Source organism: Tenrec ecaudatus, chromosome 12 (assembly GCF_050624435.1).
Source record: "Tenrec ecaudatus isolate mTenEca1 chromosome 12, mTenEca1.hap1, whole genome shotgun sequence".
In the NCBI taxonomy this organism is placed as follows: domain Eukaryota; kingdom Metazoa; phylum Chordata; class Mammalia; order Afrosoricida; family Tenrecidae; genus Tenrec; species Tenrec ecaudatus.
In genome coordinates this window covers 140,717,155-140,783,288 of record NC_134541.1, presented here as the reverse complement: position 1 = coordinate 140,783,288, position 66,134 = coordinate 140,717,155, and the positions used below count along the sequence as shown (strand labels likewise).

The following is a 66,134-nucleotide window of genomic DNA, read 5'->3' as shown; positions in this document are numbered from 1 at the left end:
GAGACAGGATGTCCAAGTCCAGAGTGTCTTCAGAGGAAGGGGCTGGGGACATGGATGTCAGGGGCAGAGGTTCACACTCAGGCCAAGGTCAAACCTCATGTCTGACCTTTTGGGTCCCTCTGAGAAGCTGTCTGCTCTGGGCTTGTCTTTCTCCAGGTGTTTGCTACCTAGGCGCAGTCACTTAGGATGGAGGGGCAGCTCAGGGGGTCTCTGGCTATGGCAACAAGCACGGCAGGACCCTATCTCCCTCCACCACCTACCCCATAGGCCTGGAGGATCGAGACAGGAGCAGATGGTGGCACAAGTACAAAGGTGTTCAGGTTCATACACAAGAATGTTCATACCCACTGATCACACTTAAAGTCGTCTCCCAGAAAACAGCCCCAACCCCTACCTCACACCACACCCCAACCCCTACCTCACACCTCACCTCAAACCCCTAACTCTCAGCAACACCTTACCTCCCATATCTATGGTGCCCCAACCATGACCATGCCCTGAAATCTATATCACTCTGTGTTTCAATCATCCTCACCTTCTGGGCTTATGGACAAGACAGGAAGATGTCCAGCCCCAGCCGTGATGACTATGTCACATCTATATCCAGGGATCTGTGGGCACTGAGCCTCCTGCAGCCAGTCCTTCCTGTGCCAGCCCCACCACTGCCTGGGGTCACCTGTCTGGTTACACATTCTCCTGTCCACTGTCACAGACTATGGCTGGACCATCACGCCTACAGGCACGGCTGGCCACATGTGGGGGTGCTCAGCAGGCAGGTAGTCACCAACAGTGGGTTCCATGGGGTGCACACTGAGGGGGAGCACACACCCTGGGACAGTGGGGGTGACTGGGAGGCCTCTAGGGTTAGAAAGACTTCACATCTTGGGTCTAGTGGTCCCCAACCAGCCCTACCCAGGCCCCCAAAGGGGGTCCCCTGCAACCTCCAAGCTTCAGGTCCTTCTTTGGCCCCCATGTCATTGCCCCGGTCCCCTCAAAGTGTGGCGCAGGCTTCTGGTGTGAACCCCCTCCAACTCGCCTCCAAGGTTGACAGCCAGGCTCTGGGGGAGCAGCAGCAGCTGCCCAAGGGCCATGTGGAGAGTCCTCAGGAGAGCAAGTGACACTCCTGAGGAGGATGCCGGGCAGACAGCAGCCACCAGCTTCCTTGTAGAGTGGGGTACCCAGGACCGGCCCAGGGTGCAGGGAAGGGGATCCAAGCCAGCGCTTCTCCTTGGTGGGGCTGTTTCCCATGTGCACGGTCCTCAAGTAACTGGGACCTATAGGGAGCCCGCAGGACAGGATGGAACGGCCCCTGGGGGTCTCTGAGACTGTGGTTCTTACAGGAGTAGAAAGCCTCCTCTTTCTCCCGAGGAGCAGCTGGTGGTTTCGAACTGCTTGCTGGGAGCAGCCCAATGTGTAAAACCATTAAGCCACCAGGGCTGCTCCCCACACCCACCCCCACCGCCCCAACTTCTCCGAGCAGAGCGTTTAAAGGCTAACTTTCTTCCAGAAAAGAAGCCTCATAGCCTAATGGTTTCACTTTGGACTGATGGCCACAGGTCAGCAGTTCTAAGCCACCACACACTTTGAGAGTGAAAGATGAGGCTTTCTGCTCCCGTGAAGAGTTACAGTCTTGGAAAGCCACTGGGCAGTGCTAGCCTGTCCTGTAATGTTTGTTGCTATGAGTCAGAAGAGACTCAACGTCAGTGTTTGGGTTTTGGCTTTGGTTCTTCCAGAAAGTCTGAGCAGAGTGGAGGACTCCTTCAGGCCCCTCCCCACCTCCACCAAGGCTGACACTTTAGCCATTGTGAATTCACACTCGGTGAATTCAAAGGGTTTGTTGAGTGAATGAGACGGGAGCCCCCACCCCTTTCCCCACCCACCTAACTGGGAACATAGTCTGCTAAGCTAACCTGAAGGTGTCCAGGCCTGGCTTCCTGCTCTCACCCCATGGGTGCCTAGTCAGGCATTGCCCATCCGAAGCCCCGGGTGACCCTCGGGCTGTCCAGGCACCCAAGGTGGCCTTCAGGAAGGAGGCGCCCAGAAGGATGGGCTTTGTCGCCCCAAGCCTGTTGAGGGCGCCCCAGGGGTCCATCCCCCAGCTGCCCCGCCAACCCCAGCTGCCCCACCACCGTCGGCAGGGAAGAAACCTGGGCCTCAATTTCTCCGCCCGCCAGTACTCACATGAGGTCGGGCCGGTGGCGGTGCAGGATGGCGCAAAAGGCCAGGCCGTCCCGGAACGAGGTGGTCATGTTGGTGATGCTCACGTCGCGGTAGCCCTCGCACTGCTGCCGGCACCACTGCTGCAGCGCTTTGATGGCGGCCATGTGGCCAGCGCCGGCGGGACACCGCGGCTAACGCGGGACCCCCTCGCCGTGCAGGGCCCGCCGGGGCCCGCCTGCAGATGCGCGCTCGCCCGTACGCGGCTAAGCGCGGCGGTGGAGCCCGGGCCGAGGAGGCTGGAGGAGAAGGAAGAGCGGCCGCAGCGCGGGGCCAGATCGCGGGCTAGCCCGCCGGCCACGCCCCCGCCAGCTAGGCCTCGCCCAGTCACGACCCAGCCCACCCGCAGGGCACGCCCCTGCCCGCAGAGCAACGCCCGGGTCCCGCATCTCTCCGCTCTCCTGCCTGAGTCAGGGGCCCTAGGAGCCAGCATACACTCTAGCCACGCCCCCGTGGCCCGAGCCACGCCCACAACCAGACCCAGCCTTTGCCCCTTGGGGCCACGCCCCCGCGGGGAGCCTGCTGTGTCCAGGGTGGATTCAACCAGCCAGGCAGGCAAAACCTCTAGGGGAACAGCCACGCCCCCCGCTTGGCCACGCCTCTGTCTCGCCCCACCTCTTTCCTCACGACCCCCAGGCGTGGAGACTGGTAGGAGTGGGAGCGGGAACAGAGGAGAGCCTCATTGTTCTGGGCATCCTGGCCACGCTGCCCCTGCTCCCTGCGCTTGTCTTTTCAATGGTCCATCCTCGCCCCAACTCCAGAAGGAAGACCAGCTTACGGGTGGGGAAACTGAGACTTGCACAGACGTGACCTGCCTGGGGTGACTGGGCCTACAAGTGATGGCCCCGGCCAGGCTAGCCTTTGGGGAGGCTGCGAATCCGGCTGCAGGGCGGGGGGGGGGAGGGCGGGAGGACCGCACCTCGCATTTTCTCTCATCAAAGGACCTTCCGGCCTGGCCTGGCCTGTTATGCTGGCGCCCAGAGGGTTGTCACTGGGGGGGGGGGGGGGGGGCGGGTCCAGTTTGGAGTCGGCACTCGCTCTAGGGGATTTCCCAGGGATATTCCAGTAATTCCCTCTCTTTCCCAACTTTCCATTTTCCTCATCTGTGCAGCCTGGAATTGGGCAAAGTAGCACTGGGATGTCTGGAAGTGATGGAACTGGCGACCCCCCACTTCCAGCCTGTGGTCACCTGGGCTGGGCTAGGCTGAGCCGGAAGTACCTGAGAGGTAAAATAATCCCCCAGCCCGCCCCTGCAGCTGGGCTTGTCCCAACAGCTCCTGACTGGATCCACCCCAGCCCATGGGAGGCAGCCCAGCCGGAAGGCCATTCCCCAACAATGGCCCCTGAGGGGGCAGGCCAGCCAGGGGAATGAGCTGTTACTTCAGAGGACACCCTGGTCTCCCCGCAGCCTGAGTGAGGCCTGTACCTGGTAGGGAGCTTCTAGTTCCAGGGTGCACGGCGCCAACACCCACCACGCAGAGAGCCCTGTGACTGGGTGGCTGTTGGCCTGTCAGCGCGTCGCCTGCAAGGGGGGCAAAGGGCAATTTCTACGTGCAGACTCAGCCAGAGACCCAGCTAGTCTTGACCTCAGAACCAGAAAAGCCAGTTTACGGAGGGAAAGTGGTGTGGGGTCAGGCTGGGGACACAGGGGGCAGGCCCTCTGGAGACAGTGACCTGGTCCCCACCACACAGCTGTCTTCCTTCCCTCCCCAAACTCTCTACCTCTGAGTGTCCAAGGAGAACTGGACCCGTTGAGGTCGGTGTGGGCTTTTAGCGGCTGGTCTCCAGCCCTTTCCGCAGAGGCCTGTCTGGGTAGACTGCCCAGCCTCTCAGGACCAGGGTTAACTCTTTGCATCCCAGGGATTCCAAAGCACAGACTGAAACATAGCCTGTGGGCGCCCCACAGCAAGCCCACGTGTGCTATAAGGTTTTCACGGGCTGGTCTTCTTCATAAGGGACTGCCAGGCCTTTCTGCCAAGGCACTCTGGGTGGACATCCGCTTCTAACCCCTCAAGCATGTTAACCATTTGCACTATCTGGGGGTCCCTCTCTCCCTGGGGGGCCCCAGGCCAGGGCTAGCACACTCCCACCCCCCTTGCCCACCACGGTGCCCCTCCATTCACACATTCACACCACCACCACCACGCAGCCCCTGGCCACTGCAACTGCTGCCCTTTCCACCATAAAACCTCTGGATCTCTGTAGAGCACAGTCCAGACTGAGCCCCACCCTGCTCAGGCCGCACACCTTGAATAAAGTCCAGTCTCTTATCAGTCTTGCAGGGCCTCTCAGGCCAGCTGGCCCCTGCCTTTCGCTCTTGCCATCCACGCCCTCTCCCCGGCGTACCCTCTGCGGAGGGAGGTCATACCCTATCCCTGCCCCTCAGCCTCTGCTCAGGTCACTTCCTGCCCCTGCCTCCCAGTCCACCCCTGAGCCCTCCCCCTCAGCCACTGCCTGGACCAGTGTTTGCTGAGGGGTGGAGCCTGGGCGCTGACCCACATCCCCACTTGTCCTCTCGCCAGCTTCGTGCTCGTGCTGGCTCCCGGAGAGGCCCTGGGCAGGAAAGTACAGCTACCTTCCCCTCTCAGCCTCAGCTTCATTCTGAGAGGGCGGCGGGTCACACCTGTCCCTTACACCTATGGTCACCTAGGGGCAGGCACAGGGTCAACTGGAAACCCAACCCTATTCTGGGGAGGGACCCTACATGTGTCAGGCTGGACCGAGCTCCACAGGGCTTCCCCGGGCTGCTTCTCTGACACTGACCACCAGGCCTTTCTTCTGAGGTGCTCTGGGGAACCTCCACCTTGGCTTTGAGTGAGCTTCCGGGTGCACCCTCAGGACTCAACACGTGCAGCCTCACACACGCCCAGTGGGGAGCATGTAGGACCTGTGAGTGGGCGGGCTCTGGGGGAGGGGCGGAGGAGAAGCCTCGGTGGGGCCTGTTTGTGTAGTGTACTCGCAGGCACCCGAAGTCACGCTGTACCAGTGACAGGCACAGGGGACTGTCCCCAGGGGCCCCAGCCCAGGGCATGCTGGGAAGATACTGATGGCTCCCAGGGAGGGGACCCCAGGACTGAGTATGAGGTTGGGTGGATAGGGGGTTGTTTGATCAAGGTTCTGATTTATTAGCAATCCTTTTAAAAATTATTTCTAAGTAGCTCATTGTTTCCACAGGGAACCCTGGTGGCAGTGGCTACACACTGGCTGCAAGGTCAGGAGTTCTAAACCACCCATTGCTCCACTGGAGAACAAGGAGGCTTGCCAGTCCTGTAGTGACAACCTTGGAAGCCCCCGGGGCAGTCCTACCCTACACTATGAGTCTGCTTTGGTCACATCAACTGGATGGCATTGAGGGCTAAAGTTTGTTCTCACGTCACAGCTGGACTGGCCAGCCCAAAGCTACCTGGTTTAAAATCATCCAGCACCACTGGGCACTCTCTTCCTCCAGAACTTCCCATTGTTTTAAGAAGAATCCCAAGTGTGTATTCCATGATGCCCACCTTCCCAACAGGATCGCTAAAGACAAATTTGTGCATAAGCAAATGTGGTGAAGAAAGCTGATGGTGCCCAGTTATCAAAAGATAGTGTCTGAGGTCTTAAAGGCTTGCAGATAAACAAGCAGCCATCTGCTCAGAAGCATCAAAGCCCACATTGAAGAAGCACACCAGCCTGTGTGACCACGAGGTTTAGAAGGGACCAGGTATCAGACATCAAAGAACAAAAAATCGTATCAGTGGGTGCCCACCTTCCCAATATGATCAGCCCAAAGGACAAACAGACCTGTCTTGGGAGAAATACAGAGTTCTTTTTAGAGGCAAAGATGGCCAGACTTTGTCACGTGTACTTTGGACATGTTGTCAAGAGAAACCAGTCCCTGGAGGACGTCATGCTTAATGAACTCGGAGGGGCAGCGACAAAGAAAAAGACCCTCCAGGGGACGTGGTGGCTGCAGCCATGGACTCAGACACAGGAACCACCATGAGGCTGGCGCAGGACCAGGCAGTGTTTCCTTCTGATGTGCACGGTCACTGTGAGTCAGAGCTGACCCAATGCCATGTAGCAAGCACCAGCACAGCAACATCGCAGAACACGGCCCCCAGCTGCTCCACGGGACAGTGAGGCAGCTGTCTGTGCCTGTCAACAGTGACAGCTCGGGAGCCCTCAGGGGCAGCTCCACCCTGTCCTAGAGCCTCACTGAGCTGGCGGGGAGTGGCAAGACAAGAGCTGAGGTGTGTCTTTACAGGACTTTCCTCCTCCTCCTTCGGAGCGCTGGGTGTTTGAACTGCTCTTCGTGCCACGCGCAGCCCAGTGGGCCACCCACGCCACCACTAGCCCCCGGCCCACCCCTCCACCCCCGCCATTCTGCAGACAAAGCGGTCAAGCCCCTGGGGTGAGGGGACAACAGGATCGGTCAGGCCGGCATGATGTTGGGGAGCTGCTGAACCAGGGTGGGCTGGAGGGGCCAGTGGTCACCCCTGACTGGACCTGGACTCCCCCCCAGTGGGTGGCCTCTGCTTCCTGCTCCGTCCTCAGGGCCATACTCTCGGCAGCACTCATCTGCAGAGGGAGGGGGCTTGGGGACCAGTCTGGGCAGAAGTGCAGCTTGCAGTCAGCGTTGGAATCCCTCGTTGCGTGAACGTCCCTGCCCCAGACCTGTGTCTGCTGAGAACCACAGCTTGTCTGAGTGTTGAAGGCAGGCGGGGAGCAGGTCTGACAGGACCCCATGTCACTCCCGGCCCTAGGTGGGCAGGGGCATTAGAAGCTGGAATACCCTGTTGTATTTGGCCAGTCACTAGCCAGGCATCCCAGGGCAGGGGAGCAGCCCTTGCATTCCAGCTGTGAGCCTGTCCTGGGCTCAAGGTAGGGAGAGAGCTGTGGGTGGGGGTCCCTGGAGTGGCTTATACCTCATTACAGACCCTGTCACCCGACTCTCGGCGACCCCCACACGCCCTTCATTATTGATGGTTTCCTGGACAGTGGCGGCCTCGCGTTGCGTGCGACGCATCATAAATGTTTGATGGGGAATCTACAGCGGGCCATTTATCATTTATAACCAGTTACAGAAACATTATAAAACATTTACCACACGTCCATAGAACAGCTCAGCAACCACATCGATGTGACAGATACATTATTAATCCAGCCCAGGCCCTCGACAGACCCTGGTTATGGGGCCTGGCCCTTGTTCAGAACAAGGGTGAGGCAGGCAAGGGGTCTGGCCTATGTGACCTCCGTGCCCCTCATCCCAAGTGCCCATGACCCAACACTGTGTCCCCTCACCCTCGGTCCCTCGCTTGCGCCCCACTGACCCAGTGGGGGAACAGCACCGCGTACAGCTGAGCTGGAATGAGGTTGGGAGGGGGGTATGGGTGGGGGCTGAGCCTGCAGTGCTACCCACCCAGTGGGGGCAGGCGAGGGCACCCAGGCCTTTGAGAGCCGACAAGTCCTGAGGGTGCGTGGGCCTGAAACCAGCAGGCACTGACTCTGTGCCCTCTGGTCCTGAGGCTCCTGGCTGGAGGGGCACATGTGCCCACTCCTGTCATCGCTGCTCAATGCAGGGACCCAGCAGCCTCTAGGAAGCTCCAGGGAGGAGTCAGGGGTGCCAGGGGCTGAGGTGGCAGTACCCACAAGGGGAAAGTGGGGGTCCTTTTGTGGAGGGCGTGGTCCCTCCCTGGATGATCCTTCTGCGAACCACAGAACCCCACAGGGGAGTGTGGGCCCTAGACTCAGACCCCCAGGTGGCAGAGACCAGCAGGCAGATGCTGTGCTGAAGTCATCCCAGAAATTTCATCCTTCAAGACTCACTTCCCGATTCCCAGTGGCAGAGCAGATGTGCCCAGGTGTTCTTAGAGCCTGCCTAACCCTGGGAGGCTGTGCTAGGAAGGCCTCCCTCAGGACATTGCTCTGCCGGCTGGTCCTCGCCTGGGGCAGTCTAGGGGACTCACACCCTACCCCATGCTGGTCTGGGGCCTGGCAGGGGCATCTAGGCCCAGCGCCCGGCTACCATGGCCAGGAGGGAGAGCCTGGCTTGACTCCCCAGAACCAAGGTGGGCAGAGGCCCAGCATCTGGCCTGCAGAGATGAGCTCACTGACATACACTGACCAGAGCCCCCAGGCATGCCCCCCACTGAATCACTGACCCAAACCCCCTGGTTCATACGCTCCCCTGCCCAGCTCCCAGGCCCACACTGAGGCTGGGTGGGACAGTCCTGTCTGTCCTCAGTGACTCCTAAGCTGAGGGCAGGGGACCCCTCTTGGGGTGATGCAGGGGCTGTGCAGAGGAGAGGTTCCCTGCTGACTGCCCAGTCTGGCCAGTTCCCACTTCCTAGTCATCTCTGGCTGCAGCAGCATGCCCCTTGACTCGGAGAGGAAGAGGTCTGGCAAAGCTGGAGCACTAGATGCCGGCTGGGTGACGGCCCAAGACCCTGAAGTAGGGCAGGGCTGGGGTCCTGGGTACCCCCATCCCATAGCTCCCTCCAGGCCCCGCTGCACATGGTGTGTGGAAGGCCCCAAGGAGGAGCCCTCCCACCTGCAGGAAGAGGAAGTGCTGCTGGGACCCGCCCACCTCACTTACACCCACTGGCCAGGCTACCTAGGGTCCAGCTGTCAGCAGACTGAGATGGCAGCCTCCTTTCGCAGGTCACTCGACCCTCAAACTGTGTAACTCAAGGCCGTGAGCATGCTGCCCCAGGCAGACCACACCCAGGCATGGTGGGGCCCCCCCCAAGAAGCATAGACCTGGGTCCCTGCTGCTCCACAATCCCTGACTGGGAGGTGGGGGTCCTTCAGATGTGTGTCTGGGACACCCCCCCCCCCCACCAAGCCTCCGGGGACTCAGGAATCCAGAGCGGCTCGGGGCAAGGCCACAAAGATGCAGGCAGGTGACAGGCAGGGGCAGAGGTTTAATGTGGGCAGGGGCAAGGCGGCCAGGCCCGGTTCTCAGAGGATGCCTTGGCAGATCACATGATGGCCTCCATGTGCAGGACTCGCAGGGCCTCGGAGATCTGGGGGCTGGTGTCCAGCTGGCCGTACATGCCTACCAGGAAGGCGCGATGCAGCAGCCCAGCCGCGTGCTCTGTGGGCATGCAACAAGGCTGATGGTGGCTCCGCAGCCAGGTGGGGGGGGGTGCTGGGGACTGCAGGTTGGGGTGCTGGGAATACAAGTGAGGGAAGCTGGAGAGGGGGAACAGATGGAGCAGTGGAGGGATGCTGGGGTGCAGGAGGGCCAGGGTCACAGGTGGGGGCGTACCTTGGCAGAGGAGGGTGTACTCGGGCAGGTTCTTGAGGGCCGTCTGAACTACCTCGAAGTCTCGGCTGCCCAGGCAGCACATGACGGTGGGCAGGAAGTCAGCTGCAATGCTAAGAGGGGGGCGGACACCCCGTTGGTGTGGCATTTCTGTCCACCTTACACTGGACACAGTCTGGGAGTGGAGCACCACTCTACCTGTGGGGTAGACAGGGTGGCGGGGCTGGGCTCACCTGGGATCATACTGGATGGAGCGCAGGGCCAGGCTGAAGGCCAGGCTGCGGCAGGACTCCTCAGGGGAGCTCATCAGCCTCTGCAGGTGGGTCTGGAGGGGGTGGGGCATGTCAAGGGAATCCCTGCAGCCAGGTTCCCACCCTCACCCCAGACCCCCAGCTCTGCTCACCGAGAAGAAGCCCAGGATTTCTGGCCTCCGCCAGGACATCTCATCAATGTCACCCAGCACCTCCAGAAGGTCTGAGTGGCACAGGGACAGAACTGAGGCAACTGGGGGCCACTGGAAGTGGGGCATCCTATCTATGGGGACCAGGTTTATCCCATCCCAGGCTTGCTGCAACCAGGAGTCCCAGGAAGCTGCAACTGGGGTGCCCACCCCACCAGGCCAGTGAAATCCAAACCCAACCCCAGGAGGGACCCAGCCCCATGTCCCCTGGGACCAGCCACCTCATAGGGACCTCTGCCACTGGCCTGAAGCCCTCCTCTCCCCCTCTCAGTGCCTCCTCCATTTCAGGACAGTCACCAGCCCCCCGTCCTGCACCCTACCCCCGACAGAAGCCCTGACTCACCCTCAACAGTCTGGCCCCGGGAGAGCCGCTTCATGTAGGGGACCATCTCTGCCGAGGTCAGTGGGGTGAAGAGGGACACGCTGACCAGGGGCAGCGAGCCAGTGGGACTCTCGTCTGCAAGAGGGACAGGCTGCTGAGTGAGCCTGGGGGCCACTAGATGCCCGGCGGCCAACCCTGAGAGCAGTCGTGCAGCAGGGGCTAGGACTGAGCACAGGTCATGGATGGCTGGGGGCAGGAGTCCTATCTCTGCCTGCTTTTCTGTCCCCAGCACCGTGTCTGCCTGCGCCCTCGTCCCTGCACCCATGCCACACCTAGAGGCCTCCCTGCAAGCCAGAAGGCGAGGGCAGTACTGGGCCCCTGAACCTGGCCACTGAGACGGAGCCGAGGGCTCACCTGAGTCCCCTAGGGCAGGAGTGTGGGTCCGGCAAGCTGCTGCCCAGGGCACTCACCCTCGCTTTCCTGGTCCAGGCCGCGGTCAGCTAGGCCACTCCTGCTGGGCAGGCTTAGGCCCGCCAGCAAGGACTTGAGCATCACCAGGTCGCTGTTGTCGAAGGACAGATCGCTGTGGGAGAAGAAGATGAGCAGGTGGGCACCAGGACCCCGGGGGGGGGGCGGGGCTGCGCAGATGGAGGAGGGGCGTAGGGTCGGGGATACCCACTGTAGGGCATCAGCATGTGTCTGCAGGAAGGTCACAGCGGCGGGGGCGTTGCATGTGATGTACTTGTGGATGAACTGCACGAATTTGCTGATAAAAGGGGCCAGCTGGCGGGAGGACTTGCGGTAGTTCTGGAAAAGTTGGGGTGTAATGTCATGTCACAGCCAGTCCACAGCCCCAAGGGAGCCCCGCCCTGACCGCGGGACCCTGCACCGGGCCTTGCCCCCACCAGCAGCAGCTGCACAAAGGAGAGCAGGCAGTCCCAGAGCGCCCCCTGGTGCTCGCTGTGGAAGACGCGCGGCTGCAGCAGCTCCAGAACGCCAAGAACATGCAGGAAGAAGGTCAGGTGGTTCTGCTGCCGGAACTCCTGGAAGTTGAGGTGCGTGCGGCCGTGCAGCAGGGCGGCCAGCATGGGCAGGTGCCTGCGAGGAGGCGGTCAGAGCTGGGTCAGAGCCTCCGCTGACCCATCCCGGCCTCCCCCAGGCCCACTCCCTGAATGGTGGGTCCGGAAGCCAGTGTCCAGCTGAGAACCAAACTCCCTGGGAGGCCGCACCTGAGCAGCAGGATGGGGTGGGCCACGGCCAGCTTCCGGCAGACCATGTTGGCATCAGCCACGCGGCTCTCAGCTGAGCGAGAGTCACTGGTGTCTGCCAGCAGGGCGATGAAGCGGTGGGTCAGGCCATCCAACTGTCAGGGAGAGCCTGAGCTGGGGAGCCGTGCAGGGCCCTGCCCGCCAGTCCCATGCTGGATACTGCTGCCCAGCAGACTGCCTCCCCCCTCCCCCCGGGCTCTCACAGCCTGGGTAGTCAAGCCTGAAGCAGCCCCAGTGCCCATCGGACTAGACCAGGTCCCCACCCTGCAGGGGCCGACTCTGGAGGCCGGCCCTGCGACAGCGTCAGCTACCAAGTCAGACACAGCTGTAGACTGTGCCAACTCCAGGCCGGGCTGACGGCCCCCAGGATGGCAGGAGTGGTGGGTGAGCCCCCATACACTATGCCCCTCCCCGGTGTCCTGACCTGGTAGCCACAATCACCCCCACCCATGGCCTGCAGTCTGCCCCTGCACTGGGCCCCACTCACCTTGCAGACGCTGCTGCCAGGTGTGCCCTGGCCGTGCAACAGGACCTCGGGCACGGGCCCCCGAAGCTCCGGCCGCTGCAGGTAGATCTGCAGCAGCAGCTCTCGGCAGTGCTTGCCCGCCACGCTGACAGGGACGGGGGCAGGGACAGGTCAGCCACTGTGCTGCCCTCACGGCGTTCCAGCCCACAAGGAGGGAGCGGCGCTACCCACACAGATGCGCCTAGAGCTATCTAGTCACACCCAGGAGAGCCCTCGGCCCACAGCCTCACCTGTCCCCCAGGGGTCATTCCCAGCCCTGCCCTATGCACGGCCCCCGGGCGCCCCTTACCTGTCCCCCCACTGCTGCACTCGGCCCATCAGATGCTCCGCCACCTTCTGGACACCGCCGTCATCCCCCCGGCAGCAGCTGAGCAGTAGGGGCAGCCGGGCCTGGATGAGGCTGCAGGAGGCCTCGTCGGCCCCGGAGCCCCTCGCCTCGGGCTCGGCCAGGATCAGCTCCACCAGGCTAACGAGCTCGGGGGTGCGCACCCGCAGCACCCGCTCCTCTCGCCGCTTCTGCAGCCACAGTGGCCAGTCAGCTCCACATGCTGGATGCCCCCTAGCACGTGTTCCCCCACCCCGCCAAACACACCCACCGCACACTGCACCCCCACGTGCCCTGTGCACGCAAAGCTCACACCCCACCACGAAGACCACGACGTGCCTGCGGGGTGCGCTGGTCCCGGCCCTGCCAGATCCGGGGCACGTGGATGCAGGCCCAGAGGAAGTCCAAGGAGGCGGAGGGGTCAAGCCTGCGGAGACAAGGTCTAGGGTCTCAGGGACCTGGCCCAGAAGAGGCAGAGGCATGGGGCATTATCGAAGGCCCGGGGAAGGGTAGAGGCATCCTGGATGGAGGCTGAGGGCTGCCGGCGCCTCGGAGGGCCATGTGGACGGAAGAGCTCGCTGGCTCGGGTGCTCGGGCACCTGCTGGGGAGGCTGGGAGTTGGGGCAGAGGCCCTGGACCAGGTATGTGGAGGCTGAAGCTGGGTATCAGACGTCCACAACTCACAGCAAGCGTGGCCTGGTCAGGCCCGGGGTGGGGTGGACCCACCTGCGCTCTCGGCCCTTGCTCAGCAGGGCGTGGATGCAGCGGTGCAGAGTGGTCCAGTTGGACTGGTGCGTAAGCAGCGCCAGGAGGTAGGGCCGGAAGGTCAGCCCCTGGGGACCCGTATGGCCCTTGCCCTGTGGGGGAGAGTGCTTGGTGCACCAGCTCCCTGTCACCCCATCTCCCCAGTCCCTCCAGTGCCACCCGGCTCTCCTGTCAGGTTCAGTTGGTGCGGGGAGGATCCTGTTCTGTCCAGCACACCATGGGCCATGTTCCCAGTCCCCCGTCTGCCATGTACTGCACAGGGGGCGTGGGCAGCCGACAGAAGCAAAGTCCCCAAGGGACATGTCTGAGCAGGTACGGCTATCCTCGGTGCAGTCCAGACCAGCAGATGGGCATCAGCCCTCTCCCCTGTCCATCCCCCATACCCCGCCCGCTGCCCACCTTGTTCCTTGAGAAGAGCAGCCTCTGCTGCAGGTCCGGGCAGCTGCTGACCACCTCGGGGTCAAGCCTCTCCAGCCAATCCACCAGCAGCCCCGAGGAGGGCTCCAGACACACGGCCTCCACACTGTGGAGACTCAGGGTCAGAGGGTGCGGATAGCAGCCAGTCCCTATGCCTGCCGCCCCAAGACAGGCCGCCGTCCCTCACCTGCAACTGTCTGCACCAGGCGTCCCCAGGGCCACGGGCTCCTCCTCCTCCCGCAGCAGGGCACTCACCACGGCCACCGGCCTGGAGGCAGCGTGCTGAGGCGCTAGGTCTGCGGGCGCGGCGAAGAGCACGGCCAGCAGCTCCTCCAGGTAAGGGGACTGCACGTCCATCAGCCCCCGGAGCACTGGGGGAGAAAGGCTGTCTGCACTGCCCGCCGGCACAGGCCCTATGCCAGCCTCCCGGCCACCCATGGCTGAACCCTCCAGACTGGCCAGTGCTACGGGCCAGACGACCCCTCAGCACATGCTGGCCGTGCCTGGGCAGGCAGAAGCCAGTGAGGGACACCTGTCTAGGCAGGGACATGGGGCGGGGCTTGCGCAGAACACACCTCTGAGCAGCAGATCTGGCTCCAGGCTGCACTGCTCCCCCACCCGCAGGCTGGCCATGACGGCCTGCACTGCCTCAGTGACTGCTTCTGAGTCATGCCGGCCGCCCAGGACCTCCGCCAGGTGCAAGAAGGTGCTGTGGACTACAAGGGGGTTTCCTTGAAGGCCAGGAGGTGGGAGGAGCCTGCCCTGCCCCAGCCCAGCCCAACCCTAATGGCCACTCTGCCTCCTGGGCCATCTATCCCCCACCCCCTCCATTTCTGGAACCTGCCAGCCACGCCCACTGACCGTCACCACATCGGTGCCGGGCTGAGGCCTGGGCAGTCAGCAGCCGGAGCTGGGCCACCAGGGGCCCGGGCTCGCCAGCCAGACCCTGTAGCCAGTGCAGCAGCTCTGAGAGGACCTGGAGCAGCATGGACGAGAAGTTGGCATCCTGGGGCACGCAGCGCTGGGGGGATGGGATGCAGCACCATTAGCCGGCCACCCACCTGGTTCTGCCCCGATTTCCCCACATTTATCACTTGGCACAGCCCACAGATGTACCTGCGGCTTCCCATCACTTGGCACAGCCCACAGATGTACCTGCGGCTTCCCACAAGGAACTGCTCCCAGAGATTCCCTGTACCCCCTGCCTGGCACTGCCCCTCATGTCCCCTGTACCCCCCACCTGGCACAGCCTCGATGTCCCTGTGCCCCCCCCCCCCGCCTGGCACTGTCCCTGATGTTCCATGCCCCCCGCTTGGCACTGCCCCTGGTGTCCCCTGCCCTCACCTGGCACTGGTGCAGCAGCCGCAGCAGCGGGCAGGCAAGGACATGACTGCGGTGCATGGCCATGGCCAGGGTGCCCCCATGGGGGGAGGTCAGCAGGGTGGCCAGGGCCTGCAGGACTCGAACTGCGGTGCCGGCCACCGGGGGGTTTCCCTGGCGCATGTGGGCCAGCTCTTGGCCCAGGGCCTGCTGCAGGGCCAGGGCGATGGGGCGGGGCTTGGTGCTCTGCCACCGAGAGTCAGGGTTCAGCGGGAAGATCTGTGAGGAGAGGGTTTACCAGGTGAGGCCTGCGCTGAGGGCAGGCATGGGACCGAGAGCAGCTCCCAGCCGAGCCCAACCAAGTTGCTTCCCCGCTCAGAGGCCACTGGGCTGCCAGCCACCTGTGCAGAGGAACGAGCGCTGGCAATGGCTTCCCAAGGCCAGCCACCCAGCCTACCGCAGCCCCTGAGTGGACCTGGACACACCCACCCAGCTCAGACCACCCTCACAACACCCCTGAAGGGAGGGGTGTTCTCACCCCTTCCACAGAAGTGGAAACGGAGGCCAAAGCACCCAGGGCCCAGAGGGGAGGAGAGGGAGGGTACCTGCAGGAGCAGGCCAGCCAGGTCTTCCTCAGGCCCGATAGCCCTGACCTGGGTGCCCGCCCGGATCCTCCCCTGACCGGATGGCGGCTCAGGGCTGCTCTTTGGTTTTGGGGGATCTGTGCTGTCTGCAGAGAAGGGCAGTCTGGTTAGGAAACCCCATCCCGCTCGGGCCAATCATCTGGGCGAAGCGTAAACAGAGCGGTGCTACCTCGCCGGGGGGGCAGGGAGGCTGTGAGCAGGGAGTGGAAGGTTTGACCTCCCGTGGCTCCTCTCTCGTGCTGGACCTCCACCAAGTGGGCCATGTAGTCTGCAAGACACACAGGGTCAGAGAGGGGCCCCGCTTCTGTGCCCAAGTCTGAGGACTCCGCTCTCCCACGTCCTGCCTGGGGACACGCCTCTCCTGTGTCCAAGCCAGGGAAGTCCCCTCTCCGTCTACATATCATCTGCGGGCACTCCCCTCCTGCATCCACGTGGAGACCCTCCCCTCCCATGTCTGAGTGGGGATGTGTCCTCAGGCTGCCCACAGTCACCCCGCAGAGTGCCCGGGCTGCAGGGCGAGTGACGAGACAGCCCGGGCCTGACCCTCCTGCCAGAGACCCTGAGCTCACTCTTGTCCATGATGTTCTGCTCCAGGGTCTGCGGGTCGTGGGCCACAGCCTGGTCCAGGTAGTGCAGCAGCTTGTTCATGCTGGGCACTGGGATGCCAAAGGACTGCACAAAGAGCAGCAACTGCTGGGGCTCCAGGTCCTGCAGGGCTGCATGCACCACACAGGGCCTCAGCACTGCGGGGACACGCACGCAAGCAAGCACACACACACACACACACACACACACAGGGCCTCAGCACTGCGGGGACACGCACGCATGCACCACACCCCCCCCCCCACACACACACACAGGGCCTCAGCACTGCGGGGACACGCACGCAAGCACACACACACACACACACACACACACACAGGGCCTCAGCACTGCGGGGACATGCACGCATGCACCACACACACACAGGGCCTCAGCACTGCGGGGACACGCACGCATGCACCACACACACGCACACACGGGCCTCAGCACTGCGGGGACACGCACGCAAGCACACACACACACACACAGAGGGCCTCAGCACTGCGGGGACACGCACGCATGCACACACACACGCACACACGGGCCTCAGTACTGCGGGGGGCACACACCCCACACGGCCCTCAGCAGCGCGGGAACACGGAGCTGCACATGTGGACCTCAGAGTTATGTAGGGACACAGGGCAGAATGGACACTGTCCTCAAAGCCACCTGGGACACGGGACTGCACACCAGGCAGAAACCCGGGGGCCACGTGGTGACCTGGCCAGTCCACCCTGCATACCAGCGTCCACCAGCCGTGGCACCTCCGAGCGGATCATGCGCAGTTTCAGCCAGTCGGGCAGCAGCAGGGCCTCTTCAGACGTGTCCACCAGGAAGGCGGTGGGCAGGGGCTGCTGCTCCGGGAACCAGATGTCCAGCAGAGCCTGGAACTCCCTGTCTCCAGCTTCAGAGAGACCCGCCCGTCAGCAGTCAGCACCCAAGTCATGTTCAGAGGTCCCACCAGGGAAAGGGCAACAGGAGCAGCAGCAGCCCACTGGGGCCCTGGCACCTGATACCCCCCATCACTGTGGCCCCACCACCTGTATCCCCCAGCTCACCCCAGTGCAAGCTTCACCCCATCCACATCCCTGCGTTTACACAAGAGCAGACCACTCCCCACCCCGTGCTCACCATGGGGTGGGCCCAGTGTCAGCAGGATGACCATGGCGTGCACCACCAGGATGTGCATGGTGGCCGTCTCCCCACCCGTCCAGCGCAGGAACACCTGGTCCTGAGACTCTGACTGGAATGGGGGCCTCCACATTCAGGAACCTCCTCCCTCGCTGCCCCCCACTGCCCGTGGCCTCCCCCAGCTGTAGCCCTCCTCCCCACTACCCGTGGCCTCCCCCAGCTGTAGCCCTCCTCCCCCAGTGCCCGTGGCCTCCCCCAGCTGTAGCCCTCCTCCCCCAGTGCCCGTGGCCTCCCCCAGCTGTAGCCCTCATCCCCACTGCCCGTGGCCTCCCCCAGCTGTAGCCCTCCTCCCCCAGTGCCCGTGGCCTCCCCCAGCTGTAGCCCTCCTCCCCCAGTGCCCGTGGCCTCCCCCAGCTGTAGCCCTCCTCCCCACTGCCCGTGGCCTCCCCCAGCTGTAGCCCTCCTCCCCCAGTGCCCGTGGCCTCCCCCAGCTGTAGTCCTCCTCCCCCAGTGCCCGTGGCCTCCCCCAGCTGTAGCCCTCCTCCCCCAGTGCCCGTGGCCTCCCCCAGCTGTAGCCCTCCTCCCCCAGTGCCCGTGGCCTCCCCCAGCTGTAGCCCTCCTCCCCACTGCCTGTGGCCTCCCCCAGCTGTAGCCCTCCTCCCCCAGTGCCCGTGGCCTCCCCCAGCTGTAGTCCTCCTCCCCCAGTGCCCGTGGCCTCACCCAGCTGTAGCCCTCCTCGCCCTCCTTGCTCTTGCGCATGCGCTGCACATAGCGCGAGAAGATGGACAGCAGCGCCCCCAGCACGGCGTCGGACTCGGGCCGGCGGGCCGGCTTGGAGAAGAGGTGGGCCATGATGGTGGAGCGTTCCACGACCAGCCGGGCCACGTCCTGCGGGGCAGCCGGCTCAGCTGCAGGCTGAGCTGCTCTGTCCCCTCCTCACCCACCCCACAGCTGGCTCTCAGGACACTGCTCCCAGCTCCCCAGGGAGTGGCCGTCCACCTGGTAGCTTACGTCCCTCTGGGACCACTGTCCCCACTGGGACTCCCAGGGCTTCTCCCTGTCCAGCCCTCAGCTCAGGAACCCACTGGGAGGGGCTGGGGAGGCTGAGGGACAGCGGCCCGCTCACCAGGGCCTGGTCACTGTGCTGGCTCTGCTCCTCCACAGGCGTGTGCTGGGACAGGTACATTAGGTAGGCACTGATGGTCTGTGGGTCCGTCTCCACATGGATGGCCTACAGAAGCAGTGAGGAGGGGCTGAACCCAGCTTCTGAGACCACCCTGCTGCCTCCCCCAGCAGCTGGGCTCTCCTCAGCCCTGTGAGCCTCCCCACACCCCTTCCCCTGCCCTCCCAGCACCTGCCCCCCCCCACAGCACCCCTGCAGTGGCCCCACCTGCTGCAACGCCAGCGTGGTGGTGCTCCGAACGCTGTGGAAGAGAGGCAGGCGGGGCAGGTCACGGAGCAGCCACTGGTAGCCCGGCAGCATCTCGGGCTCGGCAGCATCCTCGTCTCCCGGCGGCTCCTTCTCCTCCCCATCCGAGCGCAGACTGCCCTCCGACAATACCAGTGACAAGCCCTGCAGGAATGGGAATGGGAATGGGGACGGGGACACGGACCTGGCCGCAAGGGGCACGCAGCACCTGACTCAGATGCCCCTTCCAGATCTGTGTGTGGGTGCACAGAGATGGCTCTGACAGCATCCTCCTTCCGGTGCAGCACTCTGCAGCCCCCCTGTCCCCGCCCCTAACCAGCCCTGCCTTGGCCACCCTGCTGGACAGCACAGGCCAGTGGTCCAGTGCACTTCCCAACTGCTGCAGGGCTCCTGAGCCGACCCCAGGCGGTCCACCAAGGTCACCTGAACTGGGCTCACTCACCTTGGTGGCCAGCCCACGTGAGGCCGCCTGGGAGGAGCTGAGGCGCCGGAGGAAGTAGTCCAGCACCTCGCAAGCCGTCTGCTCGTCCGCCTCGGGGCCCAGCAGCAGGTCCTGCAGGCGGCCCAGCAGCTGCCGCTGCTTCTGCCGCCTCTGGGGGTGGGGTGGGAGGCTGTCAGAGGGGGCAGGGCTGGGGGCTGACTCAGCCCTGCTCCTGGGGGTCCATCCTGACCTGTCGCCGGCGGGCCCGCTGCTCCTTGCTCTCGCCGTCCTCCTCGTCCTCCCCGGAGGCGGCGGCAGCTGAGTCGTGCAGCAGGAACTCGCACAGGCACTGCACGGGCAGCACGTCCAGGGAGCCCTCGCTCGACTGCACCAGGTCAGCCAGCCAGGGCATCGACTGCGATGAGGCCTGGACAGCAGGGCAGCGCTCAGCAAGTGTCGGGGCTGCCGCGCCACGCCCCCTGCGCCTGTGCAACCCGCTCGCTCACTCACCTGCCTCTGGATGATGTTGAGCAGGAAATCAGGGCTGCGGCTGCAGCACAGCAGGTGGCCGAGGCGCAGGGACTGGTTGAGGGCTTTTACCTGCTCCAGGATGTGGGGGGGTGGTCTCCGGGGGGGTCCTCTGGAAGCCAGGGCCATGTGCGTCAGGAGCAGCCCAGGGGAGCTGGGGCCCTAGGCCTGTCCCACCCATGCCCACCCCTCCGGGACATACTGGGGGTCAAGGCTGGTGAGCTGGGACAGGAGCAGACTGCTGCTCTCCGTGATGGTCTGTTTGGTGGAGGCGGCCGCCAGGTGCCCCTCGAAGGCCAGGATCTCCTGCTTCTCCCGCTGCGAGATCTGCAGCTCCCGGCTAACCACCTCGGAGCGCGTCTCCTCGTCTGTCAGCGTGCATGGCGGGTACGAGTAGTTGCTGGGGGCAGTGTGGGTTCGTCACAGGGGGTCCGAGTGTCCCCGAGGCTCACCAGCACGCCAGCGGGAGGAACCCAGTGTCTTTAAAAACCCGCCGCACTTGGTGCACCTGCCACCTTCCACTCCAGCCCTGCTTGGCACACTCCTGATCCCAGGCTGCCCTGGGCCGCTCCACACCCAGCTCACCCGCCCCACGGGTTCCCTTTCACACCTCACCCGTAAGGCCCCACACGCGGCCTCTGGGGTGACACATGCTGCACTCCCCACCTACCAGAAAGCCGTCCAGTCCTATCGTGTCATGGCCCCTAAATGAGGACACCCACCTCCCACCTCAGGCCCCAGTCAGCTCCACCAGGCACCTCTTGCAGGCCCTGCTGCCCCATTCCCCTCAGGGCGGCGGGCGTGGGCAGGCGGCCGACTCACTTGGTCATGACCATCTCCATGAGCATCTTCAGGGTGGGGTATTCCTCCCAGGCAGCCAGGCCTGGCGGGGAGATCGGGTGCTCAGAGGGCGTGTAACAAGCGATGGCCAGATGGGAGGACCCAGGGCCACCGAGGACACTCACCGATGTTCTCCGGGTTGAAGGCGGCCACGACCAGCAGCAGTGGCCAGGCCTTCCAGTAGAGGGTGGAGATGGCCAGGTTCGGAGGCTGATACCTGCACGGCAGCCGGGTCCCCAAACACCGCATTAGCCACCAACCAACCCAGTCCTGCTCGAGGGGCACATGAAGAGGCACCACACGATGCCCACGCCACACCCACCACCGTTCACCCACCCACTGACCCATGGCCAGCAGGGGTGGCGGAGGGAACCCAGCGCAGTGGGGGTGTGGGGAGGCTAACAAGGCCAGCAGGGGTGGCGGAGGGAACCCAGCACAGTGGGGGTGGGGGGAGGCTAACAAGGGCACAGGGGGGTGGGGGGTGGCTGACCCCGGAGGGAGCTGGATGTTCTCCGGGTGATGGTAGGTGCAGAGGTTGAGCACGGCATCGATGAGCTGGACCCGCTCCACCTTCAGCACGTCCACATCTGCAAGCCAGACCGCAGCTGCCTGTGGGGCCCACCCCACATGCACATCCTACACGCGCACCCCTACTGGCAGCCAGGCACGGGGACACCGGCGGGGGCTTACCTTCAGCCTGCGCGGCGGCAGCGCGCTTCACCAGGTGGTCAGCCAGCTCCATGGCATCAGCGGGGCCGAGGGGCAGCTCTCGGGACAGCCCGATGACCAGGACGCGCATGAGCGTGTCCTCCAGCACGGGCACCTCTGAGCAGAGGCGCAGGAAGAAGCTGCAGGGGGAGGGGTGGCTGCACTGGGGCTGCAGGGACTGGGCACCTGGACACGGGCAGTGTCCATGGACACCTGGGTGTCTGGGAGGTCAGAATTGGGGAAGGTCCAGGCTGGAGTCTGGAGATCGTGGAAAAGCGGGAGAAGCCCCTGGGCAGGGAGGCTGCAGCACAGATCCCATCCTCCCTCTCCCAACTCGGACACTCACTTGCGGTCACTCTCGGGCGGCCAGTTGTCCCACTTGTAGTAGGTCTCGGGCTGCTCCGTGAAGAGCACCTTGTGCAGGCTGGGGAGAGGCAGAGGGGACTGTTGGAGGCCAGGGGAGAAGAGGGCGCTGCCCTGCCCTCCCCAGAGGACCCCAGCCTCCCTTCCCAAGAGGCACTGCCGTGTCACGCTGGACGCACCAGTGCACATAGTCCTTGGGTGCCAGCTTGCTGATGGAGGGCACCACGGTGTGCAGCCACCACACGGCGTCCCGCTGGATGGCCGCGATCTGGTTCTGGAAGGCACGCAGCACCTCGAGGTCTGGGAGGGGCGGGAGAACGAGGGTGTGCTGGGAGCGGGGGCCGCCTCAGCTGACACAGCCCTACCAGGCACCTTGTAGCTGTCACGGGGTCAGGGAGTCAGGGAAGCCCAGAGGTTACGTCGAATCCCCAGCCCTCAGCGGTCACACCTCTAGAGGCCATGCTGAAGTGACAGGGCCAACGCCGTGCCCTCCCACTCCCCGTCTCTGTTCGCAGTGCCGGCAGAGGGCACAGCAGGCTGTGGGCCAGGAGCCCAAGGAAGCAGCAAGCAGGGGCCGCAACCCCAAGTGAACCCCCAACAGCACTCACTCCTCTTCTCGCCTTTGTCCCAGGCGATGCCAGCCTCCTTCACCTGGGCAGTGATGCCCAGCATCATCGACACAGCCAGCAGGTCCGTCACATGGGTCACGAAGCGCTCCTGTGCACAGAGCGGGTGTTGCAGGCTTGGGGAGGGGAGGGGAGGGGTAGAAGCCTGCGGAGCAGGTCAGCAGCAGGGCTGTCCCAGAAGGGGACAGTCAGGCCCCCTGGGGAGGACTGGTGAGGCACACCCTGGCCTCTGGCCCCGCCCTGCCATTTCCAAGCAGCCCAAGCAGCGCAGATCCCCTGCCACCCTGAACGAGTCCCGTCCCCCCTCAGCTCAGTCTCCTGCCTGGCCCCCACAAACTATGCTGCACGTTGGGGCCCAGGTCCAGAGGGGCTTGCAGGGCAGCACCTTGAGCTCCATGTCCAGGTGTGGCGGCTCCCTGCGCTCCTGCATGAGGCCCAGGCACAGTGCCTGGAAGTTGATCTCATGCTTAGTCTGCCGCACGATCTCACGCAGCAGGGCCCGCGAGGCCCGCAAGTAGTCGTCCTTGTTGGTCAGCAGGTCCTGGAACACCATGGCCAGGAACTGGCAGGAGAGAGGATGCTCAGGACTGCGGAGGCCCACCAGCCCCCTGCCTGCGTGCCCTAAGCCCCCACCCACCAGCCCATCCCTGCCTGGCCCCTCCAGAGGTGGCACCTTGGGTGCCAGCTCGGCGCTGTGCTGCAGCACAGTGTACAGGATCTGCATGTTGTTGGGGTTCCGGGCGTTGGACAGCTCATTGAAGACCACGAACTTGATGGTGGTACCCAGGTTGTCCTTGTGCGCATTCAGCAGTTCCCTAAGACAAGAGCCATGCTCACCTGGCTGCCCTCCACCCCACACAGCACTGTGGGTGAGCAGGCCCGCTGGCCATCCCCCTGACGGACAGCCCCATCCGCACCTGACACAGAGCATGTAGTGGGTGAGCAGCACTTTGGGCTTCAGGCGGATCTTGATCAGGTGGGAGATGACTTCGACGTCATCGGGGCCATGTGTGCTGCAGTTCATGCACACGGACATCAGCAGGTCCTGGGCCGGCCGAGTCAGCTGCAGAGGGCAGGGGCGAGGGGCAGAATGACACCCAGTTCAGCCTGCCCAACCCCACCCAGCCCCGCCCTGCCCTGTACCCACCTTGGGGTTCTGCAGCCACATCTCCAGCTTCTGTACCGCCATCAGCCGCACCTCCTTGTAGCCGCAGGTGGAGGTGAGCAGACGCAGCAGGTTCCGAGAAACGTTGTCAATGGGTTGGCGCCGGGTGAGCTGGTCCCTCAGAGCGTCTAGCACATACTCTTCCACGCTCTCGGCCAGCTCGTCGTACCTGGTGGAGGGAGGGCACGTCGGGTCCAAGCACCTGGGCCGGCCGCCCCCACGCTGGAGTGGCGCGCACACTGACCTGGCCATGAGCTGGCCCTCCTGCTCCACGGGGCTCAGCTTCTCCTCTGCAATGAGCAGCTCCGTCTGGCTGTCCTCCTCCTCTGTCAAGGAGGGGTGCGGGCTGCCTCCTGCACACAAGGCCACACACAGCACGCTCACTGACAGTCCTGGCGCCTGCAGCCCCCACCCACCAACTCTGGAGCTCACCTGCACTGAGGTCCCCGCCCCCGCGCCCCGCTTCCCCCTGCAGCAGCACACTCTTGGGGGGCATCTTTGTGTTGAAGGCTGTCTGGATGTTGTCCACGAAGGTTTTGCAGTGCGGGCTGTCCACCCAGATCCGCTCGCCCAGCGAGTCCTCGATGTACACCTGTGGGCAGAACAGCCACTAAGCTGAGCCCATCACACACACACACACACACACACTGCTGGGGTCAAGGCCCGCATTTCCCGTGTGCCCTGCCACAGAAAACCACAGCTCTCTGGAGGGCAGGTGGGGGGTGACAGGCCCTGGAGGCTCTGCTGCTCGGAGCTACAACGGCCCACCTTGACGAAGATCTCGGGCCAGTTCTCGTCTTCCTCGTAGGCAGCCATGAGGAGGTTGCAGGCCAGCACAGAGACCAGGCTATTGCCCTTGGTTTTGAAGTTGATGGTGGCATCTCGGCGCAGGAGGCTGCACAGCGCCTGGCGAGGGGGGTTGAGGTAGGGCTTGGGTTACCCAGTCAGCCTGGATGCTGGGTCCCCTCTTGCCTCCTCCGCAAGAGTATGGGGGTGGGACCGAGACCCCTGCCCAAGGCCGGGGGCCTCTCTCACCTCAATGACACCCTCGGTGGCGAAGATGTTGGGCTTGATCTTGGCCAGGTACATGAGGCTGAGGTAGAGCGTGCTGTCAGGCTTGGGCCGCGTGAGCCGCAGCTGCCGGGCCGCCCCGCACAGCACGCCCTCGATGCGGTCATCGTTGCCCTCCAGCTCTGCCGCCTCGATCTCGTCCAGCAGCGCCGTAGGCAGCACTGCAAGGGGCGCCCCGCAACTGAAGCTGACAGCTGCTAGCGCCCAGGCCTGGACAAGCAGCCCAGCCACGCCCACCGCCCCCCACCCGTACCAAGAGGGCTCCCCGGCAGAGGGGGGGGAGCAAGTGGCCTTAAGTGTTTGGCTGCTAACTGCCTCAGAAACCAAGCCTGGAGCCTACTTCTGAAAGGTCACAGCCCTGGACACACACACCCCTAGGGCACAGCCCCATTCGGACACAGGTGGGGAGGGGGTGTGACCATGAGTCAGAACTACCCTGTGGCAACTGGTTTCCTCCAAGGAAAAAGGGCTGAGCAGCCTGGCCTTGACCACTGCTCAAGCCCTGCGGCTGACCACGTGGCTCCTTCCCTCCCTGTCACCCCCAGATGGCCAGAGTACCTTCGATGGGCACCACGGACGGCTCCTTGATGGAGGGGGAAATGGCTCGCTTTTCCGCCACCGCAGCCTCGGCCAGGCGGCCCAGGGCACTCAGGGGGGGCGTGGACGAGAGCTTGGGGCGCTTGGTGAGGCCGGTCAGCCCAGAGGGCCCCGATAACGCGGTGGCAGCATCCCGCTTGCGCTCCGACGGAAGGCCGGGAGGGGGCGGCTTCAGCAGCGTGGACGCTGCCTTCGACTCGCTGGCTTGCCCCTTGGAGCCCAAGGCGATGAAATCGCCTGGCGGCGGGTGTCCTGCGGGAGGGAACCGAGACAGTAGCACGAGCTGGCGGCGGGAGGGGGGCGCGGCCTGTCCCTCCGGAGGGGGCACGGAAGGGGCCGGCGCTGCCCGGCTGCGCAGTGTTCCTCCTGCTCTGCGGGGTCCGGACGAGTCGCCCGAACAACGGCGCGAACGCAAAGCCTCGGCCGTGCGGGCGCCCCAGACCGGCCCACTCGCCTGAGGGCTTGGCCGCGGAGCTGGGCCTGCGGATCGCGGCGGTCTTGGCTCGGTTCATGGTGGCCCGTCCCTCGCCGCTCGCGTGTCACCTGCGGAGAGAGCCCGCGCGCTCATTCATTCGTCCCGCAGCCGCGCACTGCTGGAGACCGGGGCCGCCAGGGAAGGGGCTCAAGCAGGCCCGGGGCCCGGATCGGAGGGGCGACGGGGGGCCGCCCGGAAGGGGCGCGCTGTCCCCGGGAGGAAAGAATGCGGGCAGCGGCCCCCCACTCACCTCGCGCCCATCGCCGTCGGAGCCCCGGAGCTGGAAACAAGCCTCTCCGCGCTCGGAGTTTCACTTCCGGAGCAGCCGGAAGCAAAACAGCGGCGCGAGGCGGTGGGAGGGAGCGGCGAGAGGGGCCCGCGGCGCCGGCAGCGTCTGCATCGCCCTCTGCCGCCCTGGAGGGTAATTGGGCCAGTGCCGCCTCTGCGCGCTTGGGCAGAGGCACTAGGATGGATGTAAGTGAGCAAATCCAAAAAGCTCACTGCCATTGAGTCGATGCCCACTCACCGAGAACTAGGGGACAGGATAGGGCTGCCCAGTGAGTTCCCGAGACTGTAGGGCTTTACAGGACTGGGGAGCCCCGACTTGCTCCTGCGGAGCAGCTGGTGGTTTTGAACTGCGGACCTTTCTGATCGCTGTGCCACCAGGGCTCCTGCGCATGACGTCAGCCCAGCCGCATCGCTGCTGCCATTCAGTGGATTGGGACCCAGGGCGCAGGAGCACAGCGCAGAACTGCCCCCATGGGGTTTACAGGCTCTGCATGATGGGAAAGAGGACTGCTCTCTTTCTCAGTCCCAGGAGGGGCTGGTGTGTTCGACCCACCGACCTTTGGCCAGCAGCCAGTGCTTAACCACTGAGACACAGGTATATCATTACATTTAAACATGTCTGCCAAGTTACACCCAACAATACAGTCTCAGAAACCCACAAGGGACAACCCCCTCCCCCCCTCCCCCGACCCCCCCAAAGACTCACTATGAGTCAGCCTGGCTCAGTGGCCCTGAGGTTTTTTTTGATTATTCTTATATCTAGTAGTCGAAGGCACCCTGGTGGCACTGTGGGTTTGGCTTTGGGTTTCGTACGGCTAACACTGGTGGTTCAGACCCACCAGCCGCTCCCGGAGAGAACATGAGGCTACCCGCTCTCATAAAGATTTGCAGTCTCCGAAACCTTATTTCGGACTGCTGTGCATTGGGATCAGTTTGCTTTGGGGTTTGTAGTGGTGTGAGGAACCCTGGCCTTGCTTTGGGGCTCGCTCAAAGGCCCGAGATTCAAACCCATCAGCCGCTCAGAGGAGGAAGCTGAAAGTCAGCGCTCAGTCAGGCACACTGTCTGTCGAACCCTACGAGGAGGTGCCGCCCTTTGCCATCATCTGTTTGAGTCCAAATCGACTCAGGCCCAAACAAAAACAACTCATCGCCATGGAGTTCATGGTGACTCATGGTGACCCTACGGGACAGGGCAGGACTGACTGCCCCTGTGGGTTTCTGAGACTGTCACTCTTGACGGGAGCAGAAAGCCTCAACTTTCTCCTGAGGTGGTGGTTTCGAACCGCTGACCTTGTGGTTAGCAGCTGACCACAGCTGAAAGTGATCACATTGCAACCCGACTCGTAGTGTCACGAGGTGGAACTGCCCCGTGAGGTGTCTGGCCCCTTGGGTTGCCAGGCCTTGCCTCTGGGTGTGTTTGAACCACCGATGACCCTGACTGGAAACTGCTGTGTGCCACCCAGCTTCTTTAGGATGACACGTGGTCGTTGCGACATTGAGATCCGCTGGCCTGACTCTGACTCACACAACACTCCTCCCCCCAGGGGAGCGAAATGTCGCCCTGTCCAGCCCTGTCCATCATGCTCGGTGGACTCCAGTTCATGTCTGCAGCTGCTGTGCGTCCTGGGTGCTGTCTTACCCACGGGGCTTCACTGGACAAGGTCATGCTGTGATTTACAGGGTTCCCATGGGCTGATTGTCATCCTCAGATCACCAGGCCTTTCTTCCTAGTCTGTCTGAGCCTGGAAGTGCTGCTGAAACCCAGACACAGGAGTGACCCTTGCCGAGAGTGGGACTGTGGCTTCACAGGGTATCACAGCCAATCACCGCAGTGTGACACCCTGATGGTGCCTGTGGTAGGGACAGAGGCAGGCGGGATTCCAAACAACACAGGCCACCACTGCCCACTGCTCTCAAAATCCTGGACCCAGTGGGAGGAGAAGGCGGGCAACAACTCCATGTGCTGAGAGTGCTGGCCGACTGGTCACACCGAGACTGTGGCCTGAGTCAGCCGGCAGTCTGGGAAGGCGTGCGCGCACACATGCACACGCACACCTGGGCTCCATTGTCAGGTCTGTACGGGGACGATGAGCTGAAACAAGCTCTGTGGGAGTTACTGTGCAAACCCTCACCTGATTCACCACTAAGTGTCCTTAAAATGAAGATGAATGAACATACCTTTAACATTTTACGCAGCAGAGAGTCCTTGGAAACCAAGGTGCCCCTGGCCCACATGCTTTTGTCGAAGCCTTCCTGAGTGGGGGCAGCTGTGCCCTGACCACGCTGAAAGGGCAAGTGGACGGGTGCTCTGAGGGACGGTGCCTGCGATGTGCTGGTGCCCGTGCGGTGACTAGTCCGCAGACTGCCAGAAGGGGCGGGTCCTAGTAGAAAGACCTTGGAAGCTCCCACAGGGCACTCGGGATTCATCCGGAGGAAAAGGGATGGCTCAAAAGGAGGTCACCTGGTCCAGTGGGAGGTCCACTCACAGAACCCACACACATGGATGGGCCCGGTGGCCCCAGCCAACTGAGGCCCACAGAGATGGTGACCACGGAGCCGGGCAGCACTGGATTCTGCTCTGTGCGAGGGCACTCTGAGCCAGAGTGAATGATAGCCACCGCTGTAGCCACTGCCCCTGCCAGACAGTGACCTGGTCCTCCAGGGGCGGGGCTAAGTGGGTGTCCAGTGTGTCCCTGGCCAGGGGGAGACCCAGTGTGCAGATGCTACAGAGCTGTGAGCTGCCCTCGGCCCTGGAGGGAGGCAGCCAGGCAGTCCTGGCCCTGGGGCCCACACAGTGGGTTCTTCTGTAGCCCGCAGACCTGGTGCTGATGAAGGCCAGGATAGAGGTGAAGTGGCCAGCTGAGGGCAAGGCTCTGACTGGTTCTGCATGCGCGCGTGCGTGTGTGTGTGTGTGTGTGTGTGTGTGTGTGAGTGAGAGAGATAGCTTAACATTCAGCAGATGCTGCTCATGTCCACCAGGCTAGGGTCTGAGAGTGGACCTGGACCTGGGCGGTGTGCCCCTGTCCCCATCCCCTACGCCCAGCCAGCCCTCTGTAGGCTGCCTCCCTCCCTTCTCTCGCCCCACTGCCCAGGTCCAGCTTCCACCTGTCTCATCTCCCTTTGACTGCAGACTGAAACCTCCCGTCAGGCTCACACGTGGTGGATCCTAAGGCTGACCACTCCCCAGGCCAGAGAAACCCCTGGGAGCCCCTAACTTTCAGGTATTGGCCGCTCTTTCCCTCCTCACCCCGTCACCTGCTAGTGTCAGGCGAAAGACTAAGAAATCTAGGACTCCCCTGCCCCTAAACTGTCCCTGCCCCCTGCCACCTACCCCAGGTCCCAAGCCTCCCCTCTGCACACAATGACTCTCCCCTGCTAGAGGCTGAGTGGTGTCCCCAGAAAAGATATGCGGTGATGGTCCTAATCCCGATTCTGGCGCTCCTGGGCTTGTTTGTGGGGTGAGGGGTGAGGGAACAGGAGCTTTCTTTGCAGAAGGGAGAAGGCAGCACAGCGGGGGGAAGGGGGGGAAGCGGGGCAGGGAGGTCACACCGTGGGGCACTGCACTCGCTTCAGGAAACAGACCCAAGCAGGAAAGGGCTGCTACCCACAGTGACCAAGCAAGACTCTCTCTGCAGCTGTTGCAGCCCCTGCGGAAGGGCGAAGGGCGGGCTGGTCCTAATCGCTCCTTGTGGGACTCAAAAGTACCTGTTGCATCCAGGGGCTGAAGAGCCCAGGAAGCACCTCCCCGGCCCCGCAGGATGCCCTCCGAGCACAGCCTGCATCCTGACTTTCCAGCCAACTCGCTGTCTGCCATGGCTCTGTTGCCGTTGTCGCCAGGATGGACGCCTCCTGCAGGAAGCTGCCCAGTGGCTGTCACAACGTGTGGATGACCTGGGGCCTGGCAGTCATTGCCAGGACTCACAGTGACCCTGCCACCAACAGGATGAAGCCCTGCCCTGCCACCTGGTCGGTCCTGCACCGTCCTTAGGCTTGTCGCTATGTTAAGTGACCCTTTTTGCAGCCACTGTATGCATCCACCTCATCAAGGGTCTTTCTCCGTCTCTCTGCCCCCCGCCTTTAGCAAGGACAAAGCCCTTCTCCAGGGACAGTCCCTCCTGACCACAGGTCCAAAGTACATGTGATGAAGGGCGCTTTGCCTCTAAGGCGGTGGTTCTCCACCTTCCTCATGCTGTGTCCCTGTCTCACAGTTCCTCATGTGGTGGCCCCAAACATAACATTATTTTTGTTGCTCCTTCATCACTGTCATTTTACTACTGTTAAGAATCAGGCGACCCCTGTGAAAGGGTCATTTGACACCCAGAGGGGTCATGACCCACAGGTTGAGACCTGCTGATCTCAGGGGCGCTCTGGCTGTCCTTCCAGACAGACCTGTGTGTCCTGCTGGTGGTCCTGTGCTCTCCCTCTTCCTCCCCAGGCCCATCCTTCTCTGGTCCTCCTCATTGCACGCCCCACTGTCACCTGCACAGGAGGTGACAGAAAACACCATTGCTCAGGTCAGGTGCACCTCAGTCCTCAAAGTAACCGCCTTGCTCTTCAACACACTGAAGAGGTCTTAATCTCCTGGCTACTGTTTCCATGATCATTCATTGAGGATTCAAGCCAGACAAAATCCTGGACACCGTCACCCTTCTCTCCATTGAGCATGGTGCTCCCTGTCGGTCTTCCCACTGAAGGCTGTCAACCTTGATCTCACAGTTATTCCATATATGAGGTACCCCTCTGTGTTGGTCTGAGTACTTTAGAGAAAAAAATCCACAGAAACTCATGTATAAGAGAGAGTTTTATATAAAGGGTAAATGCACATCAAGCAAACATCCCAACCCAGTGCTGCCCAAGCCCACAAGTCCAACATTAACCCATATGTCCAACACCAATCCACAAAGTCCTCCTCCATCTCACAAAGCACATTCAATGATGCCGACTGCAGGAGGAATACTGAGTCCGTGAATGTGTAAGCATCTCAGAGCTGGCAGGGGTTTACCCAGGGCTGCTCCAGCACCCAGGGCTGCATTGGGCTAGGTCCATGTGGCTTCTTCTCAGGGATGTCTTGCAGGAAGTGAGCCTTGCCAGCTGAAGCAGGGAACTGGCTAAGGCAGCTGCACCCTGGTCCAACCATCAGAAAGCAAGAGACTGGAGAACTAAAAAGGCGAGGCTCACTGAGCCATTTATCCCTCCGACTTTCAATTAACCCCACCTGTGTTTATTGGCCAGGTTGGCGCAATAAACCTGAACTATCTCACCCCCCCCCCAAAAAAAAGATAACCTATATGAAGTGAGGGGGATAGTGCATTTGCAGTTCGTTCCCCAGGTCAGACTGTTAATTGAGCTTTCTACTGAGAGGTTCTAAAAAGATGTGTAATAGCATGCCACAAAAAAGGCCTGATTTGTGGCAGGCAGGGCCTGGTTTTGCGATCATGACAATTTTCTCAGTGCTCCAGGTTTTGGCTAAAAACAGCATGTCTCTCTTGCCCTATGCACCTTACTCACCTGACCTCCCTCCGTGTGACTTCTTTTTGTTTCCACGAGCCAAGAGGGATATGAAAGAACAGAGATTTGATGATGTAGAAGAAGAGGTGAAGACGAAAATAAACGAAGGAGGTGCAGTCAGGCATCCAAACAGATGCGTTTGAAAAATGTTTCCAGAAACGGAATCCCAGATTTGACAAAGATATTAAGTGAAGTGGAGAGTACTTTGAAGGTAATAAGGTTGTTTTGTTAAACATATATATATAGCTTTGAAAGACAATTCCATTTTGGGGTATCCCTTGTGCGGGGTGTGAGGGGGGGATATACACATACTTATATTCCATATACAAACCTACTTCAAAGGTTTGTGGGAAAATACATTTGAAAGAGACTGGAACTTTCTTGAAGCAGTGGAGACACGTTGGACGGCTAACTGAAAGGGCAGAGGTTCAAACCCACCAGCCTCGCCAATGGGAGCAGGAAGAGGCTGTCTGCTCCGGTCGGGTTGCAGCTGCAGAACCCTTATACGGGGTTGCTATGGGCCAGAGTGGACTCGGTATCGGTGAGTTTGTTTGATTTATGCACGCACACACCTACGGAAGCCTCAAAGGGTCACTATGTGTGGACATCACCTCCTCTTTCTCCTGAGGAGCAGCTGGTGGGTTGAACTGCCGACCTTGCTGCGAGCAGCCCAGCGCTGAACCCACAGCGCCAAGCAGAGCAGATTCAACTCATTTGAAAGTGGAGGAAATGCATGCTCAAAGAGGTGAGAGAAAAAGACACCCTCCCCACACTCCCCGCAAGATGAGATGAGAACTGTCTTTCCTCAAACTCCAACCAGACTCGCTCGTCTTGACCCTCTGGGACTAGGCAGGCCTGTCCCCGTGGGATTCCAAGGCTGCACATCCTACGGTGGCAGAAGACCTCCTCTTTCCCCTGAGAAGTGTCTGTTGGATTCGAACTGCTGACCTGGTGAGCAGCCTAGGCTTAACCCACTGGGCCACCAGGGCTCCCACTTCTGAAGCAGATAGGGATGACGACAATGGCAGTGCTAACTGGGGTCCCTGGTGGCACAGACAGGTAAGCAAGCGCCCAGGTGCTAACGGGGAGCTCGGAGGGTGGAACCCCCAATAGCCCACAGGAGAAAGCCTTGGGTATTTGCTCCCACAGACAGCCGTCGAGGACGCCCCTCCTCTGGGGCAGCTCTCCTCTGTCACGTGGGTTGGCAAAGGGTGGGCAGTGAGGGCACCAGCAGCAGCTGGCACAAGTAAAAGATGGAGGTTCTGGTCTGCCTGGCACGCCCGGAGGTCAGCCGAGGCCCAGCTGCCCTGTGACACACATGGTGTCCACGAGGGTCCTGGTGGGCATTAGGAAGCACAAGACCCTGCAGGACAGAGCAGTCGTGACAGGAGCTGACTGCCTCGTCAGTCTGGATCAGCTCCAGAGACGTGCAGAAACAGTAGTTTAGGAAAGTGATACCCGCCCCTGAGGAGGCCTCGGCCCCCTGGGAGGCTGGGGGACGGGTCACAGTGCTCAGGGCAGAGGGAACATGGCTGCTGCTTCGGACACAGTGCTGGCAGGGGAAGGGGAAGCACCTTTCCCACCCCAGGGGAGGAAATCGTTCTGAAAACATCCTGTAGAGGTAGATTGGCCCTGCTTCCCCGGGCTGGCTGGAGTCACTGCTGACGCTGTGACCTAGAGGGCCAGGGGTCCCTACAAGGAAGGGCTGTGAGCCAATGGCAGGTGGGACGTCTGGGTGAACGCGCTCTCCCGGGCCAGGCCCATGGAACAAGGGTCTGCTCTCCTTCATCTGCCACCCTGCATCCCCCCTGGGCCCAGGTGCTCAAGATCTCCCGCGGACTGGCGCCCCTCGGAGCGCTGGGTGTTGGAGGAGGCGCCATGCCTGCGGTTCTGGCAGCTCTTTCCTCTCCCGCAAAGGGACACCCATTGGGAGGGCCCGCCTTCCCCTTGCGAGGCCACCCCTAGGCCCGAGGCTCAGGGTCTGCCAGCCACTGATGACTCTGATCGCGTTGTTCCCATAAAGGAGAAAGTGCTGTCGTTGCCATTCTTTGTCCAATCAGGACGTCAAAGACAGGTTTGGGGCGGGGGTCTTTGGGAAGGAGATTCCCTCTGGGGATCCTCCTGCCCGTCATCGGTTTCCTCAGACTTTGTTCCCAACACACAAATTCCAAGCATGGGGGCTTGGCGAAGGGCACAACGGGGCTGATGCATGCGCCACATCCTGCACCTGTCCCCACCTGCGCAACGCGCGCTCCCGGGCCCGGCGGGGCGGGGCGGGGCGACGGCGTGAGTGGGAGGGGCGGGGTCAGAGGCCGCGAGGGGCGTGGTCTGCTGAGAGCAGTGGGAGGGGCGGTGGGCGGGCACCGCGGTGGACACGCGCGATCCCGGAGGCGGGTCACAGCTGCGGGTCTCAGGGAACGAGCGTTCGGGCGTGGGGCGTGACCAGTGGAGGGACCGGGCCTGTGGAGAAACCGGGCCCAGGGAGGGGCGTGGCCGCGGCGCGGAGGTGGAGCGAGGGCGCGAGGGGGTGTGGTCAGGGTGGGCGGAGGGGCGCGGTCGCGCCGCGGGGACGCGCGATGCCGGAAGCGCGCCTGGCGGAGGGGCGTGGCCGCCACTGGAGGCGGGGCCGGCAGAGGGCGGGCCGGGGCGGGCGCCGCGGTGACGCGCGCCGACGCGCGATCCCGGAAGCGGGTGTCAGATGCGGGGCGGCCCGGCAGGCACGCAGGCGGCGGGCGGCGGGGGGGACTTGTTGTTCTTCGCGGAGTCGGCGCCCGTGCGCGAGGCGACGGCGGCGGCGGCGGCGGCGGCGGGGGGGACTGGGAGCGAGTGGAGAGTGAGCGGAGCGCGAGCCCGCGCCCCCCGCGCGAGGCCCAGGTGAGGCGCGGCAGGGGGCGCGGGCGGGGGCGTGGCGCGGTCCGGCCGCCGCTGAGTCATCGCTCGCTCCGCGGTCCGCGTGGCCTGGCCCGGCACCTGCAGCCAGGTGACTGCGCACCGAGACCCTGCGCGGGACTGGCGGCCACGCGGGACGGGGGCCTCCCGGGAGCCTCTCCCAGAGACCCAGAAATGGGGCCCTGCGCTTTCGGGGTCGGGGGAAGGCCCCCCAACTTTTCACTTGTCGCTCAGCCTCGGGGCCGGGGCCCCGGTAGCACTTGGAAGTGGGTCGGGGGTACCCGGAATGGGGCATCTTTTCCGGCAGTCCCACCTTCCAAGTCTGCTCCGAGGCGGAAAGACGGGGCTGGGCGGGGGTGCACACATAGCCTGCCACGTGCTGGACAGCGCCGGTGAGCTGGCCGAGGATGGGGGCGCCCGCCTCTCAGGGTGCGTGTTTACATAGATGTTTCCGCTCATAGGCCCCCTCCACTCCTCAGTCACTTCCTACCCGCGTGGGGCAGGGGAGGCACGCCGTGGCCCAGTCACTGGACAGACACCTGCTGAGGATAGAGGCTTAGCTGGAGGGGAGGCCTGGAAGATGAGGAACTGACCCTCCAGAGACACCCAGGGAGGCCTTGGGTGAAGTTTTGGGGTGCGTGCCTGTAGGAGGGGGCAGGTGCCAGCCCTGCAGAGCAGTGAGATGAGAGATCCCTGTCCAGGTGTTTGTCTTCACCTGGTTATCAGAGGCCTGGGTTCTTTCTTGTGTGACTGTCCCCGGTTCCGGAAACAAACCGTGTTCCTCTTTCGTCTTCAACGAGCCCTGGTGGTGCAGTGGTTAAACATCGGTCTACTGAGCTAAAGTGGGCCGTTCAAACCTCCCAGTGGCCTGAGAGAGACGTGGGGGTCCGTGCCCCAGATTCTGACCCAGGAGACCGGCTTGCCCTGTGGGTCACTGCATTAGAACACCCCTGCCCCCTCAGGATAGTGGCAGCCTGGTAGGTTTGTTGAGTTTCTCTGCCCAGAGCTGGGGGCTCAGCAGGTCAGTGTGGGTGCTCTACTGTCAATGGCTCTACAGAGATTTGGAGATCGGCCCCTCAGGGTCACCATTAGTCAACCTCAGGACAATTCCCTCTTCTAAGAACCTTCTCCAGGGCCTCATAGCGGGTCAGGAAATTAGATGTGAAGTCAGAGAGCTCAGGCGCGCCCCCCCCCCCCGCCCCCCATGGCTCAGTGCTTGAGTTAGGTCCACCCCAACGGAGACTGAGGGGTTTGCCCCCCTCCTGCCAGGCTGTTCTTGAGCCGGGAAGAAAATTCCCTGGTCCAGGGGTTAGCCTCTGGCCGGGTGGGACTGCTGGAGTCTCTGCTGTGTGTGTGTGTGTGTGTGTGTGTGTGTGTGTGTGATTATGTAGTCGTTGCTGCTGACAAGAGTCCACGTGCTGCTTGGGGCCAAACCCATTATTGGCTGGGCAGTCACCAGCTGCCCCTCTCACGCCCTATGGCGCTCACCCCCAGCACAGTCCCAGAGGTGGCCACTGCCAGGAGCCCAGGGACTGCCATGTGGCTCTGACTCAGTCCCCTGGCGAAATCTGTGAGGCTTGGATGCAGCAGTGGTCAGCACGAGGGACCTCGAGATAGAGCAGAGGAAGGGCTGGGGCAGGGATCTGCAGTTGTGAGGTGACCTCAAGGGGCTGACAGTGGACCCGCATAATAGGGTAAGCAGTCCCCAGCTTTCCTGGCTGTGACAACCCAGCTGCTTGCCAGGTCTCCCTCGTGGGGCTGAGGACCCCTGCATTTTGGTTCCTTTCCGAACACTAAACCACTGCGTCACTGGGCTTTGTAGGGAGGCATCTGAAGAAATGACCTCACTGCCATTGTTAGTGTGACTTCCAGTCGCCCTATAGAACAAGGAGGAGATGTCCCTGTGGGGAGCAGACAGCCTAATCTTTCTCCTGCAGAGCAGCTGGTGGTTTTGAACTGCTGATCTTGTGGTGACCGCCCCAGTGTGTTACCTCTATGCCACCAGGGCTCAACTCCAAACTCACTGCCCTCCTGTGTGTTCTGACTGCTAGTGACCCTGCAGGGCAGGGTAGAGCTGGCCCTGAGTTTCCGAGACTGTGACACTTTACGAGAGTGGAAAGCCCCCGTCTTTCTCCTGCAGAGCAGTGGGTGGTTTCAAACTGCTGACCTGTGGTTAGCGGCCTGATCGTAAGCCACCAGGGCTCATGCAGAGAGAGGGGCCTGTGCAGTCTGATGGGTGAGGTCCAGGAAGTGGCAGGCAGGGGTAGGGGTGATGATGCCACCCCTGAGGCCAGTGGTTGAGAGCAGGGAATGGGATTCACTGAAGGCTCCCTCCCTCGACGGAACCCCATCGCACTGCTCCTGAGCTGCACCCGTCCTTGTTACCGAAGAAAGTAGGCACACCAAGGCAGAGCCCCGCTGGCCAGCCCTGCCTGCCGGGGCTGAGGGCACTTGGGGAGCAGCCTGTCCTGAGCCCTCCAGCCCCTTTGGCAGTCCCAGCCAGGCTGCCGCTGGCACAGGTCACTCCTCCCGGACCACGTTTAGTCCACCACAAGGCCAGTGGTCACTCCCTGCCGGCCTCGGGAGAGCGGAAGCCACACTTGATTGTAAGTTGGGCAGCCAGTAAGTGCTCTCTGCCGTCCTCCAGGCCTGGATAGAGCCGGGTCACCAGCGCCCAGCCCTCCATGTCTGAGTCTAAAGGTTCCCAGAGTGGACTGTCTGGGCCCTGGGCCGATGGCCAGCAGGGAGAATTCCCTGCGTAGCTGCTGCCGAGCAGTAAACAGTGACTCACTGAGCCCGCCCTCCCCTGGACGACGCATGGCGTGGATATTTACTTTTGCTTTTTATACGTCACAGGCTCTCACTTCCTCTCTGGGGCAGCTTCAGGAAGTTTGGGCCCCGGGACCAGGTACAGCAGGACCTCCTGTGCGCACGTGTGTGTGTGTGTGTGTGTGTGTGTCTTTCACAGCCCTTCCCCCCTCCCCCAGGAAGCTGAAGTTCAGAGCAGTGGTTAGGGGAGGGGTGGGGCCCCAGTGTGTGCTCTGGGCCTCCGGGGGAGGGGGAGTGCCGACACAACCCCCACCACTCTCCAGTGTGGGAGCATGTGCCTGCATGCCTATTGGTCCAACCTGAGTTTGAACTGCCAGCTAGGAGTTGGGGGTGGGGTCCCCAAGCTCCCCAGTTTCCAGGTGCTCACAGTCCATCCATGGAGGGTGTCTGCTCAGGTGCTGGGGGTGGTGCAGAGGTCTTGGGGGTTTGGCAGTAGTCGAGTTTTCTGGAAGAGGTTACACTAGGATTGGGATGAGGGCAGGACAGGTCCTTGGTGCAGGCTAGCAGTTTCCCAGGGCCCAAGTCCTTCTGTCTGCCTGAGGCCTGCCGTGGAGGCCAGGGGCAGTGAGGTCACTAGCTCCTTCTAGGGGGTGGGGGCGGGTGAAGTGTTGCTGCCGTCAGCTGCCCTCCAGGAAACATCGCCTGGTCCAGCGTTCCCAGGGGCTGGTTTTCATAAGTGATCTCCAGGCCTTTCTTCCTAGTCTATCTGGAAGCTCCGCTGTGCACCAGGGGTCCTGGCCAGGAATCAAACCCATGTCCCCCGAATATTAGGCGAGAATCCTACTGCCAGCCACCACAGCCAGGGTGGTCAGCTATGGGCACAGAAGAGGGCCAGTGGGGAGGGATGCTCACTGTGGGGCCTCCCAGGGGAGGGGGAGGTAAGAGGCTGGTTAGAGTCAGCTGGGGGTGGGGGTGGTGCCCTCTGCCATTGCCAGGCAACAGCCTGAGCCAGCCGCAGTGTAACCAGGGTGATCCCACCCCTGGGACTGCCCATACAAGGTGACCCACGCTGCCAGCATCAGATGAACCGGGCGCCTAGCCCTGGGCCTGCCTCTGCTCACTCTCTGTGCTGCAAGGGGAGGGGATGTGGGCAAGACCGCCCCACTCCCTTCCCCAGACCACCTTACCCAGGGTGTTCAGGGAACACTGCTTGCCATCCGCAGGTTGGTGGAACCAACCCAAAGCTACTATGTTGAGTTTGTAGCATCCGGTTTTGAGAGTGTAGACCTCTGGCCTGGCCTGGGAGGAGCGCAGGGCTGACTTGGACTGAGTGCTCCACCCTCTGCCCCACTAGGACTTCGTGGTCCATGTTGTAGTTAAGTACCAAGCAAAATGCCACCGGTTCCATGCCAGCCCTCGCTGCTGGGTTAGCCCATGGACGTAGCCCCCATGTCTGTCCGTCTGTCTGTCGTGAGTCAGAGTCCTGCCCTCCTCCCTCCTGGCGGCATCCTGCCTCTGCTGGGGCAGGGGTAGTGTGGTGGGCCTGCCTGTCCCCAGCACCAGGAGGAGCACATGGGCCAGCTCTGTTCCTGGGCAGCCAGGAAGTGCCAGGCTGCAGGGTCCGGGCTGGAGCTACAGCCCACAGGCCGCCCTAACTCAGCTAGATAAACCTCTCCTGGGCCGAGGAGCCCGAGAAGGGTCTCGGGTCTCTTCCACATCCAGGTGAGAGGTGTCTCCGCCAGACAGGTCTGGGGGTTGAATCCACTTGTACCCTGAGAGGCGCTCCAGGCCAGGCCAGCAGCTCATGTGCTCGTCACTCTCTTACCAGAAGGCAGGAAGCCCAAGTTCTCCCCAGGGTGCCTCAGAAGACAGGCCTGCTCTGCTGCGTGCCACCGCAGGAGGGCACATCCGGCCCTGCTCACACACAGACATGAGGGGAAGACCCGTCTTTAGATCCAGCTCTCCATGCGCTTTCTGAAGCACCCTCAGGAGATGGGCGATCGAGTCCCTAGAGTGCTGCAGAGGAAAAGCCTGGCTACTGCAGAAGGCCCAGGTGGGCTTCTCCGCAGGGTCACCCCATCCCCTGGTCTCCACTGGCTCCATGGCAGTTGGTGCAGGTGCTGTGAGCCTGGGAGGGGGGTGGTCTGCCTGTGGTGGAGGGGCTCCCAGCAGGCCTGCCCCCTGGGACGCCTTTATTTCAGTGCATGGCTTTCTGGGAGAGGCTGCGACCCCCACAAGGTCCGCACCCTGCACCTGCTCTTCCCATAGCAGTGGGGATCTGACCCTTATTCAGACCCTCCTCTTGGTTGCCCTTCTTCCTGCTCCCCCCCCCCCATTCTGTCTTTTCATGGCAGTTGTGGAGTCCAGCTGAGAGCCTGGAGGGGGTGCGGTCAGTTGTGCTGACCAGGTGCTCCTCGCTATGGGAGGAGATGTGACACCCTCCCACTTGAGGAGTTTGCCTCTTCTGGTCTAGAAGTCCTCGATGGCTGAGCCATCAGACCCCCTGGGGACAGGCTATACAGGGCAGGGATAGTGAGGTGGAGCCCCATCCTGTGTGTCCTGATGACACACAGGACCTGAGCCTCCCACCACCAGCTGGTTTCCACAGCGGGGTGCATACTGCCATACTGCCCTTCCCATATGGGCTGGACTTCTGGGTGACTCTGGTGGGCTCTGGGGTGCAGAGGCCTGTGCCTTGCTGGTGGGCGGGACTGAGCAGGGGCGCCACTGGGCGGGCAGCAGGCAGCAGCTCTGTGGGAATGTTCCTCTGTAAACAGCGGTGACTCAGCGCACAGCTATGCCCAGCGTCCAGAGTGGAGCCTGCTGAGTGCTGAGAGTCACCCAGCAGTGCTGGGGAAGTTCCCAGAGCTCCTGTGGCCCCTGACCTCCGGCCCCAGGTGGCCCACCACACAGGTCCTCCCAACGGGTGGTGCTAGCCGTATAGGGTGGCCTCCCCTCCTGCCACACAGGGGGTACAGCCAGTGGAGACTGCATGTGGACAGGAGGGGGCTATGACTTCCCAGCTCCTGTCTGCAGCCCTTGTAAGACAGGGCGTGGGGGCCAGCGGGCTGGAGGCCGGGGGTGCCTGGGAGTGGTTCAGGCCCAGGACTTCACTGACCCCGGGCCAGGGAGCGGCAGGGCAAGTGGGTGTCGACAAGGATCCCCCTTTCTATAGGTCCCCAGGAGCTCTGCTAGGTCTCTGTGCACCCTAGGCCCCCCACCCCGCCACTCAGCCTCAGGTCTGTTTTGTCTGTCGACTTCAGGCACCTCTGCCAGAGGAGACCTACCATCCCTGTAGCTACTGGGCTTCTTTGTCACCATGGCGACCACAGGGGCTGGCTCTGTTCCCAAGGTCACCATGGCAACAATGGGCAGGAGGGAGCAGTGCCAGGGAGCTGGCTGGGTTTTCATGAATGATTAGAATGTATGACACAGCGCCGGCAGGGTAGCCACGGCAGGACCCAGACGGTGTCTCTGGGGCCATCTGACTCAGGCCCTGCTGCTGGCCTGGCGGCCTGGCGGTCAGGGTGGGCCTCTCTCACTGGCCTGTGGTCCTCAGGCAGTAGGGCCTAGGGTTTGACACAGCCAGCGGTCCCGTGAGGTGGGAGGTGTCCTTGGCAGTGTGGGGACTGTCCTGGGGGGCGGGGAACATGTGTGCACGTGGCTGCCCTGTTCTCCATCGAACTCCCCATGTGGTGTGGGGGTGGGGACAACAGTGGCTGTGATGAGTGTCCTCACCCCTGCTGCGGGTCATGGGGTCGGGGTGGGGCAAGGCCAGGAGGGCTGGGAGAGCTAGTCTGGTCCCGTCCCACCCCCAGAGTCAGCAGGGCCTGTGCCATCAAGGGTGGTTGAGTGGAGGCCCCAGGCTGCTGGCTAGGCTTGACCTGCCTTTGATGTTTCTCCAGGGACCAATTCTGAGCAGTTCCTTCCCAGTGACTGTGCCCGGGTTATGACGACTAATCCCAAACCCAACAAGGCGTTAAAGGTAAGGGGGCTGGGCCAGGCAGGGGTGATCATGGGTCCCTGGCCAGGGCCCCACTCAGGGAAGGCCCCTGCTGTACTGACCAGTGGGGAGTGGGCGAGGTCCAGGCAGAGAATGTGATGGGGACAAGGCCTGACTTCTGAGGTGCCCACCTCTTCTGCTGTAAGTATGGGCAACCCCCACAGTTACCTAGCAGGAAGCAGGAGCAGGGTGCCCCAGGCTCAGGTCTGCTCTATACCCAGAGCCAGCTTCCTCCTATGGCCTCTCTGGGTGGAGTGGCTGGGAGCCCTGGAGGCCATGTGTGGCATTGGGGCCAGCAGATTGGGCCCCTTGTGCCAGGAGCTGTGTTCCTGGGCTGGCAGATTGGAGGGTGGGCATAGGGCCCCCTTGTGCCAGGGGTTGTGTCCCTGGGCTGGCAGACTGGAGGGTGGGCATGGGGTCCCCTGTGCCTGGGGCTGTCACTTGGCTGGCAGGTTGCAGAGTGGGCATGGGGCCCCTTGTGCTGGGGGCTGTATCCCTGGGCTGGCAGACTGGAGGGCGGGCATGGAGCCCCTGCCTCTGCTGGAGCCACAAAGAGGATGTCCCAGCAGAGCCCACATCTGGCTTCTTCCCTGGCCTCAGGCCTGTGGGCTCTCCTTGAGCCATCACAGGGTATGACCTGACCTCCTCCCCTCCTCAGAGAGGGGAGCAGTGGGTCCAGGCTAACCAGCATCCCAGTGGGCCCTCTGCCTCTGGACACTGGGTCCCCGCCACTGTGGGCCTCAGTGCCACCAGACAGACCAGGCAGGCGCCTCTCAGCCTGCCCAGGTGCATTCAGACCCAGGCGACTTCTGGGCACCTCAGCCTGTTCACCCGCATTGGGACCTTAGGTGACTCGTGGGCCCATGTTCCCCACGTGTGCCCGCAGGTCAAGAAGGAGGCGGGTGAGAACGCGCCTGCGCTGAGCGATGATGAGTTGGTGAGCATGTCGGTGCGGGAGCTGAACCAGCACCTGCGCGGTCTCTCCAAGGAGGAGGTGACACGGCTGAAGCAGCGCCGGCGCACGCTCAAGAACCGCGGCTACGCCGCCAGCTGTCGCATTAAGCGCGTGACGCAGAAGGAGGAGCTGGAGCGGCAGCGGGTGGAGCTGCAGCGCGAGGTGGAGACGCTGGCGCGTGAGAACAGCAGCATGCGGCTGGAGCTGGATGCGCTGCGCGCCAAGTACGACGCCCTGCAGACCTTCGCGCGCACCGTGGCTGCACGCGGCCCCGTGGCGCCCTCCAAGGTGGCTGCCACCAGCGTCATCACCATCGTTAAATCAGCGGAGCTCGCTGCCCCGTCTGTGCCCTTCTCGGCTGCATCCTAGAGCCAGTGGGGTGGGGTGGGGTGGGGGTGAGGGCAGGGCTCAAAGTGCCCCTAGGTGCCCTGTGTCGGGGGAAGTGAGGTCGTAGGCCCTATGAATGCGTGTGCACTGCTGTCTCCATGCACACACATGCATGCCCACTCGTGTGCTCACACGTGCACTCACACCCACACTCAGTGTGTACACACACTCGCATACACACCTGCCCGTCATCGTCACATCTCTCCAAAAGATGCATCCTTTTTAGGCACGGGCTTGTACCTGGGCCCAAGAATGCCCTCCCTTGACCTGCATGTCCAGCCAGATCTCTCTGCGCCGCCCCTGGCAGCAGACTGCCCTGGTGGACCGGAGGGGTGGGGTGGGGTGCCTGGCTACCTCCAGGTCTTCCGGGTATGCCCCTAGGTTCCGCGGGGTGTGCCCGTGTGCACGCCCAGGGTGTTGCGGGGTGGAGGGAAGAGCGGGGGGGTTAGTGGATGTAGAGTGAGGTCCTTTGTGAGCGGAGCGTGTGCCCGTGTGCGCGCCCTGGGACTTGGGGCAGCGAACGCGTCATAATTCCTGCTGACAGAGAACGCTGGGCCCACCTTCCAAGAGCAGGCCTAGCAGGAAGAGAGAGGGTCCGGAGACCAGGCAGTGAGTGGACTGCAGGCCAGGAGGAGGGGAGTGGTCTGCAGGGTGCCACAGAGGGGTGGGGGAGGTGATTCCCGAGGCAGTGCGTGTTAGTGGGTATATGTGTGTGCGCACCCACTTGTGTGTGTATGCACAGGGGCCTGCATGTATACATGTATGCAGGTGCATGTGTACGTATGTATGCGTGCACCTGTGAGTATGCCAGTGCCTGTGTGCAAAGCCTGTCGGGGCAGTGACTAAGGATGGATGTGCCAATGTAGAGCATTCGAGGACCTGTGGGAGGGTGTGGGGGAGGGAGGGGCCAGGACATGGCTAGAGGGCGCGACCCCAGCGTCCAGACCCGACAAGATGGAAGCCTGTGCAACTTGGTGCTAATTGTTGCTGAGGCGCCCCCCCCCTTTTCCTGTCCGCAGGGGTGCTCTGGGCCCTGCGCTTCCCTGCTTAACTGGTGCTGCTGGAGCGAGGGAGTGGTAGGGCGATGGCTGGGTGAGCCGTGTGCCACACGCATGCACATGCACACACGCACGCGGAAGGGCTGGAAGACTCCACGGAGCCGCAGGCAGAGGGTTCGCCACCCCTTCCTATGGCCAGGCTCTTGCCCTGCGGCCACCCTCAAGTAAGACCCAGAAGCTGCCAGGCCTCCCTAGGGGGTCCAGCCCCCTAAGAAGAGGGCGTGGCCAGAAGTCTGGGGCTTACTAAACACACAGCCAAGTGGTCGATCCAATCCATAGCCATGGGGGGTAATCCATATTGGATATCAGTTAGGACCATGGATATATTTAAAGAGAGAAAAGAGAAATATATATATAATTATATACACATTTTATCTGACAGATTTTTCGTAACAATTTTTTTTTCAAGTTTGATACTGTAAATCTTTAGTGGAGCAGAGCTGACTTTTATGCTGGGGGCAGGGGGTGGGTGCCCTGCTCCGCCCTGGCCTCCCCAGCCCCATAGCCAGCACCCACCCCAGAAGGGCCTGCACCAGTTGGGCTTGGCCCTCAGTTCCTGGTATGGGGAGGCAGGCAGGTTTGAATATTCTCCCCTGGGGGTCACCAGCCCCTCCTGGGCGGCGGTGCTGGTGCTGGAGATGGGGGTGGGGGGGGACAACCAGAATGAGCAGACCCCCAGGGGCTGGGGGCAGCTGTCCCCCAGGACGCTGCTGCTCAGCCCAGCCAGGCTGGAAGCCGGCACACCTCACGCTTTTTCTCCCAATCATCAAACTTCTCTGTCACAATTTAATATATGGGTTTTCCTTTAATTTAAGAACAAAGGCACCAGCCTCTGACCTGTTTCTGGCCTGGGGTCCTCCTGTCCAAGGCGTCCACCCCACCCGAGGAATCGCATTTCAATATTTATTTTTGAGTTGCCCTCTGTTCTAAGTTATTTCGAGCAGTCCCCCAGGCTGGGGTGCCCGGTCGGCTGTCTGCCTCCTCGCTCCTACCGCGTTTCTTGCTGCGCGGCTGTGGGCATGGCCACTTTTCTACCTTGGCAATAAAGCTTTCTGGTTCCAGAGCCTCTGCTGCCTCAGTGTCCCAGGGACAGGGTGCACCTGTGGCGGGACCCCTGCAACAGGTTCCCCTGGGCCCAGCCTCGGGGAGCACAAGTATCGATGGTACCATTTCACAGGAGGGCACACAGGGCCCCTCCCGGTGGGGGGGTGTCTGTCCACTTGACCACTTATCCCAAGCTGGGATCCAGAGCAGGGCCAGGCAGCCAGGGCTGGCCTCCTATCCCTCTAGTGTGGCCCCAGACCTCCCAGGGAGCTATGTGTAGGTACAGGGCAGGCATTTGGGGGTCTGCCAGCTGTGGAAGGTGTGATAAGTGGGGTGGGGTAGGAGCAATACCCAGCTGGGTGTGGGGAGGAAGCTTGGCCAGTCTTATCAGACACCCCAGACTGGCCCACCCCGCCAGAGGTGCTAGATTTGAGTTTAGGGGAATGACCCTGTTGGGCAGTTCTGGACCCTGGGACCCTGACCTCCCCTCATTCCCTGGGGTCATGGGAATGGGCAGCAGGGCTGTGGGGAGGGGCTCTCGTCCCTGGTCCCCCACTGACACCCTGTCCCAACTCCGAAGCCAGCCACTGCTCTTCTGTGCCCCCTTACTGTGGGGTTCCCATGCACTCTCCCTGGGCATCACAGGGTGGGGCAGGGGCTGGAAGCAAAAGTCCTAACTTGTTTGCTGCTCAGGGCAGTGTCACCCCTTGCTGACTCCCCCCTCATAACGCCAAGCTGAAGTGGGGCCTGCCCTCCCCCAGACCCAGTGCCCCAGGCAGTCCCCACTAGCCTCAGACACCAACTCCCCAGCAGGACTGGGTTCCTGCAGGAAGCAGAGTACATTGGTCACCCACTAGCCCAGCTGTCCATAGGGAGTCTGCTCAACCCCAGGTGGGGGCAGCCGGAGCTCATCCAGGGTCACAGTGGGCCAACATCCAGCCCCACCCTCCGGGAGGGGCCTGCACCTTGGGGATCTCCGTCCTCTGCAGCTGCCCAGCCAAGTCCGTCTGTCCTTGTCTACCACTTGTTCCAGTCCCACCCAACAGAAGAGGCAGCCAGCACTCAGCTCCTCTGCAGGGGTCAGCTGGGTGCCGTGGGCAGAACAGAGGCTAGGGCAGCTCTCGCCCCTTTGGTGGCTCCTGGTGCTGACAGCAGGAAGCAAGGGGGCACCCAGAGGACGAACCTGCTCGGCCACCTCTCCAGGCTGGGGTCTGGCTCTCAGGGCTGGAGGTAGGCTTGGAAGCAAGTCTTTGGCAAGAGGGGGGCTGGGGCTCCCCTAGAGCTCATCAGTGGGGATCAGCATTGTCTTCTCCAGACTGCGGCCCCTCCTGCCCCTGCCCCCCGCACCTGCATGGGGGCCAGGCCCTGGGGGCTCTTGCGTGGCCTGTTGGGTGTATTGCTGGTAGGCTGGTGAGAAGTTGTGTACCGCATCTTGCATGATGTCCTGGGGGCTTATGGTCTCCTTGAGGCCACTGGAGAGGCTCTGCATGGGGGCCGGGGCTGCTGCAGGCAGGAGGGCACATTATGGGTGGGCAGCCACTGCCCTCACTGTGTTGGGAGCCCCAACGACCCCAGCTGCTCAGACTTTGGCCACTCACCGACCTGACTGCCAGCCCCACCATTCAGCCTAACTGGCCCTGCATGGCAGACGGTCCAAGCTGCCTGTCAGGGGCTCTTGTGCCTCTGACCCCTCCTCACTGCCAACCCCAGTTCACACTGTCACGGAGAGGGCCGTGACCTCAGTCTCCCCCTCCCCCCCACACCCTCCACTGTGGAAAGCCACCAGGGTGCCTGGCAGGTTTCCTCTGGTCATGGGTGCTGGGTACCCTACAGGAGACCAGGTGCCAAGGAGGGTGGGCACGAGTGCCTATCACAGGCCCCTGGCTCCGACGCCCTCCCAGCCATGTACCTGGCGAGTTCTCCAGCTTCTCCGAGTACACCTGGCAGGTGAAGGCATAGCGCAGTGCTAGGGCTGCGAAAAACATCTCAATGCAGATGAGGAAGTTCTGGTAGGCGGCGGCCAGCGTACCTGCACCCACGCGGCTTCCATCGATGGCCTGTACCTCAGGGATGACCTCGAACTTCTCCAGGATGGCCAGCAGCAGTCCTGGGCAAGGGCGGTCATTGGCAGGAGGCAGGTCTGGCAGTGACCCACCACTCCCCTGGGTGACACTGCTAGCGCTCAATGGACAGGTGCCTGCAGCCTGCCCAGAACGCACCCTCCTCCCCTAAGCCGGCCTGTAGCCTTCCCCTTTTCAAGCGAGGGGACACGGCCAGGCGTCCCCGCACTCAACCCCGGTCAGGTCGCATCCCCTCCTCCATACTAGGCAGGCGTTGGGGGACCCCGGCCCCGCCCCGCACACCCACCCTGCCAGAAGGAGAGGAAGATGATGGCTTTGATGGTGAGGAACTTCAGAACGGGTTCAAAGGGCCGTAGCAGCTCCCGGGTGGCCGAGTAGAAGAGAAAGAGCGCGTAGAGCGCCAGGCTGACGGACACGTTGTAGACCAGCGTGATGTAAAGGTAGCCGCTGCGGATGCTGCAGGGCAGGTGGCGCTCAGGGGCCTCCGTGCGGTGCCAGGTGCCCCCGGGTGCCTCTCCTTTCAGGTGGCCACGCCTCACCGCCCTGATCCCACCCCCTAAGTGCTACCCCCACCTCCAAGTCAGATGGCCACGCCCCACAGCCCTCCCCACACCCCACACCGTGACCCCCCAGGGCCGTACTTGAAGTCCCCATCGTTGTATTTGCCAAAGGCCTGCAGGACGATGGTGAGGGCGGCCATGGCAGGCTTCACGATGCAGAACTGCAGGGTGGCCTGGGGGCAGGGGGCGGGGCGGTGAGGGTGGGTCCAGGGGTGGGCAGCAGGGGGTGGGGCCTCTCCCCAGGCAGGCAAGGCTGGGTGGCTCACCTGCTTGCAGAAGCGCAGGAAGCTGATGGAGTAGGAGCAGCCCCGCAGGCAGCAGGTGCTGTGGATGCAGCTGGACCTGCGGGCGGGCTGGCCTGAGTGGGGCTGGGGCAGGATGCCCGACCTCGACTGGCTCCGTGTGAAGGGCTGAGCTGATATCAGACCCCATCCCCTGGCCCTACCCCCTGCACAGGAAGCCTGATGGGGCTCAGTGGAATCCTAGCCCTGACCCTTCCCCATTGGAGGGCCCTAGGTGGGCCCAGCAGGGCTTGGTGGGTGCCTGCTGCCACCGTTTCCCTCCCCCGCTCCCCCCCCCCCTGCCGTCCTCACTGGATGGGCTTCCCCCGGATCTCAGCCATGATGGCGCTCTCGCCGCCCAGGTACTGGAAGCACAGGCTCAGGAAGCTGTAAATGACGAAGGCTGGGGCGGGGTGCAGGGGGGGTGTGCAGCTCAGGGTCAGGCTCACCCATGGGCAGCAGCACCCCAAGAGGAGGTCCCTACCAGGCCCGTGGGGAACCAATTTCCTGGAAGGAAAACAGGGTAGAGGAGGGTGTGTCTGGATGCAGGACCCTTCCACTAGCTTGCTGGGCACTGCCTCTGGGGTGGCTCTCAGAACTCCAGCCAGTCCAGGGCCCCACAGTCCCACACCCGGGCCTGTGGACAGCCTGCCTGTAACCCTTCCCCCTCCAAATGCCACTGGGGCTGTCGGGGTTCCTGCCACCAGGGCAGCCTGTCTAGAGTAAGGTGACCAGACATCCCGATTTTTAACAATTTTTCCCGCGTCCCGTGGCATTTTTAAAAAGTTCTGATGTTTCAAAAGAATGCACAAGCTAGGGTATATGGTTTTTGGCTGCCATGTGGCTATTTCACCAGGATATGAGTTTTATCAATTGTTTCCTGCTTTACCAATGTTAAAATCTGGTCACCTTAGTAGAGGCATGCAGTGTGGGGTGCTCCAGCACACAAAACACAAACCAACCCAAATGAGCCCTGACTCTGACCCTCAGCGACCCTGCAGGGCAGAGAAGCTTCAGGGCTGTAACTTTTGAGGGAAGCACACAGCCTCAACATTCTCCCACAGAGGGACCAGTGGGTTTGAACAGCCCACCTCTGGTTCGAAGCGAGTGCTTCACCCCCGCCCCGCCCCCAACGGGGGCAGGGAGGCATGCCCAGGAGTGAAGGTAAGGCCTCCCCTGGGGCCCTGCTGGCTCACCTTCATAGCAGTCCCGCACGGAGTCGAAGTAGACATAGTACTGGTGGTCCCCCAGGAGGAGCAGGCTGAGCCAAGAGTCCACTGCGTAGATGGGCACGATGAAGAGCAGGCGGATGATGTAGCGCTGCTCATGGGGGACGGTATAGGAGCGCAGGTGCAGGTAGATCTGGCAGGGTGGGTGGGGTGGGGGGAAGAGCCCAGAGTATGAGGGGAGAGGGGCAGGGAGCCCTCTTCCTGGACCTCTGCCTTTTATGTTGTCGGATCTGTCAACTCAACTCTGAACTGCCCCAGGGAGGGCTACAGGCTGCTGTCTGGACAGGTTGGGTGGCCAGGCCTTTCTCCCAAGGAACGCACCACTGGGTATGTCTGGCACCAACCTTTCTGTCAGCAGCCGAACGTAACCTCTCCCAGCGCATTCGTATGTCTGGACATTCCAAACAAACCCACTGTCATCCAGTACTTTCCGACACATGGCACCCCCCGGAACCTGGGAGTATGCCCCTGTGGCCTTCCGAGACGGTTTCCGTGAGTGGGAAGCTTCGTCTCTCCTACAACGCCCCCAGGGTGTGTGTGTGTGTGTGTGTGTGTGTGTGTGTGTGTGTGTAACGAAGCCCACTCCCATTGATACTGACTCATAGCAACCCTACAGGACAGAGTAGAACTGTTCCTATAGGTATCGAAGGCTAACTCTTTAATTTTTAATTAAAAGATCATTTTATTGGGGGCTCTTACAGCTCTTATCACAACCCATACATCAATTGTATCAAGTGTATTTGTACATATGTGGCCATCATTATTTTCTAGACATTTACTTTCTATTGAGCCCTCAGGGTGCACATAGATGTGCATGTGTTTGTATTATGTGTGTATCAGTGTGTGTATACATGCAAGCATATTGTATTTGTATATGTGTATATATGTTTGTGGTGTGTTGCATGTATGTATATGTATATATTGTGTATGTATGCTTGTGTGCATGTATACACATGTGTATGTGTATGCATATAGTTTTTGTATGTGTATGTGTATAAAACCAAGCCCACTGCTATCAATATCTAATCATAGCAACTCTATAGGACAGGGTAGAACTATCTGTGGGTTTCTGAGACACATTCTTTTTTTTTTTTTATTTGTTACCTTTGCTAGAGAAACTGTAACTCTTTACAGAAAGCCCCGCCTTTCTCCCATACTACACCCACAGGGCTCATATGCATATGTATACACACACACAAACATACACACAGGGCTCATATATATAATGTATACACACACACACACATATAACTAAACCCATTGCCTCTATTCTCACCCTCGCCTCCTGGAGCCCCCCCCCCTCCGATGGAAGGAAGCACTGAGGGCTGGCCCGGCACCCTCCCCAGGGGTGTTGTCATCCTTAAGGCTTTCATAGGCTGACTGGAAAGAGATCTCCAGACCTTTCTTCCTAGTCTCATAGTCTGTTAGCCTTGCAGACATGGTTCATCATCACAGCCACACAAGCCTTCCAGGAGGGCCAGGCGGGCTGTGTCTGAGGTGCCCCGGCCAGGACTGGAACGTGCTCTCCCTTGTGGAGGGAATTCGACCCCAGAACCACTGCTCCCGGGAAGAGAGAATAATTGTGTGTTTTTCTGTTTTGGGTTTTCTGCTTTTGTTTTGTTTTGTTTCATAAAGGCCTCCTTTGGGCATGAAACAGAGCCTGTTCTTAAACTAGGTCTGACTCCTTCATTCATTCAACAGAACCTTCCAGGGTCTGCTAAGGGCCAGACCCTGGGGGGAGAGAGAGACCCACCACGGCCTGGAGAAGGGCACAGCTCTCTGAGAGCGATTTGGCACCTCAGCATGTGGGGTGAGAAAGGGCACACCCTTGGGCCCTCCTCTGGCCCTGCCCCATGGAAGCAGAACTTATGCAGCAAGAACAGTGGGGTGTGTGCAAGGCTGTCCCCACAGCCACACAGGGCAGGGCTCCAGGGCCCCAAGGTCAGAACCAGCCCAAAGGATGCCCAGGAGACCACCTTTTTCGTTCAGCCTGTAAAAAAGATGCTGGATGAATTAGAAGGGAAAGTACTGTGAAGGGAATGAAGCGGCGATGAGCCAAGGCAAGGGAGGTGGGGCAGGTGCGGGCAAGCCACAGGTAAGGCAGGTGGGCACTGCTGCATTCTCAAGAAAGCACACCTGACCTGCGCTCAGACACTCGGCAGACTGCTGGGCCCAGGGGGAGTGGGAGGTGAGTGGGGCAACTCGGGTCTTATTAGAGAAAGCGGGGGGGGGGGCAGCTTTGCATACACATTTGCACGTGCTACAAATACATCCAGGAGTCCTGCTGGCAGGGGGTACACGTCGGGCTGCGGTCGCAAGGCCAGTGGTTCAAAACCACCAGCTGCTCCTTTGGAGAAAGACTTTCAGCCTTGGAAAGAGTTAGCATCTTGGAAAGGAACCCACAGCAGCAGTTCTACCCTGTACCCTGTAAACCTTTCTACAAAGTCAGCTCTCTAAGAGGAAGGGGGGGCGGCATGTGGAAGGAAGGCTTCCTGGCGGAGGTGGGTGGGTGCTGTGTGGACCTGCCCCTGGGCACCAAGTGGGGGCACCGGTGACTTCTTATCAGTGCTCACTCCTGGCAGGAGTGGTGGGTGGGGGATGCAGGGTGCCCGAGTCAGCAGACCTGGGCTGACTCTGCCCAGCTGGGCAACCTTGGTCTGCCACTGTGTTCTCCTAACTTGGTTGCCCATCTGGGAAGGGCAGGTTTGGGCCTCTCTGTCCCTTTTAGAGCCCTGGTGGTGGAGCAGGTCACCACAGCGCGTTGGGTTTGGCTTTTGCTGTTCCTTTTGGCTCTAACTGGGTGTTGAGTCAGGAGCTGCGTACCCTATGGGGGGCCTGGCAGTGGGTGGGGTGGGGTGGGAGGGGCTGGAGGGGAGGATCTGAAGGCCAGAGGGTCTCCATCAGCCCTCTCCACACTGGGCAGGAAGCAGGCCACACACACCTGTGCATGCGCGCACACACACATGCACTCACAGCTGGCCCCCAGAACTTCAGAAGTCAGTGCTAAACACTTGGAGAGACCGAGTCCCCTCCCCACTGCCTCAGACCCACTCCAGAAGACCCCAGGAGGGGACGTTTCCAGGCTGCTGTCTTTAAAGGAGCTGCTGTGGTCTCACCCCTGACCCCTCAGTGAGTAGCTGAGAGTCCAACAGGTTCTACACCAGGGTGCTGGCCCAGCCCTGGGCTCCTCCAAGCCAAGTCTGCACCAGCCCCGCACCACCGCCTCCCCAGCCCAAGGCCTGCGTCCCCTGCAAACACAGATGCACCGGCCACCCGCCTTGCAGGCTGACCTGTGAGAGGTTTCAGGGTGGCCAGACAGGACTCAGTCCACCAGGAAGGGCTGTCCCGCCATCTGCCCCTTTGTACACTTTGGTGTTGCTCCCGTATTCAGGTGGTTCGAGGCCACCTGGGCACACCCCACTCAGCAGCGGGAGACTGTTACTGAGGGGGTATCTGAGTGTAACCCCCAGACTCCTGCCTGGCCATGGTCAGCACCGTCTGTCCATCTCACTGTCCCCCACATGGGTAGTTGCTCCTTCTACCTTTGTTGATGCCACCTGGCCCTCAGGAGAGTGGGGAGCTGTCTCCCCACTTGGAGGCCACTCCAGGGCTGGGGTTCGGAGAGGCTCAAGCCTACTGGAGCCAAGCAGGGACCCTGCTTACCACTGAGGGGGCCCAGGCTCTGCAGGGGCGCAGTGTCCCTGCAGAGAAAAGGCTCTGTTCTCCTGACCATGTGGGCTGCAGGGCCCCGCCCAGGTTCCCATCAGTGAAATGGACACAAGTGCCCACAGACCCCTCCACACTCAGGCCCCATGCTTCTGAGAAAGTCCCCTCCTCTGAGCTGGGCCTCCAGACGTCTCCAGGTAGGGCAGCTTACCTGGTGGCAGGTGAGTGCCAGGGCGGCCCACACAAAGATGCCTGAGATGCCTCGGGCCAGTGAGGTGGTCAGGAAGAGCTTGGGGGCCCCCTGGGAGCTGTTTCCTATGGGATCCATGTGTGGCCTGGCAGGCGTGGCCAGTGGGATGCTGGGCTGTGGCCAGGTGGATGATGCCAGGGTGATAGCCGTGCCTGGGACGGAGGCGTTACTCATCTGCAGAAGGCCAAGGTGCAGTCTGCAGCAGGAAGCAGCCAGGGAGGGGGGGAGGGGGGAACCAGGGAAGAGAGGCAGAGATAGAAGGGGGCGGGCACGCCTGGCAGATGGGTCTTCGGCCTGGCAGGGGGTGGAGTCTCTGCCTAGGTCCCTGTCCACACCCCCTGGACACCCCCTTCCATGGGCATTTGGGTCTGGCCAATCCAGCCCCTCTGACTTCACGGGGAGCAGGGGAGGGGCCCAGCCTACAGGGACCCCCAACTCCACAGCGCAGCCCTGGGGCCCTCCTTCCCTTCCCAGGTCCCTGCCTCAGCTTCCCCTCATCTCCGGATGCTCCTCGAGTGGGTTGTGGAGGCCCATGTAATCAGGGCTGGCGTCAAGGCAAATCGCCAGGACTTTTGTCCATGACACCTCAGTGTGGAGTCTCCCTGCCAGGCTTGCCATGAGCCACCGAGTGCTGCGTGTGCGCCCCCCAGGGACCCAGAGGCCACTTTTGAGGGGCCAGAGATGGTCCTCATGCTCTGCCCGCCCCGTAGGGTCCAGGGAGTGGCCCAGATGGGCACAGCCCACAGCAGCAGACAGAAGCCAGCTCACCCTCATGTCCAGCCTCCGCCTCTCCCATAGCTCCCTGGGAGTCTGGGTCTACTGCCTGGCCAGCCCCAGGCCACCTGTCCTTGGCACTAACTCACCACGTCCCTCTCTCAGACTCTCAGCCCAGTCTCTGTGGCCTCCTTCCTCCCTGTGTCGTCCAGGGCTGCACCTACCTCCACAGGCAGGAAGCTCTCTGGTTTGCCTCAGAGGCCAGGCCTCCCGGGGAGGTTGACTGGGCATTCACTGGCCACGTGGCTCACCGCAGCTGCTCCCCACCTTCTGGGGGTGGGGCTCCTGTCAGGCCTGGGGCGGGGCTTAGGCCGCCCCACCTCCCACAAAGCCCACCTGCGCTCCGCCTACGGTGGTACTGCTGGGCCAAGGGGCAGGGCCCAGGAGAAGGCGGAGTCTGGGGAGCCAGGCTCTCCCTTGTGAACACTATCCCTCCTGGCGGCCTGCTTAGAGGCAGCTGGCTCCCAGGAACCAGCTGGTCCTCAGGTGTTCCCACCTGCCTGGGCCCCAGAGCCAGGTGTTGGGATGAGGACGGGGGCGGGGGGGGGGCGGGGAGGGGGGCTCACTTAGTCCTGGCCCCCAGCTGGGGGCCTGCGGGGGACCTGGAATGGTCTCTTGGCAGTGAAGACATGTGGAAGTGGGCCGAGTTGGGAGGACGGTCCAGATTGTGCCTGCCCAGCAGCCCTGCCGAGCTGAAGCTGGGGAGGCAGGGCGGGCAGGAGAGCAGGCAGCAGGGAGGGAGCTGCAGAACTAATGTTGCAAAGCTGTGGTGGCGAGTTCGTGCTGGAAGTTCCCTCCCAGCCCAGCTTTTAAAGCAACAGCTGAGCGGTCACTTCTCTTGTGTGGATTCCCCTCATTACAGAGCAGCTGGAGCTCAGGACCCAATGGAGGCCTGAGAGCACTGCTCTCCTTTTGGGGGTGGGCTGAAGGGCAGGTGCCTAGGCTGGAGGGATCCTGCCGGGGTGTGGGGCGAGAGATGGGCGGAAAGGTGCTGAGCTTGGCTGGGGCCTGGCCGTGGGGGACAGGGCCTCCATGCTGGGTTGACAAATTGTCTGTCGGACCTGGGACCCCGGGCCTCTGCAGCCACCCCTGCCCCCAGAGCCCAGCCACGAGGGCAGTGCGGGCACAGACTTCAAGGGCTAGCTCTGCCTGTGACAGACCTGTCCCCAAGCACTGACCCAGGGGTCTCCACCCAGGGGGTCTTGGCTGGAAGGCCTGCTCCCGAGTGACAGGTGGAACCCCCAGTATGGGGATGCTCCCCAGTGTGCCCAGCCTCCCTGCATCTATGGCAGAGAGGATGCAGCCCACAGGTCCTTGTCCCCAGAGAAAGCCACATGGCCTCAGGGACACCAGCCTGCTGGAGCCAAGCCCTCCGAGTCCTGCTCAGGTCCCTGGAGCCAACACAGGAGCCGACACTCCTCTGAGAACGGCACGTCCTTGGCTTGAAGCCCAGTCCCCACTCTCTCCAAAGCTGCCTCCTTTTCCTTCAGCTCAGCTGGGCGTCACCTCCCTGGCCCCACAGCCCCGCGGAAGTGTCCCAGAAATTCCCTCACCCACCTTGAGAGCCTTCATGCCCTCTGCACAGTGGGGGGAAGGGACACCTCATCAGGTGGGGCAGGGGGCCGTGTCCCTACCTTCTGAGGGGTCTTTTCCTTGTGCTGCGGGCCCAGGGCTAGCAGGGTGCCCCCAGCCTCACCCCCAGCACTGCTTATGTCATCACAGCACTTGCTCCTTTCTCACCCCCGCTCCCGGCGTCTCCCCCCAGCCACCCTCTGGGATGATTACTGAGGGGCCGAGGGTGCCCCAGTCCCCTCCCACTCCCCACCCCACACACATCTATAGGCCTTCTCTCCCGGCTTGAGCAGGGCCAGGGCCAGATGAAGACTGAGTGCCCCCAGCCTGGGATGTACCCCCACCCCTATGGGTGACAGGCCTATGCCTCCACCAGGCAGCTGCTTCCTACCCTCCTTGAGGGGCCCTGATATGGACACTGGCTAGGTGGGCAACCCTGTCCCCTGCACCAGGTCCCAGACCCCAAGGAGAAGGGGGCTTTGGGGGGTATCACTGGGCCCTAGCCCTGTGGCTCCTGTATGTCTCTCGAGCAAGTCAGAAGGGAAGGTGTGAAGGTGGGGGGTCTCTGGTGTCCCAGTTCTCCCCTGGGAGGCCCCTGTGTGTGGCCCTGCCTGGCTGGCCCGGCCCTGACAGGGAGCCAATTAGGCACAATGGACAAAGGTCTGGCCCAAAGGACACAGGGCTTGGCCCCCAGGGACCCTGCTTGGCCGGGTGTGGCCTCCATCCTGAACCCTGCCACGGCTCTTGCCAGCTCAGGGGAGGTGGCCGCCGGCTGGGCTGACCCCAGCAGACGAGCCCCACCCACCTGGACCAGGCTCTGACTCTTGCTGACTGCGGCCCAGGTGGCTGCCTGCTCCTGGCAGGTCCCAGCAACCGGCAGGTGTCCCAGAGAGCTCACTGTGTGGGTGGGGAGAGCGCGAGCCAGCCCAGCCAGTTCCACCGATGCCCTCACCCAGGCTGGCCCTGCCTCTCTGCCCCTGACCTGCCCAGCCTCACCGTGCTCTGTCCAACCTGGAACCAGACCCTCTCCTGCTCTGTGTCCCTAGAACAGGGAGAGTCTGGAGGGGCAGAAGGGACAGGAACCCTGACACCCCCCTTAGTCAGGTGCCAAAGACCCTTACCTGTTGAGACCTTCACCTGCTGGGATGTTCACCTGCTGGGACCCTTACCTGCTGAGCCCCTCACCTGCCAGGATCCTCACCCATGGGGCCCCTCACCTGCCAGACCCTTCATCGGCCTGCTGTGCAGTGGCCACTAGTCTACCTGATGCCTCCACGTGTACTTGGAATACCTCGTGGGCCCAGTATGGGGGACAGGCAGGAGCCATGGTCTGCCGGGGCCCTGCAGGAGGTAAGGGCGGGTCCTGAGTTAGGGGAAAGTAGCTGGGCTGTGGGGAGAGGACTACAAGGCCTGGGTGACCAGAGTTAGCTGCCCATTCTATATCTTCTACCTCTTCCAGGGGCCTTTTCTCACTCCTCTGCCCCAACCCCACCAGGCTCAAAGTGGGTGGAGGGAATCCCCCCCCACAGAGCATCATGCCCTAGACTCTGGCCCCTGCTGTGATGCCAACCCCCCTGAGCCCCTGGCTGGAGGGGGCTTTCCCAGAGCTTGCTTCCGCACCACCCTGGTGTGAATTCCTATCAGTCCCATAGAAAGCCATTCAGTGGATGCTGTGCACCTCACCAGGGAACCAGAGATCACCTCTGGGGGGCAGAGATTGTCCTCAAGCAATGTCTGAGAAGTTGGGGAACCCCCTTTTGCCCTACCTACCCGGTGGGGCCTGGGGAGTGGCCCAGATGGGCACTGCCCACAGCAGCAGATGGAAGGAAGACAGCTTATCCCTACATCTGGCCTCTCTGTCCACATCCACAGGCTCCCTGGGAACCTGACTCTGTCCCCTGCCTAGCCAGTCCCAGGACACCAGTCCTTGGGGCCCTCAGCCTGGTCCAGCCTCCTCCCACCAGCAGCCAGACCAGAGGGGTGGTGCTGCCCACCCATGGCCACACTGGAGAGGACATGCACTGGCCAGCATGGACTCAGAGCTGGGTGGGTAGCAGGGCAGGGTTCTGGGCCACAGAGCCAGGCTGGACCTTGGCTCTGGTCACTCGCTGAGCCCATGACCTTGAGCCTGTTTCCCAGGATCCTGTTCTTGTCATTGGGCAGTAGGAGCTCCTGTCACATCAGAGCCAATCTGTCTCCCATTCCTCTTTCCCAAGGTGGTCACTGTGGGGAGCAGGCCCAGGTCTCAGGGTCCTGGCAACGAGGGTGGCAGATCCCCGGCTGACGCAGCTCCGTTTGTGCCCACTCGACCTGATCTTCCTCCTGTGACCCCCTCCCCACTTCCAAATCCTGCCCATCTGCACCCCACATCTCATGGCTTCTAGAAACCTCTGCCACCATAGTGGTCCGAGGGGTACTGTCTGCACAGGACCTGCTCGTACCAGCCCCCAGCCACCTCTGGGAGTGTGCCGTGAGAGGGGCTGGCCAGGGGTGCCGCCTTGGACAGGGTTCTCCCCATACTGGGGACCCTGTCCTGGGATCTGACAGAGAAGCATGTTTGTCAGAGGGTCATATGTAAGGAACCCCACCCAGCATCCCCATCTGGACAGGGCACCCCTGGGTGAGTACGCAGACACAGACAGGAATACCCACCTCGCTCCCACCCCCACCTCTCACCTCTCCTCGGGCCCCTGTGCTGAGGGCTAGGCTGGGGGTGGGGGGAATCTTTCACATCTCCACGCTGGCCAGGGAGGGTGGTGGTGTGTCCCTGCCTCACTGTCACCGCAGCACCCTGGGCTCCAGTGAAGCCCTGGCCTCTCCCCTGAGAATCTTCCTCCTCACCTGGCCATACCTGCTTTACCTGCTGGGGCTGCCAGGCTACCTGGGTGCCTCACCTGCCTGGCCACACCCTCCCGTCTCCCCACCCTGGTTCTGGGGCAGATAATAGTGGCCATACACCCATCTGCGTCTTCAGGGGAGAGCAATATCTAAGGGGTCCCTGGAACCACAGGAGGGTGTTGTCCTGCCCAGTGTCAGCACCTGGCTCTGTTGCTCCTCTCACCGGCCTCATGAGTGCTCATAGTGACCAACTAGCTCCCCCAGGCCACCACAGGAGGGGCGGGGTGTCTGCCCACCCTCCCTGGTCCCTTTGTCCACTCCTCTCCGCTGACCCTCTCAGCCCGTCAACAAACCTTCCCCACCATAGCAGGACACCCTAAAACTGTGGGGCCCAGCGACACCAGACACGACCAGAGAGGCTGAGGGCGCAGGCATCTGGCAGAGGTGGCAACTCACTGGTACCTGCCTGCCTGGGCCAGGCCTCTCCAGCTGTGAGAGGAACCACCATCCCCTGCAGGCTGGGAGTGCGATGTGAGAAGGGGGAGTAGGGAAAGGTGTGGGAGGCAGGGGTGACATCGAAGGAGTCCTGTGGCACGTGGCAGGAGGCCTAGGGTCCCTGTTTGAGGGCTGGGGTTTCTAGCGTCCTTGGAGGCTTGTCTCTCCACCCCTTTCCTCCCAGTGGCTTGGTTCCCATCTCGTCCTCCTCCTTCTCCTCTAGGTCAGAGATGCCCCTCTTTGCAGAGATCACTTCCCACTGATCTTGGCCATCAAAAGTTGCAGTCTCGGGTTGGGCTGGGCTGGGCAGGGGCCCAGGAATGGCGCCATTGATTGGCTGGATCCTGATTTCCCATGGCCCCGCCTTCTTCCAGCTCCCCTCCCCCTCACGCCCCCCTTCTCTCTCTCCCCTCCCTCTCAGGCCCCGCCTTCTTCTCCCTCCTCCCTCCTCCCGTCTCTCCTTCAGGGCTCTCCCCCCCCCCCACCCGCCCTCTTCTTGCTCCCCCTCCCTCTTAGTCCCAGTCTCCAGAGAGAAGCAAACTCGCTGCCCTCGAGTGGATTCTGACTCCCCACCTTGGGGCACAGTTCTCTCCAGAAGCCACGTGTGTTCAGCCAAACGGCCACCAAGATTGCAATCTGACCACAGCGTCCTCAGCGCGGAGACTGACCGGCTCCCAGATGTCTGGAACCGCGGGTACGTCCACCTGCCCGCCAGCCAGCCCACAGCCCCACGCCGATGGATGCTGCCTCCACGCGAGCCTCAGGCCAGCCTGAGAGTGGCTTAGAGAGGCCATCTTAGAGGATAGTGACACAGACCAAGCCGGGCACAGCCCAGGCGTCCACACAACCTTTCCAAGTCGGGTCACAGCTTTACGGAGGGTTTTACGGAGCGAGGCCACTGTGTGACTGGAGGGAGGGGCCGGTGACACAAGTGTCCCCGTGCCAACTCCATGCCTTCTGGCGGCTGGGACAGGCACTACGGGGTGGAGGCTGGCGGTGGCACCCTGGGGAACCTGGACTTGAGGAGGTCCCCTGGGTGGGGCTGAGGACGCTCCTGCCCTTGGCTTCTACAGCCCTGGCCACCCTCCAGGTGGGACCCGCTTTCTCCTGATCTGGGTCTTCTGGGTCCAGGCAAAACCTCGAAGCCAGCACATCACAGGCTACGGCGCGGTCACAGAGGTGGGTGGTCTCTGGTGGGTTCTGACCCCAGCAGGCAGCGTCAGCTGCGCCCCTCTGAGTTGGAGGCTGTCAGCACCAACCCTGTGCCCAGCTAACAGGAAGACGGCGTGGGCATGACCCCGGCAGACACGGATGCTCACAGTGGCCACTAGCTGTTTGCTCCTGCCTGGTGATGCAGTGGACATTTGCTACCACCAGGTGGCAGCTTGAAACCAACAGCTGCTCCTTAGGAGAAAGATGAGGTTTTAAACTCCACAGAAGTGCAACCTCAGAAACCTGCCCTATAGGATCTCATAGGGTTGCCCTGAGTTGGAATCACTCAGTGATGGCAGTCAGCTTGGTTTTGAGAACCTGTGTTCCAGGGACTGACTGGCACTGTTGAGTACGTGCTGGGCTGCTAACTGCAAGGTTGGCAGTTCAAACCCACCAGCCGCTCTGTGGGAGGAAGATGAAGCTGTCATCTGTAGGGGTTACGGCCTTGGAAATTGGGTACGGGGTTGCTGAGTCAGAAACGAGTGGCAGCCTAGCCAGGGACCCAGGGGGCATCGTGGATTACACAGAGGCTGCTAACCACAGGGTAGGTAGTTCAGCTCCATCAGTCACTGTGAGGGCAAAAGGTGAGGCCATCTGCTCCTGTCAAGATTCACAGCCTTGGTGGAAACCACTCTGCCCACAGGTCCCGTGAATCGACTCGATGGCAGAGGGTGTGTTACAATTGGAAGCCTCTTTACAGGTGAGGATGGTAAGCCTTCGTCTCATGTACTTGGACATATGATCAGGAGCGAGGTCCCTGGAGGACATCATGCTGGGTGAAGTAGAGGGCCAGTGAAAACAAGGAAGGCCCTCAGCGGGCTTGGATGGACACAGAGCTGCAACAATGGGCTCAGACCGAAGAGCTGTTGAGGATGGCCCAGGAGCAGGCCTGGTGTGTATACCAGGAAGCTTCAGCAGTTCTGGACAAACCCCACGATATTTCCACTCCTTCCGAAGTCCCTTTGCAGGGTCGCTCCAGTCCTGGTGGCAGCATGGGTCATGCATTGGGCTGCTAGTGGCAAGGTTTGGAACGCCCAGCTGCTCCACGGAGCTGAAGTGGTCTGCTCCCAGAGCTACAACCAGGGAAACACAGGAGCCATTCTGCCCAGTCTTGCCTGGAGGGGCGGGGGGGGGGGGCGGGAAAGAGGCGCACAAAACAGCCACCTGATGTTCTGCTGGGGTGTGCGCATGTCCCTGTCTTGTCCTGCTGGCGCGGTGGTAGGAGGGGGGTGCTGTTTGCGGTCGAGAGGGGTATGAGGGATTGAATCCCACTGTGGGCTGGGCCCACGCAGTACTGTTAAGAAAGACAACATATACTTTGGAAGATATATTTATTTTTGATAAAAAAAGTTTCCTCCCATGACTGGCACTGCATGTCACACCTGACCAGTCATTTCGAGTCTCTCGTGTGACAACTTGGACCCTGGTGAGAACCACTTACAGTGGTGCCCCTCCCAGTCCCTGCAGAGTGGAGCTGCCGAGGCTCGCGGGCATCGTCCCAGGCGGTCCCTGCTCTGATTGCAGAGGGAGGTGTCTTCACGTGTCCAGGGCCTATCTGAATTCTGTCGGGCAGGGGTGGCCCCTGAGCTGGCCTCTCAGGTCCCCTCACCACACCTGGCATGTCCGGATGACCTCCCGCAGGGCCTTCATGCCCTCCATGCTCCGGTCTTTTACAGCCAAAGCCAGGAGGACGGCTCGGTTCCCAGCTTCTTGAGACACGAACGTCACCAGGTTCTTTGCAAAGACATGGACGAGAGGCTAAAAGTGGATGAGAGGGAAGGGAGGAAACCTCTCAGAGGCCAGGAGCGGCATGGTCCCTGACCCTGACTGCTATGGAGTTGCTCAGTGACAACTGCAAAGATGCTGTGACTCGTATCTCCAGGAGACACTGGACACACAGCAGTCACGAACCGCCCACCCTGAGGCTTCAAGGAAAACCCGCCCCACCTTGGCCAGGGCTCAGCCAGAGACGCCTGCAGAAAGGGGCTTGGGCTCACTAGTGACCTTTCCACAATGCAGCATCCACAGCCACTCATTCAGGGTACATGTCCCAGCCGGTACCACAAGCCTGTCTGTACAGGAGTGGGGCTGGGCTTGGCTGCCAGGGACACTATAACATCTGGGACCCCCTCACTTCATGATTTTCTTGAACTGGCAGGCATGGAAAGCCCCCTCCTTCCCCACTGTTCCATCACCTCATCCTGCCCGAGAAGCACTCTGGTGGTGAGCATGGGCTTGCTGATGTCACTGGCCACCTCGCTGGGCTCCAGGGACACCAGGGTCCCCATCTTCCCAAACTGAGTCACCACCACCAGGATGTGGTTGCTGAAGGCAGTGCACACCACCTGGGTGGGGACCCCACGCAGCACCTCACTCTGCTGTTTGGAGACCACCAGAGGCTGGCCGTCCATGGTGCTGGGCGCCTTCTGTGGCAGCTGGAAAGAAAAAGACAACAGGAAGAGGCATGAGTGAGTCACCAGGGCCCAAAGTACCCAGGGCTTAGTCTTGTAGCTATGGCCACCGAGCATGGGACCACACAGACTGGACTGGGAGCCATTGGGGAGCCTTTGCTAATGCACAGATTGCTCCTGCATCTCTCCAGAGCCAGACCACCCACCACCTGGCAGGGGCACGGCCCACTCCTCCCAGAAGCACATCAGAAGAAAGGTCTGGTGATCTTCCAAAAATTCATCACTGAGACCCTCAGGGAGCCCAGTTCTATGTGAACACACACACAGACACACACATAGGAGGGCTGGGTGATCTTCCAAAAACTCATCACTCACCATTGAGACCCTCAGGGAGCCCAGTTCTATGCGGGGACAAACACATGAAAGGGCTTAAAAAAGTTCACCAACAAACGGAATGATGAGTCTCTGCCATAATCTTACATTCCCTGGGTAGTGCAGACAATCGATGCATCTGGCTTAAGACCAGGGATATGAAATCTACACCCAGGGGCCTAAGAAGAAAGACCTGGCGTCCAACATCTGGAACAGCAGCCCCCACCTTCAACCCGGTGGGCGCAGTTCTGCTCTGACCCACGTGGGGGCACCGGCGATCGCGTGTACCCTCCCGAAGGCTGCTCTTGGTTTTACAATCGCTGATTGGAACTTTCTGGATCAATCTTCTGTGCTTAAGCAGCCTGCAGTCCGAGCCCCGCGGGTTCGGAAGCACTTCCTCCCAGCCCCGCTCTCAGGGCCTCACTTTGGTCCAAATGGCAGTCACGTAAACCTCGGGGTGGGGGTGGGTGCCTCCCTCCACTAGTCTGCAGAATGAATCTCATCCGCCTTCGGGGACATCGCTGGGCCCACATTCAGGGGCGGGGGAGAGACACGGCGGGGGCGGGCCGAGGCGCAGGGTCCAGAGGTGGCAGTGACCCGGGGCTGGCTCCAGGGACGGCGGGCATCGGGACTGGCTGCTGGACCCGAGCGGGGCCTAGCTCCGGGACACAAGGAGATGGCGCTCTGCTCCTCCCGGGCCTCCCGCGCCCCGCCGGGTACCCGACGGCCTCCCTGCCCAAGCTCACCCACTGCTGCGGCCGCGCCCGGAAGTGACTCACCAGCGTGCGCGACGCGGCTCCGCCCACGCTCGCAGGCCCACTAGCCAGCTCGCCCTTCCTCCGGAAGTGCGGGGCGGGACTTCCGGCCAGGGCCGTTGGTCCGCTGCTTCCGCTTGGCGGCGTGGTCTCCCCGTTCCTCCGAAGGCCCTATGGGGCGGAGGTCTTGGGGCAGCGTATGGGGGCTTCAGGAGAAGACCCCGCGGCCCCTCAGCCCCAAGCCCTTACCCAGAGCGGCCGTCGGGCTTTCTGGAAGGCCGTCCTCAGGCCCCTGCTTGTGGAGCCTCTCCCTTGGCCAGAGAACGTTGAAAATGGGGTTCCATTTTCACCTTTAACACCCGAGGGTCCGCTTGACCGCAGCTTCAGAGACCCTGTTAGCCTCCACGTGCTGTGCCTGAAGAGCCCTTTGGGGCACCTCCTGGATACAACGGCTGACACACGCTGGCCCTTTTCAAAGCCAGCCAGCATTCCAAGCGCTCCGCTTGTAACAATCTGATGCAGTTAATCTGAGTTGAAATGCCTGCTGGTCCAAAGGCTGGAGGTTCACGCCCACCGGAGGCACTCGGAAGAAAGGCCAGCCCTAGAAAGTGCTGCAGAGCAGTTCTGCCCAGACACGTGGCCCCAGGACTCTGCATCACTCCCAGGGCAGGACAAGGCGGCTTCAGAGGGCGGGCAGCTGGATGGAATGAAACGACACTGGGAAATCTCTACAGGCCTTTGGAAGTTCCCAGGAATTATCCCAAGGGGCCCTGGGGTTCCAGTGGGTAGCATCAAGATCCGCAGTTTGTACCCAACGGCTACTTCGTGGGAGAAAAAGAAAGCTGTTCTCCTTGAGTCACGGTCTGGGAAACCCACAGGGGCAGTTCTGTGTCCCACGGGGACTCGGCTGGATGGCAGGTGTTTGTTTAGGGTTTGATGGGAGTCCTGGTTGTGCAGGTACAGAGAACCAGCCCAAGGCTCTGAGAAGGTGGTTCTGGGTGGCAAACCCTGACCTCTAGATACTGCCCCTGCAGTGAGCGCCCAGGTAAAGGTGTGGCATGAACTGAAGAACAAGTGCTGGATGACTTCTGGATCTCCCCCAAGGGTCTTCCAAAGCCCCCCTAACTACTCCTCATTTGATCCTCCAAGCTGGAGGGGTTACTGGCTTTGGGAGGCCAGCGGTGAGAGGAATTTGAACTGGGGGCGCTGGCAGGATTGATCCTTCAACACCCTCCCCCCCCCACCCAGAACCCTTCCTGCCCCTCCCCTGATAGCTCTGCTGCAGCCGAAGTTACCTTCCCATTGAAGCCCACTCACCTGACTCAGTCTGTAGGGAGCTGCGGTGCCCTTGATACCAGTTCACCCTTGCTTCACAGTGGGCTGTTCCCTAGTGTCAAACATACGCAGCGGATTCTCTTCAGCAAAGGCTGGTCCTCTGGCTGTATTTTGTCCAGGGCTTAGGTAAAGATGAAGTTTGAGAGACGTGGGAGATGGGAAGACTGTCCCCGACTCGGTCCAGGGATGTAGCTTCTGTGGCCTAAACTGCCGCGAGGCAGAACCAAAGAAGTCTCCGGGAGAGTGGATGAGGACCTCCTGTTGGAGCTTCTCCAGGGCCAGATGGTCATGGACTGGATGTGAGAACTCACGTCAGATGGGAACCAATCATAATTGAGGAGGGCTGGGGGCTGCATGGGGTTTATCATCGAGGGGTGGCAGTGGGGGACATATTTGACTTTGTCTTAGATTCAAGAACTCCTAGGGTATGCATGTCATAGTGTTCATCTGGAGGGCCAACAAAGCATGGATGCTGATTTGATGTGCGTGCCATCCCTTCTCAGCCATTTCCCGTTACTTCACTGTGCCCTTCTTCAGGTCGGAGTGATTTCCCTAGCCCCACCCTACAGAGAGGATCGTTTTAGTAAGCTGTATCAAGGCACCAGCAATTTTCTCATTCCGTGGATGTTCCGGGCCTGTCCTGTCATTAGCCTGGTCCATGTCCTCGGGCTCCATTACATTTCCTGCTCCAAGTCTAACCTTGCCAACCACTCATAGTGGCCAGGGCCTCCGGGCTGCATCCCACCCACCATTCTCCAATTACCTTTCACGCTGTCACCCCTCAATACAGCCAGAACACTCCTTAGAGGCCAGGGTGGCGAGATCTCATCTCATGGACTTTGAACCGGGTATCAGGCAGGGCCAGTCCCTGGAGAAGGACATCAAGCTTGAGAAAGTAGAGGGTCCGAGAAACGGAGGAATACCCTCACTGAGGTGGACAGACATGGGCTGCAGTAGGGGCTCCGACATGATGGTGGTGAGCAGAGTGCAGGCTGGCAGTGTTGTGTTCCACTACACGTCCGGTTGCCAGGAGGTGGAGCTGAGTCAAAGGTACCCCACCCCATCACCACAACACAACAGAGCTGTAGGAAAGGGAACCCGGGAGAGCGCATATGAGGACACGCTCTCAACAGTCATACATCAAGGAGTCTGCGAGGCCAAGGCTCCCATGGAAGAAAACCACGTTTGTGGGGTGGAGACAGGTCCCAGTCACACTCTCCTAAGTAAAAGTTATTCCCTATGAAGTCCCCCATAATCCAAATATAAGGTGCTGTTTGTAAACACACGTCACTGACTATACACTGGGAGGTCAACTGCTTGAAGGTTATCTGCCTGAAGGTTGTCAGCCATCTAAGCAATCAGACCCTAGGGGCTGTCCCACCCTAAGTAGGACCCAGTTCCTTCTGATAAGGATAATGGATTGTTCCCCTGGAGGAGAGCTCAAAGACACCTAAGGTCAAGCCAGCTCAGGGACGAGCAAGATGAGGCTGCCATCTTGACTCTAGCCTGCCCGCCTTGTGACAGATGCCTCCTGTCACATTTGTGCCTGCAGTGCCTCCCCTTCCTATTGCATGCACACCCCTAGCTCGTCCCCTCCTGTCATGTGTGTGCCTCTTGTACAGCCCCTTCCTGTTATGGATGTCCTTGCCATGGTCTGCATGCCTGAGATAGTAACTCATGAGGTTACATGACTCCCTCCCTCTCTCTGCTCAGACCTGGCTCCTGAACTTGTAAGGTCTCTCCGGGACTAGATTCCAACCTCAGTCCTTGGCTCCGCGCGAGAAAGAATTCACACCGAAGCCGGGCTCGTGATCCAAGTGAATTTAATGAGAGTTAAAAGAAGCTTCAGGTTTTACACGGCACCCATAGGATTCCTTTGACCATGTGGCCTGGCAGAGACTGCCCCAGGTCACGCAAGGATCTCTCTCCTCCCATGAAGACGACCAGATCACCCAA

At 61.6% G+C, this 66,134-nt stretch overlaps 5 protein-coding genes across 15 annotated transcripts in view; 1 reads left to right on the top strand and 4 right to left on the bottom strand.

Moving 5' to 3' along the window:
- Positions 1-4,599, bottom strand: part of MICALL2 (MICAL like 2) — a 23,349-nt gene extending 18,750 nt beyond the window's left edge. For 3 of the 4 annotated variants that reach the window (XM_075527620.1, XM_075527622.1, XM_075527623.1), the window contains exons 1-3: positions 4,465-4,599; positions 3,644-3,739; positions 2,182-2,456 (exon numbers count right to left, since the gene is read on the bottom strand). In XM_075527620.1, coding sequence (XP_075383735.1) covers positions 2,182-2,324 — 143 coding nt within the window. In that variant the 5' untranslated portion in view covers positions 2,325-2,456; positions 3,644-3,739; positions 4,465-4,599. Of the gene's footprint in view, positions 1-2,181; positions 2,775-3,643; positions 3,740-4,464 lie in introns of those variants that run through there. The other variant, XM_075527621.1, reaches the window with a different exon arrangement.
- Positions 4,600-9,099: 4,500 nt separating this feature from the next.
- INTS1 (integrator complex subunit 1) lies at positions 9,100-25,762 on the bottom strand. Its single transcript, XM_075527619.1, has 48 exons — positions 25,697-25,762; positions 25,426-25,514; positions 24,933-25,223; positions 24,339-24,535; positions 24,072-24,209; positions 23,736-23,895; positions 23,548-23,656; positions 23,286-23,472; positions 23,056-23,201; positions 22,812-22,953; positions 22,524-22,700; positions 22,121-22,229; positions 21,692-21,812; positions 21,496-21,573; positions 21,132-21,289; positions 20,932-21,028; positions 20,567-20,658; positions 20,424-20,484; positions 19,804-20,001; positions 19,584-19,713; positions 19,324-19,500; positions 19,095-19,244; positions 18,614-18,796; positions 18,350-18,454; positions 17,944-18,111; positions 17,224-17,335; positions 16,835-16,996; positions 16,080-16,226; positions 15,680-15,778; positions 15,472-15,596; positions 14,891-15,145; positions 14,408-14,567; positions 14,122-14,262; positions 13,734-13,917; positions 13,529-13,652; positions 13,091-13,221; positions 12,704-12,791; positions 12,329-12,555; positions 12,001-12,124; positions 11,475-11,608; positions 11,151-11,343; positions 10,925-11,052; positions 10,716-10,828; positions 10,267-10,380; positions 9,867-9,937; positions 9,697-9,788; positions 9,467-9,576; positions 9,100-9,292 (listed from the first exon to the last, which is right to left on the bottom strand). The coding sequence occupies exons 2-48, from the start codon at positions 25,481-25,483 to the stop codon at positions 9,177-9,179; spliced, it is 6,582 nt and encodes a 2,193-aa protein (XP_075383734.1). The 5' UTR covers positions 25,484-25,514; positions 25,697-25,762; the 3' UTR covers positions 9,100-9,176.
- Positions 25,763-33,962: 8,200 nt separating this feature from the next.
- Positions 33,963-44,366, top strand: MAFK (MAF bZIP transcription factor K). 4 transcript variants are annotated; one of them, XM_075527617.1, is made up of 3 exons: positions 33,963-34,116; positions 40,806-40,885; positions 41,790-44,366. In XM_075527617.1, the coding sequence occupies exons 2-3, from the start codon at positions 40,850-40,852 to the stop codon at positions 42,225-42,227; spliced, it is 474 nt and encodes a 157-aa protein (XP_075383732.1). In that variant the 5' UTR covers positions 33,963-34,116; positions 40,806-40,849; the 3' UTR covers positions 42,228-44,366. The 4 variants fall into 4 exon arrangements, with proteins under 4 accessions (XP_075383732.1, XP_075383730.1, XP_075383731.1 ...); XM_075527615.1 differs by lacking the exon at positions 33,963-34,116 and adding an exon at positions 36,868-37,039; XM_075527616.1 differs by lacking the exon at positions 33,963-34,116 and adding an exon at positions 38,628-38,953.
- On the bottom strand, positions 43,624-53,433 carry TMEM184A (transmembrane protein 184A). 3 transcript variants are annotated; one of them, XM_075527612.1, is made up of 9 exons: positions 53,353-53,433; positions 52,376-52,588; positions 48,466-48,631; positions 47,582-47,672; positions 47,255-47,330; positions 47,070-47,161; positions 46,715-46,884; positions 46,257-46,454; positions 43,624-45,850 (listed from the first exon to the last, which is right to left on the bottom strand). In XM_075527612.1, exons 2-9 carry the CDS (start codon positions 52,586-52,588, stop codon positions 45,624-45,626), a joined length of 1,233 nt encoding a protein of 410 aa, XP_075383727.1. In that variant the 5' UTR covers positions 53,353-53,433; the 3' UTR covers positions 43,624-45,623. The 3 variants fall into 3 exon arrangements, with proteins under 3 accessions (XP_075383727.1, XP_075383729.1, XP_075383728.1); XM_075527614.1 differs by having other exon boundaries at positions 43,624-45,847; XM_075527613.1 differs by having other exon boundaries at positions 53,278-53,354.
- Positions 53,434-60,619: 7,186 nt separating this feature from the next.
- On the bottom strand, positions 60,620-62,883 carry PSMG3 (proteasome assembly chaperone 3). Of its 3 annotated transcripts, none has more exons than XM_075527611.1 (3): positions 62,835-62,883; positions 61,501-61,740; positions 60,620-61,063 (listed from the first exon to the last, which is right to left on the bottom strand). In XM_075527611.1, exons 2-3 carry the CDS (start codon positions 61,714-61,716, stop codon positions 60,911-60,913), a joined length of 369 nt encoding a protein of 122 aa, XP_075383726.1. In that variant the 5' UTR covers positions 61,717-61,740; positions 62,835-62,883; the 3' UTR covers positions 60,620-60,910. The 3 variants fall into 3 exon arrangements, with proteins under 3 accessions (XP_075383726.1, XP_075383725.1, XP_075383723.1); XM_075527610.1 differs by lacking the exon at positions 62,835-62,883 and adding an exon at positions 62,315-62,828; XM_075527608.1 differs by lacking the exon at positions 62,835-62,883 and adding an exon at positions 62,092-62,295.
- Positions 62,884-66,134: the final 3,251 nt, after the last annotated feature.

Bases quoted from the DNA above. Each gene is read 5' to 3' on its own strand.
- INTS1 (XM_075527619.1), bottom strand. From the start codon at position 25,483: ATGAACCGAGCCAAGACCGCCGCGATCCGCAGGCCCAGCTCCGCGGCC. The intron at 20,002-20,423 runs GTGAGTCGGCCG...CACTGCCCCCAG, and splicing joins ATGGAGATGGTCATGACCAA to CAACTACTCGTACCCGCCAT. The intron at 13,918-14,121 runs GTGTGTTCTGCG...TTTCTCCCCCAG, and splicing joins GCCAGATCTGCTGCTCAGAG to TGCTCCGGGGGCTGATGGAC.
- MAFK (XM_075527615.1), top strand. From the start codon at position 36,949: ATGGCGTGGATATTTACTTTTGCTTTTTATACGTCACAGGCTCTCACT. The intron at 37,040-40,805 runs GTACAGCAGGAC...ATGTTTCTCCAG, and splicing joins AGTTTGGGCCCCGGGACCAG to GGACCAATTCTGAGCAGTTC. The intron at 40,886-41,789 runs GTAAGGGGGCTG...GTGTGCCCGCAG, and splicing joins AACCCAACAAGGCGTTAAAG to GTCAAGAAGGAGGCGGGTGA.
- TMEM184A (XM_075527612.1), bottom strand. From the start codon at position 52,588: ATGAGTAACGCCTCCGTCCCAGGCACGGCTATCACCCTGGCATCATCC. The intron at 47,673-48,465 runs GTGAGCCAGCAG...ACCCCGCCCCAG, and splicing joins CGTGCGGGACTGCTATGAAG to CCTTCGTCATTTACAGCTTC. The intron at 45,851-46,256 runs GTACATGGCTGG...TCCTGCCTGCAG, and splicing joins GAAGCTGGAGAACTCGCCAG to CAGCCCCGGCCCCCATGCAG.
- PSMG3 (XM_075527608.1), bottom strand. The intron at 61,064-61,500 runs GTGATGGAACAG...ATCCACTTTTAG, and splicing joins TGCTTCTCGGGCAGGATGAG to CCTCTCGTCCATGTCTTTGC.